The sequence below is a fragment of the Aedes albopictus genome, chromosome 3 (genome assembly GCF_035046485.1).
Source record: "Aedes albopictus strain Foshan chromosome 3, AalbF5, whole genome shotgun sequence".
Lineage (NCBI taxonomy): Eukaryota > Metazoa > Arthropoda > Insecta > Diptera > Culicidae > Aedes > Aedes albopictus.
In genome coordinates, this window is record NC_085138.1 from 72226002 (window position 1) to 72298090 (window position 72089).

Here is a 72089-nt window from a genome sequence, read left to right on the forward strand (position 1 = left end):
GTTCAGAAGAAATATGTTCAACGAAACTGCATGAATAACATACAATAAAACTTCAAGTTTAAAAAACCAATATAAGGGGTTTTACTGAAGAGCGTAAAATGTTTCATAAAATTGCAATTAAAATATTCAAAGATTGTCTTGGTGATCGCGACGTTTACGCAGAAAAATATTTAACGTAGCATTTAACGCCGTTGAGTGAATTCCTTTTGAATTTTATTGATGATTGTTGCTTTGAACTGTAGCGATGTGCGTGTAGAAAAGAAACGCGTAGATGTCGACGAATTTGTGTCACTATATATTGAAACTTCGATAGGAATTCGTGAAAAGATTGCTTCCAAGGCCAGTTTAAGAAAATCAATGGTTTGTAGTTATTTTTACATGTTTTTCACAGTTGTTTTTGTCTTTCTTTTATTTTGAAGGTTAAAAGAGTTAGTTGTATCTAAGGGCCCATATAGCCGAGGCGGTAAACGCACGGGTATTCAGCATGACCATGCTGAGGGTGACGGGTTCGATTCCCGGTCGGTCCAGGATCTTTTCGTAAAGGAAATTTCCTTGATTTCCTTGGGCATAGAGTATCTTCGTGCCTGCCACACGATATACACATGCAAAATGGTCATTGGCAGAGGAAGCTCTCAGTTAAAAACTGTGGAAGTGCTCATTGAACACTAAGCTGAGAAGCAGGCTTTGTCCCAGTGAGGACGTTACGCCAAGAAGAGAAGAGGAGAGGAGTTGTATCTGGTGAAGCAACATGTGGTTAGTGTCTAAGAAAATAAAGGCTTATTCATACTTAGTTATCACTCCTTTCGTCTCCAGATTACTGTTTTTAACTGGAGCACCCACCTTCTTGTGTTTTTCTGTCAAAAAATAAAATAATATTTAAAAATAATAATATTTTTTTTTTTTTGAAGCTGTGGCCATTACATTATCAGACACAACCCACCACCCCCCCCCCCACCCCTTATAACCATCTGACTTGGTGAAAGTCTCTTACAAGAATGAAAATTACACTAAATTGTTAAGTTATTAGTATTCTGAAGTCAATTTGAACTATGTTAAGATAAAATTTAAACTTCAAACAATATCACTTCCTCCACAACCATGCGGCTCCATTGTGACCTGACAGAAAAAAAAAAATTCGCAAAAATGCGCAAACAGTGACCTATATAGCCAAAAACTAGACAAAATTGCACGTCAGATCCGGGATACGACGTCGTTTTCTGATGTTTCCTAAACAAGTACTGGATCTCTTTAATACGAAGTTATTCTCCAAAATTTCATAAAAATATTGACTTTGCATATTGTAAAAACATAATAATTGTTGTGATTAAATTCCAAACAATTCCTGAAATGTAATGGTTATTCATATCCAAAAACACAAAAAATATTGTCACATTATTCAAGTCTTCCTAACTTTTAAAACGAACTCATAAAGGAAGCTCCTAAAATAAAGACAATATATACTAATATTGTAGCACATAAAACTTCAACTTTGAAAAAATCTACAAGACTCAATTTTCGACCAAATGACTTGAAAATTTGGGGTTTTCTTAATTGAAGTATCTATAATGGAAGAAAAATATTAGAAAAATAAAATATTGAAGTCGATTTTTGAGGTTTTGTCCGGCTTCCGGCCACTGTGCAGGGGAGAAAGAAAAAAGCCAGGCGCAAAATAGACGCATTTAGTTACTGTTCGTTCACGCGTGGGAAAAGCTTTTTTCCAGCCGAACCGAACAACGCAACAGGGCTCCATCGCCGCGCCGCTCCGATGAAGTTGGAAAGGAATCGAAGTGATTGAAACTCCGTTTAGCAGTGGTGGCAATACAATCGAAGGCGAACGATTTCACAGTGGGGGTGGACGCAGAACGGTGACGAACGGAACGGAAGTCGACCGGGACAAAGAGAGGGACAAAATCATGCTAATGGGGTCCCAAATTTGTTTTTCATCATTTCGTCTTCATCGCGCGTAGTCGGTTTCGTTATTCAGTTGCGAATGGGGAAAACGAACGGTTTCACTTTCCTTGCCACAGGGAGCTTTCGAACGAATTGCTTCGACGAATCGGAGAAAACTCATTTTTTATATCAGGGAAGTTGAAAGTGGTATTTTTGAATGTTAATTTGATGAATGATCTCGAAACTCAAGGCTTCCGGGAAACTGGCTTTTATTGAACTCAATGAGCAATGAGGCTAAGTAGGGAACCGGAACCCATTCTAAGCGAAGTGCTCCAATTTTTGTTATTCGATATAACAATTATCTTTTATTTTATATTTTTGTATTTTTTGTAAGGAGTGAGCAAGCATGATAACAAAAATAACGGGAACAGTATGTGCTTAAATCGCCTGTATTTGGAATAGGATAAACATAGGGACTGAAAAAGTGTGCCCACTGCTTTTACTCTATTGACATACAAAAACCAAATTTTGTTAGAAGGTTGGAGGGTTAAGTTACTTATACCAATCCAAGCTCAGTTCGACGAATGGAGGTGATATTTATATGTATAAATGTGCGTGTGTAACATGAAACCTAACATCGGTATCAGTAAGTAGGTCGGCTCCAGGGGCACGTTCTCCTCCAATTGGGAAATTTGTGCCACCTAACGTCGGACATAGTTCGCTGGACAGCGAATCTGGTCCTCTATCTAGCGCACTATGCCAAAAATTCCGATTTTAAGCTGCACGAACAATATGAATGTTGGTAAAGGTCTCACACTTTGAAGACACTTCCCATTGGCCGATTTAAACGATTTTATCACGAATCAAATCAGAATTTTACCCAATTTTTTGCTGTAGAAAATGGTTCAGATCGAACCTGCCGGTCCAGAGTTATGGCCCTTTGAGTGATCCTGACAAGCATTTCTTAAGAAAATCCTTTAAAGACTCCTGCAGAAATTATCCTGGTGTTTTGTGGGCTTTGTGACCGTGCGGCTAGGGGCGTCAGTCCTCTAGGCGTTTCATAAGCCTCGGAGTGTGGGTTCGATCCCCATTCCAATCGGAGAAAACTTTTTGTCGAACGGAAAATTATCCACTGGGCCAGTGGGTGTTATGCGTGTTGTCCATCGTCTTATGTAAGTGCTTGTTCAGTCTGTACAGCCTTGGGTCGAAGTCGGTGTAGTGTCTTAAAAAAAAGAAAATCTTCCAAAATTTCATTCAAAAATTCTTTCAGGATTCTTTCGGAAATTTCTCCAGAGTTTCCTCCAGCAATTTCCTTATGTATTCTTTCACGGATTCTTTCAAAAGCTTAATTTTAATGGATTTCATCGGAATTTTTCTTCAGAGATTGCTTTAGAAATTTTTACTTTTTTTATTTTGAGAAATTAAACCTGAAAATTTCCTATAAATACTTCAGATTTTTTTTAGGCATTGCTTTTGGTAATGCTTCAGAGATTGCTTCTGTTTTTTTTTTCGGTAGTTAGCCTGAAAATATACCAAATATAACACCAGGGATTTCTTCGGACATATCGACAACATTTCCGAAAGAACTCTTTCACGGATTTTTTTTAAGAAATCTCCTCTGGATGCTTTTGTATGATTTCTTCAGGAATCCATTCAGAAATTTCAAAAAGAAAATCTTGCCTGGTTTGTTTAAGAAATTAATTACTACATGAGTTTATCAACAAGTTCTTCCAAAGAATCCTACAGAAAATCTTCCAAAAGTTTCTCTAGATAGTTGCTTGGAAATATATTTCAAAAATCCTTGCTTTCAGGGTTTTTTTTTAAGAAAATCTCTCCAGACTCCTTCGGAAATGTACACTAGGGTTTTTCAAAAAATCCTCACTAAATCTCTCACGTAATGCAAACATCTCTTGCTATCATTTAGACATTTTGTTCAAGAAAATTGTTTCAAGGAATTGCTTAAGAAATTGTAATATTATTTTTTAGAAAATCATGCATGGCTTTCTCCAGAAATGCTTCCATGGGATTCTTTTGGGAAATTTGGCAAAGGAATTTCTCCAAATATTTGTTCAAAAATTTCTCCAGAGATTCCTGAAGAAAATCTTACGGTTGTTTTTAGAAAATCTTCCAAAACGTCATTCATTGCTCCAAGTATTTCTCCAGGAATTAAAAAAAACCGAAAAAAGCGCTTTATGATTTACATGCATTTTCTTAAGAAATATTGCAAGATCTTCTTCCAGGGAAACCTCTAGGAAGTCCACAAAAGACTCTTCCAGAAATGTCAAAAAAATCCAACAATATATCCATGAATTTCTTAAGAAACTTCTTCAAAAATTCCTTCAGGATTCCTTTTTATATTGTTTTAGACATTCTCCCAGAGAGTCTTTTGGGTTTTTTTTAGGAATTGGTCTAAAGTCTAAAGGTTCTTCTGGAAACTTCTCCGAGTATTCCATTAGAGAATCTTCCATGGATTTCTTAAACATTTCCTATTATCACAACCTACACAGGTTTAATGAAGAGATGGCGGAAATCGAATCATTCGCTAAATAAGATACAATCTCGTCATCCGTGCGAGTGTCGCATCATGTTCACAAAAAGAGATTGCGGTGCTGAGAAAACTTGCAGATGTAAACAAAAACGTTTATCATTCTAGCGCATTAAATTCGCAAAGTTCGTCTAATCAGCCTTTGCCAATCAAGTGTTTTGGATGTGATTCAGCATATTCAAGCGGCAAATGCTTCCAAAATAGTTACAAACGAGTTTAAACACCGGGTGTCAAAAATATATACTGAAAAGGGTCCAAAATATATTGGGGTGTCCAAAACAGTGAAAACTGATGCTTCAAAAATCAGTTATTTTTATAAAATTTTCAGCCAGAAATGACCTTGTGGGTATTTTTAACGGACAGTGGAGGATTTGACGAACATACTAACATCATCATCATGTGTAAATATCTTCTGTATCTGTTTGATTCAGAATTGAATTCAAACTATTGATTTTTTTTCCAGAGATTCTTTCAAAAGTTTCTCTAAGGATTTCTCCAGAAATTTCCCTAGAGAATTTTTTAAAATCTTCCATGAGTTGTTTCAGAAGTTGCTAACGGAATGTTTTCAGCAATGCCACCAAGAATTAACCTTGGAATTTCTTCATAAATATCTTCAGAATTTGCTCTATAGATCCCACCAGAAGTTTTTGAAAATATTCCTGGATCTCATTTACAGATTTCCACGGTTCCTCCAGAGATTCATTAAGGATTTTCTCATATAATCCTTTTTTCAAATGCTATAAGGAATCTTTCAGAAATTATTACAAAGACTCCCCCAAAAATCTTCATCTATAGAAAGTTACTAGAATTAATTTCAGAAGCACTTCTGAAATCCCTCTAAAGATTTTTCTCGAAATTTCTCCTGGTATTCCTCTAAAACCAGTGGTGCGAAGTGTCAGTATCAACCGACATTTAAAGCTGAAATTGAGAATGGTAACCACTCATTTTTCCATTTACTATCGGAATATCAATTGAATAGCCTCTGATCATTCAATTGACATCAGCTCCAGCCTCAGTCAAGGCACATAACATTCAATTGAGCCCCAGCTAGGAAGCATAAATGTGTGGTGTTGTAGGTTCAAAGCTTTTACCATCGTTGATGACGTCAAACCCGACATCAACCTATCATTCACCTATTTTTATTTTGGCCACCAAACCCAACTTAGACCCAACAGTTGATCAATGTTGGTCCAACAGTGGCCCAACATTCGATAAAAATTGACCCGACTTTGACCCGACATTCGACATTTTTTCAGTCTGGCGGAATTTTGCGGGGTTTTTCGTGTTTCGAGTTAAGCTACTCATTCGAGTGACAATTTATTCAATTGACAAGGATTCGCTTCTCATTTGATAGGTGCTCTGATTGAATGAAATTGTTTTGAACATAACTAGAAGGAAAGATGACTGAACAGATTGGTTGGTTAGTGTTCAAATGAATGAATTGAATTTTTGCAACACTGTCTAAAACATTCCATGGACTTCATTAGAAATGACCCCATAGATTCTGAAATTTCTCCGGGGATTCTCTTGGAAAATCTTCCAAGGATTCCGTCAAATACCTCTAGGGAAGTCCAAAATTAAGAATTACGGAATAAATTTTCCAACGCTTCATTTACAGCTTTTTTCTGAAATTCTTTTAGTAAATTTCCAAGGATTTCACCATGAAATGCTCTAGTTATTGCTTCAGAAATTTCTCTTAGAAAACCTCCCACGAACTCCTTCCAAAATTGCCGCCAGGAATTCGGTTATAAAACATATCGGAGCTTATTTTAGAAAAAAAAATAAACCTAGGCATATCTTGAGAAAAAAAATCCGTAGGATTTTTTTTTCTTTTTTTTCCATGATTGCTCATAAAAGAGATTTTTTTCAGTTATTCCTCCAATGATTTTCCCCCTAATTCGCTTGGCTGTTTTTCAATAACTCTTCAGTATTCTGCCGTGATTCTGCAAAGTGACGTAAACGCCATTCAAAATTTCAATATTTTTTGGTATATTATATATAATATCTGGTGTTAAAATAACACTGTGGTATTCCTGCTGTATTAGAATGCAAGATCAAGTCGTAATCTATCATCTAAGGAAAGAAACTTAGAGGATGAACAAGAGTTTTATGCATAATAACCAAAAAAATGGGCCAAAACTATCAATGTCGCTTACGTCACTTTGCAGAATTACGGTAGTATTGACGAATTCCTTCTGGAATTGTTCCGGCGGTTGCATATGAAATTTCATTGTAAATTCTTGAAGAAATATATCCAAGAATGTATTCAGGGATTACTCAAGATATTCTTGCACGATTTATTTCAGTGACTCAACCAGAATTTCATCCGGAATTCCTCCAGCAACACATTTTGCAGCGGGAATTCATTATGACATTTTTCTATGTATTTTCTCAGAAATTCTTCCAAGATTGTTAGGTATTTATTTAGAAATTCCTCCTATTCTGTGTGAAATTTGTCCACAAACATTCCTAGATTTTTTTTCTGAAAAATCCATTGGAAATCACCTATATGCATTATCTCAAACGACCTTCCAAAACTTCCTTCGTTAAGGAGTTCGTTTTAGGAATTGCTGCAGGGCTTTTTTTTTTTTTTGGAAATCCGATGTTTTGTCAGAAAATCTTCCTGTGATTTCTTCAAATATTTCTTCAGGGACTCTTTGAAAAAAAAAATGTGATATCAACTCGGGATTTTTTTGCAGAGATTCTAATGGAAGAGGTTCTTACGGGATCGTGCACACATTTTTCGAGGGATTGTATCAGGAAATGTCCAACTTTGAATTCGACTAATAATTTCTTCAAAAATATATTCAGATTTGTCTCCAGATTACTTGATACACTTCTCCAAGGATTACCAAAAAAATCTCCACAGGTTTTTCGATATGTTTTTCATTGACCCTAGCTGAAATTGATCCTAGGATTCATTTAAAAAATCTTTCGCGAGTTTCTGAAAAAAATCTCCCAGAGAATTTCGGCAAGAGGCGGAGGGGCGCCCAGTGTATGAAGTGTCGGTAATGGGGGGTTTAATACCCACACAAGACAATTTATGGAAGCCTTGCTGAAGAAATTCCAAAGAAAATATACTGGAGGAAATTATGATACAATTCGTGGAGGAATTCTTTCAGAAATGCTTCGAGTAATACACGAAAGAATACATGCGCGATGTTCTATAGCAATCCTCGAAGGCATTTCCTCAAAAACCTCAGGAAGGCATTTCTTAAGAAACTCATGAGCTAGATTCAAGATAAATCTTTCAAGAAATCGTGGAGAAAACTCTCAAGAAGAACATGAGAAAGAATACATTTTAAAGAGTTCTCGAAAAACTCTTAAGAAAATTTCTAGTTGAGCTGATATAAAATACTTCTTGGAATTCTTGCGATCGGAAGGCCGGTTCCAAAGGCATGTTATCCTCCAGGAACCGACCTTCTAATCACTAGAAGGCCGGTTCCTGGATGATAACACTAGCACACATCAACCCACCAAACAGCATGAACACAGATTCCAACGCGCAGGCAGCCAATGTCCCAACAGCAACTTCCACCCATAATAAACCACCAAGCATCGACCCAAATAGCAATAACGACAGATCCTTAATAAGGCCCCGCACTGAATCGGGATTCACCGACGCGACGGAGTCTAACAGCCATGATAACGCACAAACCACAAATAATAGCCAAACGTCCAAGATCTAAACGTTCATTCCATACGTTCCCAGACTGACCGACAACATCATTGAAGTGCTCAGATCACAGCTTCCAAACGTCCTGTTCACCAGCAAGCAACTACGATGGTAGTTAGTGATTATTGGTGAAACGTTTTCTGGCCCATCCAGAATTCAGAAGGGGGCCAAAATAGGAAGGATACGGTAGGCAGAGCTTGTTGCAGGAATGCCGAACAAAGCCCTTCAATGTTGGTGTTCGCTACTAACCCAGTTGGCACAGGAAGGCGTGGAGCGCAAGCAGCTCGATGGTGGCAACCACAAACCGAATATTAAGGCGTACTACATATTGTTGATTATTTGTAATCCTAATTGTGATATTGAGCCTCATTGGACCCACCCAGATTTTTCGGAAGCCTTTCATGCGATTGAGCTGAGTTTTTGTATATTTTCGGGGCGTAAAGTAAGCAGTTTTTTTATAAGAAATCAACTGAATTGATTCAAAGACCATATAGGAATTAAGGAGGTGTACGAAAGTGAGCGACACCATGTATAATGAGTTCCAAACTATAATATATAAACCCATAAAGACTTACTTACTTCTGCCAACTTCGGAATCCATAAAACGTTCTCAAACTTGAAAAATCGAACACCATTCCGAACCAATGAGCCACTCACTCGTACGTGTAGTCAAAAATTGATTCTCCCAACCCATCCATCGTGATGAGCCGGTTACAAAATCCTCTCCCCAGAATCGGGCCAGCTCTTCTTTTTTCAAGCATCAATCAAGCTCAATCCTGACCTACCCAACGCTATCGATGCCGCTCCACAACCATATGCCACAAACACACACACACACACACATGTATTCTTTTTTTGCCCATCTTCGAACCGGAAATGCTCATTACTTTCGGGCCTGTAAGTCCATGTCTTCGAAACTGTTTCGATCCATCCATCCATCCTTGAATCAGAACCCCACCCACCCCATCCACACATTTCGCAAGCTCTCACATCCCGAACGAAAGCAGAATCCCGGGCAGATAGACATCAGGCACACAATACGTAATCAATTGTGCGAAACTAGGAAGTACGGCCGGCGACTGAAAAATACCCCTACCCGGGTGGTGGTGGTGGTGCTGGTCCGGACGCGCGACGTCGTCGTGGTCGAAGAATGGAACTAGGAAAGCTTGATTGATTCCAATCCCTTCGTCACAAGCAATCAATCTGATTCCGTTCGTATTTCGGTCCCCGGTTTTGTTGCTTGCTCCGCAGCCGGGGCTGCTGGTGGATAAGAAGGTGGGCGGTGGTAGAGATGAGACTCGGAAGCTGATGCTCTCTGTATAGACTGACTACCTTTTTATCCGGCTGAGACTAGCACACGAGACACCACACCGTCGTAGAGGATACAACGTGGGCAATCGATTTGAGTGGAGGGACGTACATACGTATGTTTTGTAAAGAAGTGCTCACATATACTACAGTGCTACGGCTGAAATGTGAGTTGAAAACAGTACAAGAATTGAAAACAGCATATGGAGCTGAATGAATTTAAAGAGATACTTTCATAAAAAAAAAATCTTATTTTTATTTATTTTTCACACAACAATCCAATTCGGGTGACACAAAATCAACAATAGTACGCCCCAGTACTCGCAATCTGCAGCTCCTCATCCTCGGTCACGCTAATACTCGCCAGATTACTCACTACCTTCACACCTTCTTGTGCCAACGGGTTCGGTAGCGAAAACCAACTTTGCAGGGTTGTTGGAAGGCATTCTCGCAACACGCCCAACCCACCACCGTATCTTACCAATTTCGGCCACCTTCTGGATGCTAGATTCGCCATCCTGCTTCATCCTTCTCCGCCACTCACCGTTCTCCTGCACACCGCCGAAGATTGTCCTTAGCACGAGTCGCTCGAAAACTTCGAGTGCTTGTAGGTCCTCCTCGAGCATGGTCCATGTCTCGTGACCGTAGAGGATCACCGGTCTTATTAGCGTTTTGTATATTGTACATTTAGTGCGCGAATGAACCCGGGTAGAGGAAAAGAGCTCAATAATAGCATATATTGATATTGAGATCAAAATGTGATATTGGTTTGATTGATATAAGAAATAAAAGATCTGAAAATAATATCTTAAGGCTCAAATGAGAATCTCCAGCACTTTTCTCCAAAAAGCACTTTTCTCCAGAATGACGAAAGAGTGAACAAAACCAGCGTGTCCGATTGTCATAATCGACTAAATAAACAATCGGACATTCTTATTTTCCTCGATTTGTGGATCATTTTGAGAAAAAGTGCTTTTTTAGTTTTGTAACATTTACCATTCTCAATTGAGCCTTAAATTTACTCCTGGAACATCATCATCAGATCAGAATTAGAACTTGTAAGATCTAACCAATAGCAGCAAGCTATTCATTTGATCTTGAAATATCAAATTTTGATATTGTTCAGATTTTTCAGGAACATTTTTCAGATATATTTTCAGATCTTTTATCTCTTATATCAATCAAACCAATATCACGTTTTGATCGTCAGTATTTCACCTCTACCCGGGAATCTTTATAGATCGCAGCTTCTTCTGGAGCGCGTTCGAATTTCACGACGCACAGTTGTTGTCAGTCGTCAGTATAGATCCGAGGTAGACGAATTCCTCCACCACCTCGAAAGTATCCCCGTCTATCGTAACATTACTACCCAGACGGATCCAGTCGTGTTTGGTTCCGCCTACCAGCATGTACTTTGTTTTTGATGCATTTACCACCAGTCCGACCTTTGCTGCTTCGCGTTTCAGGCGAGTGTACAGTTCTGCCACCGTTCCAAATGTTCTAGCGATAATGTCCATGTCGTCCGCAAAGCACACAAATTGACCGGATTTTGTGAAAATCGTTCCCCGGCTATTGAGCCCGGCTCGTCGCATCACACCTTCCAGCGCGATGTTGGAGAGTAGGCATGAAAGTCCGTCACCTTGTCTCAGTCCCCGGCGAGATTCGAATGAACTGGATAGTTCACTCGAAACCCTTACGCAGTTTTGCACACCGTCCATCGTTGCTTTAATCAGTCTAGTCAGCTTCCCAGGAAAGCCGTTTTCGTCCATGATTCTCTATAGCTCTACGCGGTCGATACTGTCGTATGCCGCTTTGAAGTCGATGAACAGGTGATGCGTTGGGACCTGGTATTCACGGCATTTCTGGAGGATTTGCCGTACGGTAAAGATCTGGTCCGTTGTCGACCGGCCGTCGATGAAGCCGGCTTGATAACTTCCCACGAACTCATTTGTTTTAGGTGACAGACGACGGAAGATGATCTGGGATAGCATTTTATAGGCAGCATTCAAAATAGTGATCGCCCTGAAGTTCTCACATTCCAAATGGTCGCCTTTCTTGTGAATGGGGTAGATTACTCCTTCCTTCCACTCTTCCGGTAGCTGTTCGGTTTCCCAGATCCTGACTATCAGCCGGTGCAGACAGGTGGCCAACATTTAACTTTTCTGGGCCCCTCTTGATGAGTTCAGCTGTGATACCATCCTTACCAGCTGCTTTGTTGGTTTTGAGCTGGTGAATGGCATCCTTAACTTCCCTCAGCGTGGGAGTTGGCTCATTGGCATTGTCGGTCCCTCCCATGCCTACATCCTTCACGCCATAGTGCTGCTTCCACCTTACGATCACCTCAGGTCCCTCCGTCGAGAGGCTCTCGTCCTTATCCCTGCATATTTAGAACTGCATATTAGAACTTTCGTGTTTCATGGAAACGGCACACTAGTTTTATTTACTTGCACTCCACTTTTTCCAGGCTGTGCTTTTCCCCCGGAATATTTGTGCCGTTCCACGTTCTGCCGAGTTCCTTGCTGCAGTATTTCCGCCCGTGCTGCGTTCTTCTCATCAAAAATGGACCTGCACTCCTCCTCGAATCATTCGTTTTGCCGACTCCTTTCCACGTACCCGATGGTGCTCTCGACTGCGTCGTTGATGGCTGCTTTTCTGTTCTTCAGCACATCGAGCTCACCCTCGTTTGGCAACTCCGCCTCAAGATTCTGCGCGTATGCTAAGGCGACATCCGGTTGCTTCAGTCGCTCAAGGTTGTACGGTGGCGGTCGCTGGTACCGTACATTAATCATGACGAAAAGTGGTCGGAGTCGATATTAGCGCCCCAATAGGTCCTAACATCGATAATAGACATGGGTAACTCACTCGCGAGTCGACTCAAAGAACCAATTCGCGAAACCAAGTGAGTGAATCACGATTCTTTTCAAAAGAGTAACGATTCGCTGAAGTTTATTACGAGTACAACAAGTGCCGAAAATAGTTGCATTAACTGCGTACTTAAGTGATGTTTAGACACAGGACATTGTAATCTTTGCCAATCGATCATTTTTCATTCGTATATTGTATGTTCGGCTCGCGCTAGTGATTCGACTCTTTAGTGGAAAGAACGAAAATCTGTGTATCCTGTATTTATTGCGTCGACGGCTGAATCAACGTCCAAACCTTGCGAGCTAGAAAACTGAACATATAAAAAAGGAGTCGGCCAGCATCGAAAAATAACATTTTTATTCAAGTTACGGAAAAGAGTTACTGAATCGGTCAAAAGAGTCGACTCTTTTTTGAGAATGAATCGGTAACGATTCACTCTCAAAATTGAATCACTTTCCCATCTCTAATCGATAATGTCGGAGAAGTGCCGTCAGAACGTGGTCGATTTGCGCTTCCGTCTGCTGTGGCTATCTCCAGGTGTAACTATAAGGGAAATCATTGAGTCGTAGGCCGTTTTCGTTCGTCAGTTGGTGGATGCTGAACTATTCCATCGTCAGGCTGAACTCCTGGCCTTCCTAAGCGATTAGGTCTTCTATGATGATCTTGACGTCGTGGCTTAGGCAGTGGTCGTACTCGCGTTCGAGCTGCGCGTAGAATGCGTCTTTGTTATCATTAGCGCATCCGGAGTGAGGGCTGTGCACGTTTATTATGCTGAAGTTGAAGAATCGGCCCTTGATCCTGCACATTCTTTTTTTTTTTTTTATCTGTATTAACGAGATTTTTAACCCTAGGCTAGCTCATCTCGGGACCCACGCTTTACTTCCCTTCCGAAGGAAGAACCCACATTTTGTGAGTATGTCGGGAGTGGGATTCGATCCCAGGTCCTCGGCGTGATAGTCAAGTGTTCTAACCATCTCACCAGGTCCGCTCCACATTCTTTTGTCGATCGGCCACCAATCGATCACGCGCCTCTGCATATCGCTCATCACTGTAAAAGCTATATTGTTTGGGATTTATTTAGACCAGGCCTGCCCAACCTTTTTCGGCCGCGGGCCAGTGGTGAAACTGCATACCAGTCGACGGGCCAGAAATAAAAATCGTTTAAAATTACTTTTTTTTTATTTTTTTCTGAGCATGGCTAGATACTAGAAAAGATTTTTTTTGCAGTTTAATGTTTCTAATGAAATTTGAAAGGTTTTTTGATTTCTTGCAGAATATTGGAGCTTGACAAAGTATTTAGGAAGTTTCAATAACATGTTTTAATGTAGTACCAGACAGAGCTATTGAATGGCACAAAAGAATCTCTGAAAGCTTCAAAAATTGTGATTAAATTTTTCATGTTTTTCCTAACTTAAGTTCATGACGTAATCTTTCTATTTTGTTTTACAATCTTATCAAGCGAATTTTCACATAACACATTATTTTATTGTTAAGAATCTTTTACTTCAATGAATTAACTACATCGGCTGTTTTCCTACTCTCCGCATCGACCAATGTGGCGCTAGCTTCTATGCGTGAAAAATCGCTAAAAGAAAATAGCAAAAATATTGTATGGCGAATAGCATCTGAAGGCAAATTTATCGAAGTGGGATACATTATTCGAAAAAATATTTGGTAGTGGTTGTGCACAATGATGACTACTATTAAACCAACCAAATATTTTTTCCAGTAAAAGCTTTCTATTTAAAGTAATACAAGTTTAGATGCTTTTCACCATACAAAATAAAATGGATTTACTCCTGCTGATCAACTGTGGGTGTGCGCCAAGCGGGTAGTCCATTCTGTAGGACACTCAAACCAAATGCTTGCATATTTTTAAATCTTTTAAAAATTTTACAAAATATAGTCTATAGTCATTTTATTTTTTAAAATTATTAAAATACATTTCCATTAAAAAAGGAAAATATTCAGAATAATAATATCTCGGGCTTAATTCTATCATTTTTGTCCAATCGTGCCGCGGGCCGCACAAAATGTCCTCGCGGGCCGGATTCGGCCCGCGGGCCGTACGTTGGGCAGCACTGATTTAGACATTTCTTCAGGAATTCTTCCAACCATTTTTTTGATGATGATGACCCTTCAGAAATTCTACAAAATTTTATCTGAAATTCTTGCAGGGATACTGCAAAATCTATTGTTTGGAATTTTCCAAGAAAGATTTTTTCAATGAACATCTGTAGAGGGTTCCTCAGTTCTTCCAGGGTTTCTTTCAAAGATTTCTTAACTAAACTCAAAGATTTTTCAAATGCAGGATTTACTGCACCGAGAACAACCGAGACAATTTCCTTGTGATGATAATTCCCGAGGTGACGATGGCGAACCTACACGTGATGAACAGTCCCGAGAGTAGTCCAATCAGCCAGATGAAGCGGGTGCTCGTGAAGATGGAGATTAAAGAGGCCACACGTCTACTCCTCTTCGTAGCCGTATTAACAAACGCAATTACCGCAAAACTTTGCTGGAAAAGCAAACTAAGGACCTCGGAAGAATGAAGGCGTATGTTTCGGATTGTGCTCGATATGCACGAAAGTCATTTACAATTCACCAACAACGTTTTGCGTTAGAAGAAAAACGTTTGCATTGTATCAGGAAAAAATTCGATTTGCACAACAAGTCCGTCTGGAGGAGCTTAAACAACGCGGGCAACATCTACAGCTGAAACAGAAAGTCTAGGAACTGAAAAAGCAAAAGCTGGATTTCCAGATGGGACGGACTGCTAGTGAAACAGCCGAGGATGCTGACCACGAGGAAGAGATACAAACAAGAAGATGACGAATGGGACGAATAATTTTCGGAGTCGCTCTGGACAGAGACTCGCAAGGTTCGACCGTTGAATATTGAACCACCTACATTTCAGGTTGATAGAACTTCCGTTGCACAAGAGTGAAAAAAAAAACGTAATTTTGAAGTTTTTACTAACGTCCTTGTTTTGAAGATCTTTTTTTGTCATTTGGGAAGATCAATTCGAAACAGGTTCTGAAGTCTTGGGTTGTCTACAAAATATTATTCATGATTTCTTCTCTGATTCTAACTGCATTTTCATGATTTTCGCCAATGCCTTGGAACTCCACATCTTCTTCGTCAGACAGGTCCATGACAGGTTTGATGCGTAGATATTGGAGAGCAATGCAGACATTGATTATCTGTGTAACTTGTGCTGGCTTGTAGTATAGTTGTCGTTCTTTCAACAAGCATTGGAATGTGTTTTTAGCGACTCCAATCGATCTTTCCACAGTAATTCTTGTTTTCGAATGCATGCCGTTGAACCTAGTTTCTCTTTCAGTGATATTTCCCCCCGTGCGAAAAGAGGTAATCAGAAAAGGAGTCAAGGAATAACCAGCATCTCCTGAAACAAAAAAGATACAATGGAAAGGATCATCTTAGAAATTAAACAAAAACTATAGATGCAATAGTCATTCATTGGCAGACACGTTGGCAGAGGAAGCCCTCATGATAGCTGAAGTTCATAACTGTGGTAGTGCTCATAGAACACTGAGCTGAGAAGCAGGCTTTTTCCCATTGGGACGTTATGCCAATAAGAAAGGAAGAATGCCTAGTATAATACACTCTTGACGAGTCTAAAACCGCATAGCAGTCCCATATTAGCAGGGTGTCCTATTCATATGGGACAGTTATTCGATTACAGCATAACAGTGCCCAGTAACCAGGAGTTCCGTTCCCCGTTCTCGTAGTTCTGTTGAAGCAACTGATTCAGGAAGCTTCCGTTCCACACAAAAGAATCATGCGAGGAGCCCGGGTGATTAGCATCCAAATATCTAATCATCAAGTTGTGGTCACAAACCTGGAATAGTTGCAGCTGCGTAAGTAAAATGATTGTATAGTTTTAAGGATTTTTTCAACCTACCAACATAACGTTGAGACTGTGACAACCTTTGCGATTGAAAAATAAGTGCTTATCATGAGGTGGAGTTATGATGCTTATGTGTGTTCCATTTCCATCTATGCAGCCAATGACACCAGGATATCCCGTTTTTTCGTAGAAACCTAGTTTTATTTCGTGTTTTTCGTGCTCTTTGGTTGGAAAACGGATAACGAAAGGGCACACATGTCTCTCAATTATGTCCAAAACCAGCTGCAATACTTTTGACATTGTTGGTTGCGCCAATCCAATATATCGGTCATTTCCAACACCTTTTTGGTATTTGCCTTGGGTAAAAACCCTTAGAGAAGCCGCCAGCATGATCATCGAAGCAACTGCCGTAGACTGATGGGAAGGTACTAGGTTTTCGTCAATGATGTCCAGTAGATATATGAAAATGTCCTTTGACACTCGGAAGGATTTGATGAACCTGAAACTATTTCGATTTACGACACGGACCAGCCACTAATCAAAGCATTTGTATGGACTAATGACCACGCGGGGGGGGGGGGGGGGGGGTTTGAAAAGTCCCAAAAAAATGACCACGTGGTTTATGGACAGCCCCTTACTTATGATTTTTTGGTTTGATCCAGCGGATTGGAATAATCTATTATCTTCCGATGCGGCAGAGGCAAGATTTGCGTATTCCTCTATTCATCTTTGCTGTCGGTGTCGAACCACAATTCAACGCTCATCGTAAAACAAAACGGATCACAAGCAAAACGCATTTATTTATGTAAATTAACGTATACAAATCAGGAACAACTACCTATGCCAATGCAAATCCTGTGCAAATCAAGGTGAAAAAATCAGAGCCGATTACAGACGCCGCCTATAATTCACTATAAACAATGCTATTATGAATGTCACCTCACTGTCATATTCACTCCACGGAGCTCATTTCAATCACTTCACTGTACGTGATACCGGTAATTGGTTAGGATAGGTAAAGTGATAAATGCGTGAAGTGGAAGTAAGCGCGACTGTGGCACTCGCAATAAGGGCCTTAGTATTTTTCGTGTGGTACATATTGTAAATTTTACTTATTTTCCTCCATATGGGTAAAAATGTTAAACCGGTATATCTTTATCGTCGTAAGAAATTATTTCATTTTATAATGTTGCATCAAGTATCAATATATTGTTGATAAACGTTCAATATTTCATTCGATTCGGTTTACTGGTTTCGGAGATATGAGAGCTCAATAATTGGTTGTCTAGAAATTAGTGTTTTACGACAACGCTTCTAGCTTCGCGAAAGATTAACCAGTCGCGCCCAAATTTGTACCGATGATGCACATATAAGTAATAGATTGACGAACAGTCAAAATTTGAGAAATTTGGATGCACTCTTTGAAAAGTTACAGCATGTTGAACTTTTTTGCGAGAGAAAAAAAAATTGCCTATCCCTAGGCCTATCCCAAATCCCCGAAGGAATTTTTCAAGGAATTTCTTGATAAATTACCGGAGCAACCCAAGGAAGAAATATTTTCAAAAGAATCTTTCGTTGGTTTTCGACGAAATTTTTGGAGAATTTTCAGAAATCTCCATGGTATAAATTTTGTAGAAATCCCACCAAATCTTAAGACATCTTTGAAGTTATTTTCAAGGAATTTCTAAACAAATCCAAGCTGGAATTTCTGAATGAATTTCTAAAAAAATCTAAAGGAATTTTTGAAGAAATCTTAAAGAATCCATGTTTAAATACTTTTAGAGGAATCTCTAGAGGAATATCTGAAGAAAATCCAAGGAAATTTTTCAATGAATCCCTGGAGGAATTTCTGATGAATTTTCTGGAGAAATGCCTGAAGAAACTTTTTTAGTTTCAGGTTAGAAACCTGAGAAATAGTATAGTAAATATTCTTGAAGGATTTTCTGAAAGTATTCCTGGAGCAATCTTCGGAGCTATGCCTAGACAATGTTTTGAAACAATGGAATAATTTCTGATCTCTCGATTTCTGAAGGAATCCGTGTGTCATATGCTGAAGGAAATCACGTACTGATTTCTGTAAGAATCAATGAAGAACTTTCTGAGGGAACTCATAGAAGCTTTTCTAGAGTAATTTTTGGAGCATTTTATGGAGGATTCCGATATTATGGAAACCGATTACACTCCCGTGCAAAAGTTTGGGGTCACCCCCTCAAAAACATGGAAATGTTTTTCGGTCATATCTCAGTCATCTTTCATTTAATCCACTCGTTCTTAGACTCTTTCGAAAGATAAAGAGTTAAATTTGATTCGTAGGTACTTTTTACAAATTTCATATGAAATTTTTGATATCAAAAGTTTACCTAAACTTACATGTTTTTTCCTAAATCTGTACGAAATATTGTTTTCCGTGTAGTTCAAAATTGGGTCGACCAAATTTCAAAATTAAAGTTGCATTAGAACCCTATTTCTATCCTCTTTGAGAGCCATTCATTAGATTTTAGCGAAAAAATTCATAACAAAATTTAAATGATCGAGTTAGGTTTACAAGTCACCGTGCAAAAGTTTGGGGTCACCTTCCAAATGAAGTCTGAGTCGGATTTTTATTCAAATCGTCATTGTTTATGGTGCAACTCCAATTCCTTCTTTGATATTTGAATGGCAAGACACGAAAATGGTTATGAAATGTTCATAAACTAAGTTCTAGACTAATTTAAGGTAGAAACGATATATAAAATCCATACTAAATCAGCTAAATTCATTATATATAGTGCGAAAGAGGATAGAAGTGAGATAAAAATGACTAATTCGTGAACTCTACCCTATATAACAGTAAGTGTAAAAATCACAAATATACCATTCTCCCAAAATCCATAACAACGAATGACATTTCTCGGAATGTACTATTACATTTGAGATTTTGGGTTTTGGTGCAAAGCAAAGGGATAATTTTTTGATATGGCATATTTATTAAAATAAAATATGTAACATTGCTGAAACTTATGGATTTTAGGGTAATGGTATGGTTGTGGTTATAACACTTACAGTTATATAGTTCACGAATTAGTCATTTTTATCTCACTTCCATCCTCTTTCGCACTTTATATACCGAACTTAGCTGGTTTAGTATGCATTTTATATACCGTTTTCTACCTTAAATTAGTCTAGAGCTTAGTTTATGAACATTTCATAACCATTTTTGTGTCTTGCCATTCAAATATCAAAGAAGGAATTGGAGTTGCACCAAAAACAATGACGATTTGAATAAAAATCCGACTCAGACTTCATTTGAAAGGTGACCCCAAACTTTTGCACGGTGACTTGTAAACCTAACTCGATCATTTAAATTATGTTATGATTTTTTTCGCTAAAATCTAATGAATGGCTCTCAAAGAGGATAGAAATAGGGTTCTAATGCAACTTTAATTTTGAAATTTGGTCGACCCAATTTTGAACTACACGGAAAACAATATTTCGTACAGATTTAGGAAAAACATGTAAGTTTAGGTAAACTTTTGATACCAAAAATTTCATATGAAATTTGTGAAAAGTACCTACGAATCAAATCTAACTCTTTATCTTTCGAAGGAGTCTAAGAACGAGTGGATTAAATGAAAGATGACTGAGATATGACCGAAAAACATTTCCATGTTTTCGAGAGGGTGACCCCAAACTTTTGCACGGGAGTGTATCTGTATTAGACCGGCCCAAATACAAAAATGTCGAAAAATTCCACGGGGCACCCTCTAGAATCGTGCCTTTGGATAAGAAGAACAATCTGTGAAAGATTCAGCTCAATCGGTTGAAAACTGAGCTGGCGCAAATGAGTTGAAGGTTTGTATGGGATGTTCAGTCCAATTATATGGGAAATTGGATGACCTCCAGTCTCTCATACAGCACGCCGGTTTGGCGAGTTCGATTTAGCTCAGAATTGAAAGAATGGTAGTTAATACCCTAATGAACAACTTTGTAGAAGACCATATCATGATAAAACTTAGTTTAGTTGCGATTTTACCCAACGAAACCAGGATAAGGACATCTTCCCCCGTTTACTCTCGGTTGTTATATGCAGCACGTGTTGGTCGGCCGTAGCTTGCGCGCTACATCATAGGCAGCTATGTAATTCTACATTGTCTCGATACTCACCCACACGCGTGAGTAATGAAAATGAAGGACAACATAGCCGCCTATGATGTAGTGAGCAAGTTTCGAACGGCAAACACGTGCTGCATGTTAACAACCGAGAGTAAACGGGGGAAGATGTCCTAATCCTGGTTTCGTTGGCTAAAACCGCAACTAAACTAAGTTTTATCATGATATGGTCTTCTACAAAGTTGTTCATTAGGATATTAACTACCATTCTTTCAATTCTGAGCTAAATCGAACTCGCCAAACCGGCGTGCTGTATGAGAGACTGGAGGTCATCCAATTTCCCATATAATTGGACTGAACATCCCATACAAACCTTCAACTCATTTGCGCCAGCTCAGTTTTCAACCGATTGAGCTGAATCTTTCATAGATTGTTCTTCTCATCCAAAGGCACGATTCTAGAGGGTGCCCCGTGAATTTTGAAAACTTTTTTTTCGCTCCATACAAATGTGGGCCGGTCTAATCTGTATATCTCAGAGATTATCGTAGAATAGAATATTTGTTAGTAGGGTAGGGTACATTGACGACCTAGGAGTCACCTATGGTTGATGTTCAGGATTTGATTTGATAAGGAGCCTATCAATACTGTCTTTCTCGCATCACTTGTCCACGCGAGACTTGTCATGAAAACTCATGCCATGGGTCGTCAACTCATTAGGGAGCAGATTTCTGAAGCTCATACGTAGAAGCTATCGTCAAACGTAGTGCGCTAGATAGCGGATCTAGGCCTCTTTCCACCGCACTATGCCCTTTCGATTTTCGAGTGTCGAAAATTCCTATACTCAACCCATATAGGAGCGATGCACTAACAGCAAGAGCCTCAACACAATACCCGATACAACATCCGAAAATTAGATTTGCGAAAGCATCTTTTTCAATGGTTACTAAATCATCAAAAAAGAAAATTCCACCCACGCAATCGCTACTTCCAACCTGAACCCGTGATATGATTTGCAAAAGACGAAGACGATGACGATACCCAAGTTCTGCGAAACGACTCAATTGTTACAGGTCAAAGCGGTTTTCCTAGAAGATAGCGAACGGTGTTGATGGTGTGTCCCGTCCCGCAAGGATAGCGGTAGAGCTGGTGTCATATTTACGGCATTGTTCTATGAATATGAAAATACACACCGAAAACAGACTGCTGGCTGGCTGGAGCTGTTTCGGACGGTTGAAAAATGAGTTGAGCGGATAAAAGTTTTTCTCGACGACGACGGTGCGTCTCCCCTGTCCGCTGCGCCGCCGTCCGTCCGTCGTGCGGTGAACACATGTCCCATCCGTCGGATTACAGCTAATGCCGTGCTTAACATACAGCGCTGGCAGTTTCAATCTCCACCAGCCCACCCTGGTCCCAGTCCACGCGGCAGGATCGTGTTTTTCTACTTTCCGTTATTTACCTTATTTGCCGCAACCACCAGCTCCTCCTCACGCGGTGTTAAGGTAGAGGTGGAAAAAGTTCTCATTTTTCCAAGAGGATAACATCCCAACTCAAACATCGTCATAATCCTTGCCGGGAGCCATTCCGATGATGGTGGGTGGGCTGGGAGAGGCGAAGACGGAAGCAGAAGGGTCCCAACAGACCGCATAAAACTTTTCGGTCAGTCTCTTCGTCGGAAAGACGGGTTTACCCTTGCCTCGAAAAATAACAACTCGGTTGCAACACAGGAGGTCAGACACAATGCAATGGGTAAGCAGAAAACATTGAAAAAAGAATATAAAAGACAGAGGACTGAACATAGAATATTAAGAAAACGGTCGACAATTGAAGACTTATGCAAATTCGAGATAAATAGTACAGGATTTTGTCCAAATTTTTCGACTTCCAAACCCACAGTACATCGCTGTTATGACCATTTCTCCACGAGCGCACAACTGAGACTTCTGAGAGGAAATCTCATCTGGACAGGTTGTGGCGGAAATGGATTAAGCTCTCTAGATCATAATGTCACTGCGAGTCGGTTGTTGTTGGTGTGTCGCCCGGAGGCCGATTCACACCGCGTTGTTTCCACCGCATCGTCATCTACAACCGAGTGTCACCGGCAAACGAGAACGAGAACGACAAATGCAAGAAGTTAGACTGCGCTGGCCGGCCAGGTTGCGGATGGTTGATTTAAGATTGTCAGAGATTTTGCGGTTCTCCCATGGGATTGTGACCGCCCCTCCTCGTGAGGCTGACTCTAGCTGGCTGGCTGGCTGGCAATGACTAGCTGGTTCAGCAACAAAAAGCGACTGGATGGGGAAATGATGGAGGACAGGTGGTGGCATTAGAGCAGTGATTCAACAAGCTGAGAAATGAACTCGGCAAACAGACACGCGCTCGGCAGGTGTGATTTGTGGAAATCTCCTTGGAGACGTTTGCGGTCTGAGAGATAGGCAGTGGAAGAGAATTATTCAAGGATAACTTTTATTCTTCTTCGGAAATAACATGATGAGAGATTTACTTTCCGTACGGGTTTTCTTTGGAAAGTATCTGTGTCATTTCTTTCCGGTAAAATGAAGAACATTTCGCATAATTTATTTATTAACTTCTATGCTACACGCATAGAACATATACATCTATTGGACGCGTTTCCTTTGCTTTATTGGCCAATGAGAAGGCACTCAGACATTTTTGTTGGTTTTCAAAGTGAAGAAATGGATTTCGAAGATATGGATTTTTTGGACGATTTTCGGTATAGCCATTGGTCTAGACTAGCATTGGGCAAATCTGGCTGAGACATCGATTTTTGTGAATCGATTTGAATCGGATCAGAAGAATCGATTCACCGATTTAATCGAATGCTTTGAATCGATTTTTTTAACATTGATTCGATATTATAAAATATTACAAAACTATAAAATGATTCATTTGCTGCTTTTTCATGGTTCAAGTTCATGGTATACTTTGCCAATCTGATTCGAAAATGAAAATAACGTTGAGACAGCATTCTGAAAAAAAATAATGTTTTTGAATCGAATGAAAAATCCGGAGATCCAGAGATTCCCTAGAACTCTGATGAGTATTCCCATATAGTACTGGGATAAATTCCCGCAGACTGCTGATAGGAATTCCTCCAAAATCTTTGAACAGACTCCTTAAGAATTCAGAAAGAAGTTCCTCTTGAATGATGAGATAAATTTCTTCATAATGCTGAAAATACACCAGAATCCTGAGAATTAGCTATGAATTATATTAGGGATTTTCCTAGAATCCTGAGAGAGATTACTCCATATCTATGAGACGGATTATCTCAGAGTCCCGAGAGGTACTCTCCCAGAATCCTGTGATAGATTGTCTCAGAATTTTAAGAGAAGCTTTCTAGAATCCTAAGATGAATTCTTCCAGAATCCTGAGAAGAATACCAAGAGTAGTTTTTCCACATTCCTAAGATAAATTGTGAGAGATTCTCACAAAAACAAAAAAAAATCGGAATCCTAAGATGAATTCCCCAAGAAACTCAAAAGAAACGGCCCTGAATCCTGAAAAGGGTAGCTTAAAACCCTAAGAAGGATTACTCCAGAATTCTGGAAAAGTTCCTTCAAAATAATGGGCAGGATTGCCAAAGAAATCTGAGATATACTCTCCCAGAATTCTGGGAGGTAGGACCCCAGAATCTTGAGAAGAATTCCTCCTGAATTTTATTAAGTATTCTCCCAGAATTCTCAAAACATGCTGGGTGGAATTCATTAGAATGCTGAGAATAATTCTGCCAGAATTCCAAAAGGTATTGCTCAGAGTTCTACGAGTGGTTGCCCAGAATCTTGAGAGGGTTCATAAGAGGGGTAATTCCAGATTCTCGAGAGAAATATATCTAGATCCTGAGAGCATTTTTCCGAAAATCTAATAAGGATTCTCCGTTGAAGGGATTACGAAAACTTCTAGAATGGACTTCCCTAGCATCCTGAGAAGGAATCTCTGGAATTCTGAGAGGTATTCTCACATAAAACAGAAAATTACCGCAGATTCCTAGACAAGAATCCCCCTAGAATATTTGAAAGGACTCCCCTAAACTTCCGAAAGGGATTGTCCCAGAACTCTGAGAGTGATTTCTCTAAAATTCTTTAAACTATCACACCAGAATCTCGAAAGAATTTTCCCATAAACTTGCCAGGGACTTTCCCTGATTACTAAGAGGATTCTCCCAGAATGGTGAGAAGGATTTCTTCTGATCCCTAAGAGGAATCACAAAATCTATGCAAGGGATTCTCCAAAATCCAAATTTCTCTAGAGAATTCTGCCCAGAATCTCGTGAGAGATTCTTCAATAATCAATAATTCTGAAAGGAAGGTCCGTAGAATCTTGAAAAATATAGCCCCAGAATCCCAAGGATTTCTCCAGAATCATGATACAAGGTCCTCAGAAACTTGAGAGAAATTCCCCCAGAATACTGACGGGGATTACCCCAGAAAGCCGAATTTTCAGAGAATCTGGGGAAGAGTACCTTCAGAATACTTAGTGATATTCCTCCAGAATATTAAAAGGATCTTACGCAGAATCCTGAGACGGATTCTAGTGATCCTGTGTGGGATTCCTCCAGAATCCTAAGAAATATTCCCCCACAATTCTGAGAGGAATTTCGCCACCATTCTGAGAATGCTGAGTAAGATTCTCCAAGAAGTCTGAGAGGAGTTTCTGAAAATGCTGAGAAAGATTTCCTCAGAATTTTGAATGGGATCCTAAGTGAGGGTCTTTCAGAATGCTTAGAGGAATCAGCCCAGATGATCCAGAAATTTCCTAGAATCTTGGAAGGGATTTTACCCTTGGTAGGGATCCCTGGTAGGGAATACCCCAAAATCCTGAAATGAATTCCCTTAGAGTCCAGAGATTCCCTAGAATTCTGATAGGTATTACGATATTATACTATTGAGAAAAAATCCTCCAGAAATTTTAAAGAGGCTCTTCCACAATTCTGAGGATGCCTCTAAAATTCTGTGATAGATTCCTCCGAAATGCTGAAAATTATCACATCACCATCCTGAGAGACCTTATCCCTAAAAAGAGAGAAAAACTCTTCCAATAGGAATTCTCCCTGAACTCTATTAAGGATTTCCCTAGAATATTGGGAGAGATTATTCCAATTTTCTGACATGGATTCTCTCAGAATCTTTATAGGAATTCCTCCAGAATCCTGAGCGATTTCCTCAGATTCCCGAGATGGATTCTCCCAGAATCCTGTGATAGATTTCCTCAGCATCCTGAGAGAAGTGTTTCCTTGCGATTCTCCCAGAATGCTTTGACATATATCCCCAGAACTCCCTATCGGATTCTTTCATAATTCTGAAAGGGATTCTCCTAGAATCCTGAGAGACTAGCAAAATTCAAAGACATCCCATTAGCATCCTCAGAGATTGCCCCATAACCCTGAGTAGTTTCCTAAGAGGGGATCTTCCACATTATTAAGAAACATTCATCTAGAATCCTAATTGGGATTCTGAACAAAAAAAAAATATTCGGAATCATACTGAAAAAAAATCTGGATAATACCTTTGGTACTGTCTGTGACAACTCGTTCCACATCTTTTTGGATATCATCGACAATTCTTTAAAACAATCCTTTGAGAATTCCCCGGGAAATGCAAACGGAAATTTCATTGGCAATTCCTCAAACGCTTTCGTGATATCCTTAATAATTTAAAAACAATCGTTTGGTAAAACCATTTCTTCTTCTTCTTTTTTATGGTTCTACGTCCCCACAGGGACCTGGCCTGCCTCGCTTCAACCTAGTGTTCTCTGAGCACTTCCACAGTTATAAATTGAAGGGCTTTCTCTGTCTGCCATTGCATGAATTTGTATATTGTGAGCCAAGTACAATGATACACTATGCCCAGGGAGTCGAGAAAATTTTCCCGACCGGAACCGGAATTGATCCCGCCGTCTCTGGATTGGCGATCCATAGCCTTAACCACTACCCGAGCAGGAATGAATAACTGACACATAACTGCAGCATACCAAAGTCAAGTATCATACCAAAATAAGGTATTGGTCGGTTACCCAGGTATTGAAAATAACTTATTTTGGTATTTTGTAGGTATTGATGAAATAACTCAACAAGTTATTGGTTTGATATTGAGGACTGCTTGAGGTATTATTCAATTATGGAAAAATCGCTATTTGTATAGAAAAATCGCCGATTATTATTCAGGTATTGCAATACCTGATGTCATTATTCACTAGTTATGCACAAAATACACCCCAGTTATTATTTGAGGTATTTTACCTCTTATGCAGGGCTAAGTAATAACTCATTCAGATTGTAGGTATTGGGTTTTCCTTACCTGAGTTTGTTATTCTTCAGATATTTTCTCCTGCTCGGGTAGGGTAACTGGAGGTAAAACCATTTGGAATATCTTTGAAAATTTCTATCAATAATGGAATAGTTTCGATAACTAGTTCGTCAGCTCTCTTTAAAATATCTTCTCAAATTCATTGGGATTTAACTCTTTAAAAATTCTTTCGGGAATTCATTTGAAAAGCAAATTTCTTCGACAGTACGTTTTGGAATATATTTGGATTTTTGTTTGTTTTGGAAGTTTCCTTAACAACGTCTTTGGATTTTTTTCCACCAATATCTTAGGCAGCTTTTAGGGCAATGAATTCGTGACTTGCTTCGCTAATTTATTCAACATTTAATTGGGTTTTTGTTTTTGAAATTTATTCAGATTTTGTCGTCAATTTCTTTAGCACTCTTTCTTGAATTTCTCAAGAAATTACATTGATAACTTCTTTGGATATTCCTTCGCCGTTTTTTAGATTTTTCTAGCGGCAAGTGTGCTGGCGAACTCTTTGGTAGCACTACTGATACTTGCTCGGCAAGTTTTATAGGATATTTGGATATTTGTAACAACTTCTCTTCATTTTTTCGGTTATTTTCTTTGGGAATTTTTTCTATAATTCACGTTTCGGTAGGTTGTTCGATTTTTTAATGTTCTTGTAAATTGTCTCTAAAATTAATAGCGCATTTTTGAGCATTCTTTCGTTAGTTTAGTCAATTTAAATAAGTTCAGCAATCTTTTGAAAATTGCTGCTGTTGTTATTCTTCGAGTATAGTCGAAAAAACTTCAAATAAATCTTCGATATCCAGAGGAATTGTTGAAATAACTTTCAAACGGAATTGCCAAAACAATTAAAGAAAGAAATGCTGAAAAAAATTATAATCAAATTTCAAAAAGAATTATCAAAACCATTCCCAAAGGTATTTTCCAAATCAGTTCTTAATGATTTTCTAAGGTAGTTTGCAAATGTAGAAGTTTACGAAGACTTTTCTGCGTACTTACCAAATACATTTTGTGGAGGAGTTTCCGCAGTTAATTTTAAGGAATTTTCGAAAGAATTCCTGAATGGTTTTCCATGGAACATTGCTTGAAAAGCTTCGAAAATAATCGGCATCAAGAACTGCCAAATAAATTATAAGAATTGCCTATGGAACATCGTAAGTAATTTCTAAACCAGTAACCAACGAATAGAGTTGCCGGAGATGTTTCTACAATGTTTGAAAATAGATTTTACAAAAAAATAAAAGTAAAACAAAAATAAAAATAAAAATATACCTGCTCAAAGCATTTTGCAAAGACAGACAAAAATGCTGTGTTCTGCTGTGGTTAGTATAGTTGTCCCATATTAATAGAGATTTCTATTCCTATAGAACATGGAGGGCTGCAAAACGGTGAGCCAAAAAGGAGAGCGTCCAACATAGCTTTGGTTCTCACAAGTTCCTACCTCATGCTTCCACCGGTCAAGCGACCCGAGCAGAAGGGCATAACAACAGCATAAGAAACTGTGTTATTTTGGCAAAATAACTGAATAATAAAATCGATTATTTTTAAGTTATTACCATAACATATTGTGTTATGAACTTGTCTGTCATAAGCGGCCAAATATCAAATTCCATAACAAAAAAATGTTCATGGAAAACCATTTCAATAACTTGTTTTGTTAGAGTCAATAACAACTTAATAACAGTGAATGCGGAAAATATTTCGATAACAAATTTTGATATTAATATGTTATTGATAATAATCGGAGAGCAGAATTTACTATGACATCAAACTCGTTACTAAATAAGTTATTTAACTAATTATATAAAATTATTCGCTTTGTCTCACAAAAATAACATGAGGTTCATCACTCTGACTTGAGAAATCATTTCAAATGATCAAAAAATACAGTATTCAGCTTTTAATTCATTCTAAGAGCTTTGAAGTCGCAAGATAATCGAACTTTCGGAGCACGGTTTTGAAATCTGCACGTGTACTTGAAAAAGTTTGATCGTCGATAGTAATTTGTGATTTTTGTTTTTTTTTCAGCATAGAAACCGATTTTTTTAGAATGCTCAACAGTTCTGCAGAAAATTTTTGGGATATTGGAAAGATTGTTTTAATTCCTCCGATTTTTCCCTGGATTCAAAAATTATGTCGAATACTCCTTTTAGATTCTACAAGGATTCCTCCAAAAAAATTGCTATAATTTCTTCTGAACTTCCTCCGATGATTCCTACAGGACTTTCACCAGAAATTTTTGCAATATTTTTTTTCTAAAACTCTAAAATTCTTCCAGAAATTTGTCGACAGTTTTAGTCATAAGCTTTTCCATAAATGACTCCAAAAATCTCCTAGAAATTTCGCCGAGCTCCAGAATCCTGCATAGAATCCTATGAAGGGTTTCTCCAGAATTTCCTGTGATCATTAGTTCATCTTAAGATCTCACTGAAAATTTCTTTGAGGATTTCACCAGAAGATTTTCTGAAGGATTCTCCAGAATTTTTTCAAAAGATTTTGCCAAGAATTCTAATAATTGCTCAGAAGAATTACATTCGACATTTCTGAGAAAATTGTGCCAGTAGTTCTCTTGAAGACTTCTCCAGGGATTTATCGAAAGGTTCCTCCAGAACTTCCAAGTGCTTATCCGAAAATTATTTAAGGAATTCTTAAAAGGAGTCGTTTAGAAATTTGCTTCTTAAATGAACACAAAAATGGAACAACACAAAGGGACAGGTCATAATTGTCGAATTGTTGCTGTGATGTCAAAACTTGTTACTGTTGTGCTATTGCTGATAAGTTGATCAATAGTACAACAATAACTAAACATGTACTTCAACAAAACATGTTATTTAAATGTAATTTAGTTAATGTATATCAAAAGCTTGATTATAACAAAATGAGATTGTCCAACAAAATTTGTTATGGAAAAGCTATGCCTTAATAACACAGCGCAACATTTTTTTGTCTCAAGAGCAAACTTATGTGTCACTGACAGATTTTGGGCCGCTGAATCCGAATCCGGGCTCAGATTTGCTCTAACACGTCACAATTTTGAGCTATACCTCAATTTATAGGGCAAAATATGCGATTTTGGGCTTTTTTGACTGCAAACCATTAAGCAAGGAAATATTTTTTTAAGCAATCAAAAGGTTAATTGGTCAATTAACATCTAAATTAACGACTCATGCAAAATATTTCGTTTTACCTAATCAGATTTGATAGATTTAAGCATTTTATGTTAGTATAAAAACTTGCATGCAACTTTTGGAGGATGACTTGTATGGGAAATATCGTACCTAACATAAATCGCTTAAACCTATCAAATTCGATGTGGTAAAACGAAATATTTTGCATGAGTCGTTAATTCAGATGTTAATTGACCAATTAACCTTTTGATTGCTTAAAAAAATATTTCATTGCTTAATGGCTTGCAGTCAAAACAGCCCAAAATCGCATATTTTGCCCTATAAATTGAGGTATAGCTCAAAATTGTGACGTGTTAGAGCAAATCTGAGCCCGGATTCGGATTCAGCGGCCCAAAATCCTTCGGAGACACATAAGTTTGCTCTTGAGACAGACAAAAAGGTAATTTTTGTTACGCTGTGTAATTTAATAATAACAAAACAAGATATAAAAACAGGTTATGTGATTTCGTAGTTATAAACTTGCTATTCTCCTCTGCTCGGGGATGACAAAGACAGCTAGCTAAGAGTTGTGTGCTTAGCTGCTAGTGCAGCCTGAGCTCTGTTGTCCTTCTGACTTCAGCTAGATTGAGGAGGTACGACCCGAGAATCTGTTCACCAAGGAGGTGAGGCTCAAACAGCGTCTGTCTGGCATCCAGCGGCTGATTATGAAATGCTCCTCCACCGGAAGCTATACCTAAGGAGGCAGCACAACCACGGTGGATTGGGGACCTTAGGCCAACAACCTCTCTCTCTCTCTCTCTCTCTCTCTCTTCTTGGCGTAACGTCCTCTCTGGGACAAAGCCTGCTTCTCAGCTTAGTGTTCTATGAGCACTTCCACAGTTATTAACTGAGAGCTTCCTCTGCCAATGACCATTTTGCATGCGTATATCGTGTGGCAGGCACGAAGATACTCTATGCCCAAGGAAGTCAAGGAAATTTGCTTTACGAAAAGATCCTGGACCGACCGGGAATCGAACCCGTCACCCTCAGCAAGGTCATGCTGAATACCCGTGCGTTTACCGCCTCGGCTATATGGGCCCTTTTAGGCCAACAACCTAATGTTTCCGAAACCCAAACACCGTTACAGAAACCGAAAATGAAAGATTACAAACTGATTCAACGGCAACGACTTTTAGCGCGAAACAACGAGCAAGAATTGGTACTTGGAATGGTTTACCAGCCAATAAGGCATGCCGTATGAAGCTTGAGATCCTAGGACTGAGCGAAGCCCGTTGGCCGAACTTTAGAAAACACAGATTGGCGTCGGGTCAAATGCTGCTATAATCTGGCCTACGAGGTGGTTTCCTGCTCAGCGCTCACCTATTGATGACAGGATAATTGTAGCCAGATTCAGAACACGGGTTCGAAACCTTGCCATGATCCAATGTTACGCGTCAACCGATGCTGCCGAATGGCATGACAAAGAGAACTTTTACAGTCAACTGAATGCTGTCGTGGACAAGATTCCGAAAGGTGATATCAAGATCCTCATGGGCGACTTCAACGTGAAGGTTGGTTCTGACAGCTTGGACTATGAGCACGCAATTGGACGCCATGGTCTCGGAGAAATGAGCGAAAACTGAGAGCTATTTGCAGAGTTTTGTGGCAACAATGACACGGTGATTGGGGGATCGCTCTTTCTTCATCGACCAGTGCACAAAATGATATGGGTTTTCCGTGATGGCGTCTCGGAAATTCAAATCGACCACATCTGCATTAGCCGAAAATGGAGACGGAGCTTTCTTGATGTGTGGAACAAACGTAGCGCCGACATTGCGTTCGACCATCATCTCCTAATCGGCGAGATCCGACTGCGCATTGCTAGGATCCATCGACAGGAGAGGAAAATCAGACGCCAACCGGAAGACGCTGCGGTGAAAGGTCTTTTGTAGAGGAGCTAGAGAACCGTGCTGCGAATAACCCAGAGAACCCACCCGGAAAAGCAGTGGATTACTGATGCTACCTGGAGGAAGATAAAGGAGCGAAGGAACGCCAAAGCCGCGATACAGCGAGCGAAAACACGAGGAGCAGAAGCCGTAGTCCGTCAGGGCTATTCGGCTCTCCAGAAGGAAGTGAAACACTCATGTAGACGGGACAAAGAGCGTAGGCGGACTTCCCAGCCGACGAAGGCGAGAAAACCGCAAACACCGGCGACATCCATCTCCTCTACGATTTTTCACGTCGCCTTAGTGGAACTAAGATGAATGCTACGATGCCCGTGAAAGACACGTCTGGACAGTTACTGGCCGACCCGGCTGCCCAGTTGAAACGCTGGCTCGAGCACTTTGGAAACCTTTTTCAGGTGTCAGTCACGCCATCAACACCTCAGTATGATCAAGGATTCGACGCATTACCCGCGTCAACACCGAAGCTTCAGCAGTGCAGGAGAGAAAAACAGCCATCCGTAACATGAAATCGAACAGAGTCCCAGGGGTCGATCGCATATCAGCTGAGATGCTCAAAGCTGACCCCGTAGTATCCGCACAACTACTGCATCAATTATTCTGCAACATATGAAAACCGCGACATTTCCGGCCGACTGGATGCAAGGCGTCTTAGTATAGGTACCCAAAAAGGGCTACCTGACTGTATGCGATAATTGGCGGGGCATCATGTTACTGTGTATCGTTCTCAAAGTCCTCTGCAAAGTGATCCTTAACCGGATACAGGAGAAGATCGACGCAGCTCTCCGACGGCAGCAAGCAGGATTCTGTGCCGGACGATCCTGTGTGGACCACATTGTTACGCTCCGTATCATTGTGGAACAAATCAATGAATTCCAAGAGTCTCTCTACCTAATGTTCGTTGATTACGAAAAAGCTTTCGGCCGTCTCAATCACGGAAACATGGGGGAAGCCCTCAGGTGCAAGGGTCTCCCTGAGAAAATCATCGACCTTATTGAAGCACAGTACAGGGCATTTTCGTGCAGAGTACTGCACAACGGTGTTTTGTCCGATCCCATCCGGGTCGTTGCTGGAGTGAGGCAAGGATGTATACTATCACCGCTGATTCCAGGATTCTTTTTGAATTTTCTTCACGGATTTCTGAAGGACTCCTTCAGCGATTCTTTCCGGGATCACTGCATGAACTCCTTCAAGGGATGCTTTTGGGCTTCCTTAAGAATTATTTCAGGGGTTCTTCTCGTGATTCCTTCCCAGAATTATTCCAAGAATTCCTCCAATTTTACTAAGGCTCTATTTGAGATTCCTTCCGGGGGTTTCTAAGGAATTCCTTCCAGGATTCTTTGAGAGATTTTTTCCTGATACTGGATTACTCCAAGTAAGGGAAGGAGAGGGTGTACATATTGGATAGTTTTTCTTATTTTGAAGTAGCTATCATCTTCACTAGTTTACAGAACTTGAAACCTATATTAGCAGTTAAGACGTCAAGTGGCATATTTTACCACTGATTCGATTCGCGATATGAAATTCCATACATATGTTCTTATGATTATTAATAATCTTCATATTTTCTTATCTTTCCAGGTAAACTTGCAGATGAATGGTGGTAAATGATAAAACCGAAAATTAGAGGTTAGTTTGTATATGTAAAATGATTTCCTTACATCTTGCATGGCCCGTTTTGGTAAGCCAAGTCACATTGAAATGATGACCTGTTTGAATGGTGGAAGCAACACTTCAACGAACACCATATTGGTGCAGGGAACAGAGTACCAAGACAATTGAAAAAAAAAAAATACAACTTCAGCACTGCGAATAGTGGCAACCAACCAACTACTTCGCTGAGTGAAGTTATGGGTACACTAATACCCCTTTTTATGCATGTTATTTTTATGCACTTTTAATTTATGCACCGTTTTATGGAAAGCTACTCAGAACCAATATTGTGCATAAGAATATTTAATAATGACGGCAACTATTGAAACGGCGGCGAAAGGGTGTTTACAAAGGAGAGCAAAGGAAGGTTACAGGTTCATTTATGGGTGTTTCCGAAGGTCTCATGTGCGTTACATGGGGTCCAAGTGGGTCTTGCGGGGGTTTCGGAGTCATTTCAGGAAGTCTCAGAGCATTTTTGGCTGGTTTCAGAGGCGGATATGGAAGTGGTTTTAGGGGTTTTGGTTTAGAAGGATTTTTTGAGGCATTTCAGGATGTTTCAGTCCATTTTCGGCGTGATTCAGAGGCGTTACGGAAGCGTTATGGGGGAGTTCTCAGGGGTTTCGAAGCCTCTCAGGTGCGTTACATGGAGTCCCCGGGGGGTTTAAGGGGGATTTTGGAGCCACCCTTTTCTATTTTACCCTTTTCCAGCGTCTCATCACCAGTTCTGGAACACAACCGGTTCTCCTAAATATGGTCTGTGAGTATTTGCTGGCTAACCGTTTATCATGTTACTGAATAAGTCATTTATATGTCGCATGCATTGGTTCTTTTTTACATTTCACCATTTCTGGTGGGACACCTGAAATCGGTTCCGTAACATATGGCATGCGTCTTTTTTCTTGCAACTGTTCATCATGTTACCTAAAAATCCGAGATTTAAGGTATTGCGTGCATGGGTTTGGTTTCACTTCCGGCCCAGAACCGGTTGTAGAACACTACCGGAAGTCTCTTAAATAATCTGAGCCTATTTGCTTGCTAACATTTATTAGGTTATCAAAACAGCCGCGCTTTGATGTTTCGCAAACATCAATCCGGAACTAGTTTCGGCACTACTGACAGTCCCTAAAGTGGTATTAGCCTACTTCCTTGATAACTGGTCATGAAGTTGTCGGAAAAACCGTGACTTGATGTACCGCGGCCGCGTAAATGAAAACCGCGTGAAAAAAAGACCTGACTGTACACTTAGTGTACGAGAAAGGCGAAAAAGGAAAAGAGGTGCTCTAGAGCTCTAGATTAGAGGTAGCTAAAATAGAAATGGACTGATTCAGGTCTAATGATTAGCACATGAAACATATTATGGAAAGTGTCATTAAATTAATTAATCATCAATTTCACCCTACTAAAACGCATATTCGATATTCTTTCGCCGTTCACCCACTAGAATCTAACGAATTCTTGAGTGGTCGTTGATCGAGTTTCACAAAGTTTACCATTGTATTTAGTAGTAGGTACCAATGGCAAAATTCAATTAGCGTAAGCAGTGTTGCGAATACTCACTTGCGAAAAGTTATACTCACTTGCTTCTATCTCAGTCCAGAAGCATGCTATCAAAAAATGATGTTTGAAGGGATTTTAGATTGTAGTTTAATCTAAAAGTTTGCCGAATAAAGTAAAGGTCGCAGACGCATACCAAAATCGTGAGGGAGCTGTGAGCACAACGTGAGCATAAATTACACGAATTTTACTCACCTCGTACTCACAGCTCACTCACAACTTTGGTATGCGTCTGCGACCTTTACTTCATTCAGCAAACTTTTAAATTGAACTATAATCTAAAAGCCCTTCAAACATCATTTTTTGATAGCATACTTCTGGACTGAGATAGAAGCAAGTGAGTATCATTCTTGCAAGTGAGTATTCGCAACACTGAGCGTAAGCGTTCCTCGGTAATCCACGTGAAATCAATCCCGAGTGTAAACGAGCCACCCTTAAACGACTGGACTTCATTGAAGCCACAAACCCCCTCGATTCATCAGAATAGGGGTTATGATGGGTCGACCTCAATTCTTCGTGGAGGTGGTGGGGATAGTCGCTGGGCGATGGACCACGCGCGCGGTGTTTCAACAAACAGGAAACAATATCTAACACCCATTGCAGCCCGTTGCATAGATGTTTTTGTTCAAACTGTTCGTGGTTGGTTGTTTTTCTGAAACACGTTACATTGAAAGTGAAACCCACAGTGTGCGGCACAAAAACCACGGCTATTGTTGGCAAGTGAAGCCTGATTGGTTTGCTTTTTCAACGAAAATATTTAACAGATGCTTTGTTAAAATAGGTCGCTCCCTCTGGCCCTTGTACCGAAAATTGCGGAATAGAACAACACCTTTTTATTTCATGTTTTACGCTATGATGTAGCGAAAAAAAAGATATACTATGGCGAAACAGACATACTTGGTGACATATTTCAGTTAGAAAAAAAAATGCAAGATATTTCATTGGTAATGTACCAGACTCCACTTTCGCTCCCGATTTTTTTGTCGCTATTGGCTTTTGACGACATCGACGATGAAACTCCACGTTAGAAATAAAATTGTAAGGCCACCATGCACGAATTATATACCGCAAACATCTATTGATGAAGACCTGCAGTCGTTGAGTGTTCTCCACTGATACACACCAGGATTCACTGGCATACAGCAGCACAGATTTCACGTTTCAGATTTCGTGATAAATTCCATAAACATTTATATTACTCTTTTTTTCAGACATTTCTCATTGAATATCTCTAAACAAAACTTCAAGAGCCGGATAATTCCCGCGGAATCCAATATGTTGTATAAATGCCATGAATTTCCATCCCCATGCTTCAATTATTGCGCCACAGCTTTTCCTCGAACGGCATCCACCCGTTCATTGTTGGCATGACTATTTCGCTTTCCGCGTAGAATTCTAATTCCATTCAGGACTCGAAAATACCCTCGAAACTTCGCCATCGCATCGCAACCGTCCACCCTGAACTGGGCGGCACTCGGGAACGAACCTCCACTCTAGTTTTTGTTTCCCAGTCCATGGCTGGGAAAAGTTGCAGAGCGACGAACTGACGGCGAAACCATAGCTTAAAACCCAATTGTGGTGGATTGCAATCGATATTCAATTTCGTGAGAGCCAGTCGTGGGGGTCTGTCTCACCTAAAACTGCACCAACCAACCAACCACTCGTCGTCGTCGTTGTCGTGTCGCCGTCGCCGTCGGCTGTGGCGGATAACTGGAACTGATGGCAACGGACTATACCAGGATAGAAGAGGTGGTGTGGCTTTCAAACACTAGCACCGGGGCGGCGCGCTGTTTCACCAACGTTCGATACCGGTTGGCGAAACAGGCTCTCATAGGAAATTGAAATTTCCAGTAAAGAGATTAATCTAATTTCGTTTTGGTCCACGATGGCCACGGTATCATGGACGCTGTCGCGTCCTCGGCGCTATGGTAAGGCAGCTGATTTGATGGGATGCATGCGGGTTTGAGTGGTTTCGTGAAACTGCATGGATTATCTCGTTGCATGTTATGAAATTTCGGGCGTTACTTGTCAGAAAATATTCCATTAGACTCGTAATATCATATATCGGATTTACTTTTTTGACATATTTGATACGTTTCTACAATAAGCATGTAAAATTTAAAACTAGTTTGTCCTACATTTTCATGAACTTTCTATGCATTGGGTTCTAAAACTATTCTACTGGGGAGGTTGAATCATTTCTTTATCTTTATTGGTATCTCAATAGATTTTTACATTCATCAACTTAAACTAGGTGTTCTGTGTATTATTACACACTACTATCCTAATTTGGTAACATTTGAAGCCGGATTTTTTCCAAGCGTTCTTTTGGAGTTATTTCTACGTTTTTCTGTAGTGTATTGAATAAGTATAAAAACGGTAGAATATGATGCGGAATATTTTTTCCTGGACATCCTAGGTCATCCAAACTGTTCTTGAGTTTAGATCCTTAAGTCTATGGCTGTAACGGTAACTGATTTCATTATACAAAGCTGCGATTTGTAATCTATCATATCCAGCAAGTCTTCTGAAAGGTAAATAGACAATATCTCATTAGCCGGGATATCCTATCATCCACTGTTCTTGAGTTTAAATCCATAAGTCTACGGGTGTAATGGTAACTTTTTTCTTTATGCAAATTCACGATTTGTAATCTATCATGTCCAGTAAGTCTTCTAAAATTCAATAGACAGTATCAGATCATTCGGGATATCCTAGGTCATCCAAACTGTTCTTGAGTTTAGATCCCAAAGTTAACGAGTGTAACGGTAACTTCTTCAGGTATCAGAAGGCCGGCTCCAGAGGCACGTTATCCTCCATTTGGGACATTTGTGCCATCGCCAAAATAACAGCCTATTTCATCATCTACCTGAGGGAAAAGGAAGGAATAAGGATTTGGATGGGGATAGGGACAGGTAGGGAAATAGGAAAAATACCCTGGAAGAGGGTACTAACGCACAAGCGTACCACAATGGGTTCAAACAGCGCCCTGAAAAGGGCACTGTAATAACGCATAAAGCGAAAGAGAGCCTATAGCTCTTTACCACAGCGGGTTAAGAACAACAGAATATCCTGAAGATTCAGGTTTCTGAAGTCAGTTTCACTTAATAAGTGTTTACCGAATACTCGGAAACGCAGTTGCGCGAAAACTGGACAGTTACATATCAAATGATATGAAGTTCCATAATCGGATTCACAGCTATCACAGGCAAATGAATCAGCTTGCTGAATATTCGCCATGTGATAGCTGAGTCGGCAGTGGCCAGTCAATGCTTTGACCAGCATGCTGCAATTCTGCTTAGACAGATTAGTTAGATACTTCGCCACCCGTAGAGATGGCTCAGCACTATACAATTTGGTTTGACGACATGACTCCAAACTATTCCAGTATTGTTTGTGCTGAGTGGCAGCCCAGATGTCAATCTGAAGCTTTACCCAACACTTGGATACCGGAATAGCTGGCTCAGGGCCAATGAAGTCATGTGATGCTCCAGTGCGAGCTAACTCATCAGCCAATTCATTTCCAGCGATGGAAGAATGGCCAGGTACCCATACAAGGTGAACAGCGTTTGCTGAATTCAGCTCCTCGATTTGAGTTCGACAAGCGATAACTATCTTCGACCTGGAGTTGGCCGAAGCAAGTGCTTTAATAGCAGCTTGGCTATCTGAACAGAAGTATATTACTTTGCCCATTACGTGCTGCTGAAGTGCTGATTGCACTCCACACATAAGAGCAAAGATTTCGGCCTGAAAAACGGTGCAGTGTCTACCAAGTGAATAAGACTGATACAGCCTTAGCTCACGAGAATAAACACCAGCACCTGCTCGACCTTCGAGAAGGGAGCCATCAGTGTAACATACGATGCCGTCTGAAATACTTCTTTCCAGATAACCAGATGTCCACTCTTCCCGGGAAGGGAATTTCGTGGAAAATGTCCTATATGGAAAATTACAAGCAATTGTAAGATCACTTGGAGCAAGGACAATTTTGTCCCAATTCACTAAAAGTGGAAACAACGAGGTGTGTGTTGATGTGCGGTTCACAGGAGTTTCCTCTAGTAGACCGAGTACCCGTAACCGGTAAGTGCAAGAAAGGGCTTCTTGTTTGAGATGAATGTGTAGTGGGGCAACGTCAAAGAGAACTTCGAGCGCTGCCGTAGGAGTTGAAGAGAACGCCCCAGACATCGCCATTAAGCACATCCTTTGGAGATGGCCTAATTTTGATTGGACCGTTCTCACTTCACCCTTTTGCCACCACACAAGACATCCATAAGCCAATATTGGCCGAACCACAGTTGTGAAGATCCATTTGATATACTTGGGTTTTAGACCCCAAGTTGTACCAAAAGTACGCCGGCATTGCCCAAAGGCCATACAAGCTTTCTTGATTCTGAACTCAATGTGAGGTGTCCAGGAAAGCTTGGAGTCAAGAATGACTCCAACGTACTTTACCTGTTCAGTCACATCGATTTCAGAATCAAAGAGACGCAAAGGTCGAACGCCATTACGGTTTCGCCTTTCCGTGAAAAGAACAATAGATGTTTTACTCGGATTAACCGAAAGGCCATTTTGGCGACACCAACCCTCAACTACCTGAAGGGCGTTTTGCATCAGGTCGAAAAGGGTGCTGATGCACATACCAACTAACAATGTTAGGTAGTCGTCGGCAAAACCATAAGTAGGAAAACCGCTATTATTGAGTTGCCTCAATAGCGTATCTGCTACGAGATTCCACAAAAGCGGTGATAAGACTCCCCCTTGGGGGCATCCACAAACACTCAATTTCCTAATCCCTGCTAGACGCAATGTCGAGAAGAGATATCGGTTTTTGAGCATTTGGTGAATCCAATTGGAAATCATTGGAGATATACCATGACTCCGTGCGGCTTCCAATATGGCATCGAAAGGCACGTTGTCAAAGGCACCCTCGATATCTAAGAAAACACCCAAACAAGATTGCTTTTGAGCGAATGCTTTCTCGATATCGTAAACAACCTTGTGTAAAAGAGTCACAGTGGACTTACCAGATTGGTAGGCATGTTGGTTCACATGAAGAGGCACGTTGGCCAGATGAACATCACGGATGTGATGATCCACAATGCGTTCTAAGCATTTCAGAAGAAAAGAGGTCAAACTGATAGGTCTGAAACTCTTTGCTTCTTCATACGACGCACGACCCACTTTCGGAATAAACTTTACAGTAATATCCCTCCAGGATTTGGGAATATACCCTGTAGCAAAACTGCAAACAAGTAGTTTTTTCAAAACATGTTTGAAATAATCAAATCCCTTCTGAAGCAAAATAGGATAAATCCCATCTGCCCCAGGAGATTTGAAAGGAGCAAAGCTATTAAGAGCCCACTCAATCGATTCTATAGTTACAATACTCCGAGCCGAAGCTAAAGAATCATAACTACAAGAAAAGACATCAGGATCATCCGAAGATGTAATATCTACACATCCAGGGAAGTGTGTGCTGAATAAGCATTCCAGAACTTCCTCATCAGAGGAAGTCAGATCGCCATTTGGCAAACGAAGTTCGTTCACCCGGAAATCCTTAGATTTCGCAAGGATTTTGTTTAACCGACTGACTTCACTCAAGCTGGAAACATTTGTACAAAGGTTTTTCCAGCCGGATCGTTCAGCAGACCGGAGAGCTTTCCTGTAGGCCATGCGAGCCGACCTGAAAGCCTCCGAACCAGCCGAACGTCGTCTGTTCCAACTCTTTCTACATTGTTTCCTGAGTTTCGCCAGATCAGAGTTCCACCAAGGGGTTCCTCTTGTGATCTTCACAGACCGTAGAGGGCATGCTTCTTCAAAAGCTTCCATGATGAAGGTCGTTGTAGTATCAACGGCATCATCTAAATCACTTGGAGTGTCAATGGATGGTGAATATCCATGAAATTTGGCTGCAACCAAATCAGTATAAAGATCCCAGTTTGTTGACCGAGGATTCCTGAAACGCAATGTTTGCGAAGTAACATTTAAATGTTCAAAAAAGATGTAGCGATGGTCAGATAAAGATTCTTCATCTGACACATGCCAGTTGGTCAGCTCGTGACTAATTCTGCTAGAGCAAAGCGTTATATCTAACACTTCTTCTCTAGCAGATACCATGAAGGTTGGGCGGTTGCCTATGTTAAGTAATGCAAGATCTGTACTACTTAAGTACTCCATCAAACTGGAGCCTCTCAAGTTAATGTCTGAGCTGCCCCAGATGATATGGTGAGCATTAGCATCACTGCCAACAATTAGCGGAAGGCCTTTTGAAGTGCAGTATGCGATGACTTGTTTGAAAGCATCCGTAGGGGATGGTTCATCATGCGGTAAATACACAGAACAATAGACGTATTTCCTGTTGAGGTTTCCAACAGATACATCAATTGTGATAGCACATACATCTCTGGTGGTTAGTTCAGAGATGAGTGTAGCAACTATTGCGTTGTTGACAAGCACACAGGCTCGAGGCATGACACGCGAGTTTGCCATTTCATGTTTACTGAAAGTGGCAAACACCGGGTTCACAAGGTTTCCTAGATAGAAATTTCCCTTACGAAAGTAAGGTTCTTGTACCAAGGCCACTTGGGCTGTACCATTTTGCATAAGTCTGCAAAGATTGATCGTTGCTGTTCTTTTATGCTGAAGATTGATCTGAGCTATCTTAACCGTAGCCACTACCCAAACTAGGTAAGATTAAACTCTTCACAACAACAGCACAACAAAGAACAGCAACAATAAAACCAAATCGGAATCGATTGGAAAACGCCAAAGGCGAGGATACACAGAATACACTGTGTAAATCGCATAATGCGAAACCATATAGGTGAAAATTTAAACTAATTAACAACATCTTCATAATCCCGCCCTTATTTAGCCTCAAGTGAGACTAAAGAAGGGCAGCTGATTGTCTCGGAGAAACACAAGGTCCACTGCACCATTGCTCCGGTTAGCGCAGTAAGGGCTACATACTGTGGAGGGCGCCCTGGTACTCCACAGGCTCCGTTAGCGGTTAGGTTTTTATTAGACCCCCCTAGCCATTCATTCCTAGGCACGGTAAGCATAAAGCCGCATCACACCATGAATTAGGGGTCACCTGTTGGTGGATTCTTACCACCGGAACAGGCGGTCCGTAGTGTTATTCTTAGCCAATTGAGACAATCGCTACCGACACTACACAGCTATCTAGGCTGATCGAGAAAAAGAAGTTAATATTGATGATCAACTTCATACGGACTCGAACAGCCGTAACGGTAACTTCTTACATTGAAAGCTATGATTTGTAATCTATCATGTCCAACAAGTCTTCTGAAAGTTACAGTTGTTGTTTTATCAACTAATAAGCTTCATAACAGTAAGGAGCCCATAATATTGCATTGTTTGTATGTATGTATGTTCTTGCTCACTTATAATAAGCTTAAAATAATAAGATCGGGTGCGCTGGTTTCGTTTACGAAGAGTTTTGTGCCCTCGAAATCGTGAGTTGGTTTCAAAGTCGGCCATTGTGGAGGCTTTATTGGGATTCTAACAAGTCTGTCCTTAAGGAATTCCTTTCGGAAAGTCTTTAACGTTTTTTTAGAAAGTTTTTTTTTGCAAAATCTTCTGCGGACCACTTCAATGTTTCTACGCATTTTTTTCAGAAATGCTTCCAGTGATTATTTAAGAAGATTTCTCCAGAAATGTTGCTAAAGATTTCTCTGAAAAATCTTCCACATCGGAATTTTACAATCGGTATCAAAAAATTCTATCACTATCACAAATTCTTCCAAGGATTTTTCTAGAAATTTCCCTGGAGAAGCCTTGAAAAATCCTAAAGATATTCCTCCACAAATTTGTCCGAGGAGTCCAAGGAAATTTTCTATGGATTTCTTTCAAAATAAATCCATGTATTCCTACAGAAATTCTTTCTTAAAATCTACAAGTTTAAAATCTGGTTTTAAATCTGTAAGAAAAAATCTCGTCTGGCATTTTTTTTTAGAAATTCTTTCTGGAATTCTCTACGAAATTTCTTATGCGGTTTCTTTTGACATTCCCTCGTGAAATTTTCCCTGAATTATTTTATGTTGATTTCTATAGGTTTATTATGAAACTCCATCATACATTACTTTAGAGATTCTTCAATGAATTCGTTTGAAATAATCATCGAAAATTTCTCCAAGGATTCTTTAAAAATTTTAATTAAAAATTTAAGAGAAAAATGCCGAGAACGAAAAAGTTTCTCTAAAACAAACTTTTACACTCTTTAGTGATTTTTTCCAGTGATTTCTTCAAAAAAATTTCCATGTATTTTTTTAGAAATTCGTACAGGTATTTCTTGAGAAAACTGGGCTCATTACCATATGAATGTGTTTAGAAACTGCTACAGGGATTAATCCAGAAAATCCTGCAGGAATTCGTCCAACATTACTTTCAGTAATTTGGGCAATAATTCCTTCAGAGATTGCAGCAGAAGTTTATACAGAGATTCCTTCAAGATTTCACCAAAAAATTATCTAACGTTTCCACATAAGTTTTTTCCTAGGAATTTCCACGGAAATTCTTTTAAAAATATCTCAAGTTTTTTTTCTAGGCATCTTTGTAGATGCTTATCTATGCGCGTCTCTAGATATTAAGGATTTTTAAGAAAATCGTCCACAGATTTATTCAACAATACTTTCAGAAAATCCTCTAAGATTTTTTTTTTTTCAAAAGCCTTTCAGGAGCTTTCCTACAAATATCTTAATATATTTTTCTAGGAATTCCACAAATAGTTTCCCGAGTGCGTTCCCCAGGAGCAGTTTCTCAAAAGTTTTTCCATGGAGTTTCCAGAAATTCTTCTAAAGTATTCTCTTTAAATCCGACATTGCTTTAAAATAATGCCCAAGGTTTCTCAAAGAATATTTTGAGAAGTTCATTCAGTTATTTCTGGAGAAATTCCTATAAGATTTTTTAAGCTGCTCTTGCGGTTCCATCAGTCATATTTGCTGGGATGTCTTAAGATATTCCTCCTGAATTTTTTGAGATATTCATGCAGGGGGTTTTTGAAGATCCTCCAAAAAAGGCCAAGCATTTGCTGAAAAGTCCTTTAAGGAATCTTTGAAAGCATTTCTAATTGATTATGTTTGGCTACGCAGTCATTTATTGAACAAACGACGTTCTTTATTTGCCCGACGTTTCGACACGGGGATTGTGTCTTCTTCAGGGGGTAAATATTTGTGTCGTTATTTGTCCTATGTTTAGTCGAACTATAACTGTCGGGTTTAGCGAATTTTGGTACATGACTTTGAAATTTCTAATTTTTTCCCGCACAACTTGTACTGCTCAATGGCGCAATCTTTCTGCGCCATTGAGCAGTACAAGTTGTGCGGGAAAAAATTAGAAATTTCAAAGTCATGTACCAAAATTCGCTAAACCCGTTCACCATACGCATCAGTTAGTCCGTGCATCAGCCAGACCGGAGCAAGCAGAATTGAAGCAAATTGAATCATCTCCAAGCCACACCACCAGCCAGCAGCGAGCGCATTATCGCAGGTAGTTCAGCATGTGTGTTTCTACCTACAGTGCCCGATCGATCGACGATCGCCGCAGCTCGCTCGGCGCAGAAGCAAATTGGAAAACAGTTGTTTTCGGGCGGGAGTATGTTTGATCTCGCACTGTCGCCGGCGTCGTCGTTGGCTGCTTCTAGCATGCAGAGCGTGTCCAGAAGCAGCCCATTGAACAGACACCGCATTGACTCCGCAGCAGCCTGATCGTGCGTCGGGCTCCCTATACGCAGCAGAGCAGCGCACGGCTGCTATTCATCTATTCACTTTATTTGATTTGTATATTGTCCGTACTATCGCTGTCGCCTATATAAGCGACAGCGTGTTCTATGTAACTTTGGTTGTAAGCAAAGTATCACCACAGAGCAGGAGCACTGCCTCTCTGTGGTGCGCAATAAATCTGGAGTAATCAAGAAGAGTAGTTCGTTCTTCGTCTTGTCCCCGGGGGAAAGAAGACACAACGTAGGGGCCTAGTCAACCACTGGACGAAACAGTGCTCTTGAAAATTCTAGGGGTGGCTTCGTTATATATTCACCTTAAAAACGTTTGAGTTAAAACACAAATATAGTGATGAGTTTATACCTAAGAAACAGAAGTAGCTGAACAACAGTTTCTTAATCTAAAGTTTGCTTAAGAGTGGCTTGTTCAACTCTTATACAGCAATCATTTTAGCTGGGTATTTCTAATAAAACACCAAATTAGCGAAAACTTCTACATGGCTTAAAAATTCAAGATGGGAACTATAGTTTAATTCCCTCATTCAGTAGGTAGGCTCCAGAGGCACGTTCTCCTTCATTTGGTAAATTTGTGCCAAAATTCTCTCAATTTTTTTGCCGTTCGGGACATAACCACTGCGACCAATATTTGATCTATTGTGGTAAACCCCGTGTCCTTTGTGTAGTGCATGTCGTATTACTTTAATTTAATCGTAAAGAAGAATTCTGCTTGATAGGTTCTGCTTTTAACACGCTCCTTTTTCAGTCAAAATCGGATCCCTTAACGAAAACGTAAAAAAATGATACCGATATTGACCATGCATCGGAACCCTAGCATTTTCTGTTTCAAACCAGTGAACACCGAATAAAATATTAGGAATACTAAGCCATTTTTCCTTGTTTCAAGATCTATCTCGGCCACACCTAAAACCGAGACCTATCACTTTTACCAACGTATGAAATGTAATGAGGACCGAAAATTCTTGAAAAAATTTATGAGATAGATAATGGAGTAATATATGCAAGAATCGTTGAGAGAGTCTTTGAAAAAAAAATGATATCTAAAAGCATCCCTAAAGGAAGGTCTGAACAAATACAAAGCAATGCCTGGGGGAATATCAGAAGGAACTATTTAATAAACAGCTGGAGGAACTTCCAGAAAAAAACTCCTGAGAATTGCCAATAGGAATTTTCAAATAAATGTTCGAGAAAACCCCTGAATTAATGAAGTTATACCTGAAGCACCCTATGGAGAAACTCTTGTAATAATTTCTGAAAAAAAAACTTAATATCGAAAGTCTTAGAAAGATTTTTGAAAATATCTTAAGGACAAGGTACCGTAAACCGGGGTCAAATTGATCTTCGGGTCGAAATTGATCACACGTTTTTCGGTTAGGTTTAGCATATTTTAAATAATTTCTTTTCAACTACCGTGCAGTTGGGAACCGATACTAAACGATATTTGCTTGGAAACTATTTGATGTATGTTTTATCTAACGGAAAATCGTCTGATCAATTTCGACCCAGAGATCAATTTGACCCCGGTTTACGGTATTTGGAGTACATAGCTCAAATTCTCTAGAGCACCGTTTTTTTAAACTGTTGAACGGATAAGGCTAAAAATGTATCACGCTGATTGCTCAGTGGCTGTCAACAGCATGATACATTTTCATCAAAATCCGATCAACGGTTCTAAAGAACGGTGCTCTAGAAAATTTGGGCTATGTACTCCAAATACCTTGTCCTTAAAAACTTTGTGAAAAAAAATGCTTCTGGAATTGCATCTTTTAAAGAAATGTTTAGAGGAATTTCTAAAATAAAATCCCAGGATAAATTCTAAATTTCTAAAGAGATTCCAATGAAAAACTCATAAAAAATCTGATAGTATTTCTGGAAGAGAAGTCGTCTAGAAATGTTTGAAGAAATAGGGGAACTTACGTATTTTCGGCAGTTTTGTTCTCTTCGTCATGGGGGGTTTTTTGAAACCTGTTGTTCTCAAAGTTGGCCTTAAATCCTTCCCAACCAAGATGAGTTATGTGCCCAAATTTTGGGGCAATTTCGCCAACAAAAAACCCCCTTGACGAAGAGAACAAACCTGCCGATAATACCCTTTGTCACCCTACATAAATAAATTCAAGCATGAACTTATTAAGCTATCCTTGAAGGATTTTTATATAGTATACCTTAAAGAATTGTAGGTGGAATTTTGTAAAAAAAAATCTGCGTAAACCCGTGGGCCAGTTTCAAGATGAGTCGTTTGATAAATTTCTTGAGAAACTTCTGAAGAAGTGCCAGGGAAAATATTTAAAAATTTCCGAAAAACAAAAAATACTTGGACAAAAATGCAACTTGAAGGGATACTAAGAAGAATCTTACACCACTATAGATCAACTTAATGGTCGCAGTGGTGCTATGTTCCCAACACGGAAAAAAGAAGAACCTTTAACGAAATTCGTGTAAAAATCATTCAAAGAATCCCACGAGAATCTTCTTTCTGTAAATATTCCAGACAATTTTTGACAAATACTCGCCACAGGTTTTTATGTGGTGCCCCGGAGGTAATCCTATGGAACTTTCTAGATATTTTAAGATAAATTCTTACAACTAATAAAGTAATAACTAATAAAACAAATAATGTTATTTCTTTAGGGCGTACCAGTATAGCAGGCGCTGATATTTGAAAATCTTGAGTAACCTGCTCTGGTTTTACCATGACAGCACTGCTACTTCGTCATATGCGTTAATTCTCGTCATATCAGATGAAAATAGCCGATAATTTGAGATAATCCTAGCAGCCGCTAGTGGATTTTGTCTTCACTCCGTCAGATTCACTTGTTGAACCAACCTTCAATTCACACTCCACAAAAGCTCTGCGGCACTATAAAGTTAGTTTCTCTGCTACAGAATACAGTAAAAACTGTTCAAATAATCAAATAAATTACTTTTTTCCCATCGGTGAAATGTAAACAACTAGTTGTCTTCGTCTATAGAGGATGCAAACAAATGTGTGCGTGGATTTTTTGCATACGAAACACCGAAAAAGATTTCTTCGTTGCACTGTGATGTCGTATTATGGCATGATGGGCAAAAATATGATTTGGTATTTTAAAGCTACATCCATCTCAACCTAAAATTTTCTGCTCAATCGTACTTTGAACTCATGATTTGGTTTGGATTGCGAAGAGTTTGACAGACTTCCCGAATAAACACGTTTGGTCATATCACATGTTTCCCCATCCTATGTATCGTGTTATCACTAATTGAGTTCAGGTCGTTCCCGAAATAAACGTGTACTAGACGGAAACAGAATATGAAGGACAATTTTTCAATTTTATTAATTTAAGGTTATTATAGTTCTTGCACAATATTTTTTCTATGATATGGAAGATAATTTATAGATAAGTAATTGTCACAAAAATGGACATGAGTTATTAGGCGAGGTGCATAAATAAACTCGGTCATTATTGATCATTGCTCTGTTGGATGGGAATTAGATAAAAAGATTAAAAAATTTATTGATCTCATCGAAAAAAAATCTTTATGAAACATGAAGCAACAAAATGTTGTCTGGTGGAGAGGACTCCAAGTAATATGTGCCCATTTTGTTGTATTCCATAGTAATCAAACCGAACAGTAACCTTCTTATCAACTACACCCGCAGAATTCTATATTATATTCTTCAAAATCCATTTTGACAGCCTCTCAACTCAATATGTCATGGACCGTCTTCGCCGGCATCGCCTCTGGCACCGAACAATGCCGGATATGGGAAACACTCTGTTGGCTGTCATCATTTTCCCACGTAACATTGTAGCCACGACGGCCGCGCCATCAACATTATCATCGTCGTCGTCGATGGTGTTCGTCCAGGCTCGTCGTAGCACTACCTAAAGAAGAGCATCTGCTGCCGAAAAATCTAAAAAATATTCTTGCCTCAAAAGAGCTGTGTGAGTGTATTCCGCCAGCCATCGACATTGATTGATGCCTCCTCGATGTTGAGCCTTCAAGGCGTAGGATGAGGCGCGGTTGCTATATGGGGGCGTTGGAGCTAGAAGCGAAGTCCGGGGAATTCAAGGTAGTATGGCCATTATATTCATACTGATATTACCCCTAAAATTATTACGATTATGAATCACACATGTAAATTTCTGAGGAAAAAATGTCACTAATTCCTCTGACAGAGACATGTGACACTCTCCCATCATGAAACAAATTTACAAGTTTATGTTCTTGTATTACATTCCAACTGGGGCAAAACCTGCTCTTCAGCCTAACTTCTTTTAACATTTACACAGTTATTAACCCTCTAATTCCCAATCCCGCCTTTAGACGGGGTATAGTTTGATCATTTTTGTAATTTTTGTTTCGTGGAAAATCAAAATTATTATATTTTTGGCTGATATTTAGGACTGTTTTGTATATCTCAAAATGTTTTGTGGTGTATTATAAAACGTATTTACATTTTTTGCAAATCATTGAAAAAATGATGTTTTAGTCACCTTTTAGAAGTCATTGTTTATTTTGTATTGAATCGCTACAATTAACATATTTTAAAATTTTCCCAAATCATTCTATCCTTGTTTAATAGTTTAAGGGAATCGAATACACTCTAAAATTATTTTCCTTAAAATAAAACGGAAAATGAAATTCTCTGTGAAAAAAATTTAAAATAATAATATTTCAACAATAATCATAAAATCTCAAAATGTTTTCATCTCAAAAAATCCGTTCCCCAAATTGGCTTCCAGGTAAAATATAAAAGTGTGGGGATGTTCAAAAATAAAAATTAGAAAAATCAAAAACTGAAATTCACTAAATCGAGAATTAAAAAGAATCATCTTCCAAAACATGTTTAAATCGATTTTAGATGACGAAAAATGATACTTAGATCAAAATCAAAAATTTGGGTATTAGAGGGTTAACTGAGAGCTCCCTTTGCAAATGGCATTTAAGAAATAGGAGACCAACTGTCAATCGATCCTGTCACTCTTAGCATGGTCTTGCTGAACACCTGCGTGTGTATCGTTTTGGCAATACGGGCCCTAAAAGCCCCAAAAATAAAAGCAAAGCGGTCTGCAATGATCTACCTTTATGAAGGATGCTCATCATGCACCGTAATCCCCTTGTGAACGCTAGTGAAAGAAATAGCAAAGATTTTCTTTCCAACTTGACATCTTTCCGCACATGATGCAGTAAAGGTGGGTGTCAGCACTCTCATTCATGACATTATTGATTGCATATCAAAACCACGCAGTGGTACACTAAATATTACCTTCGGGCTATCGGTCACAGTGACACTGTCGAAGAGGTCGTTATGGAAGGTGAAATTTGATCGGTACATCATGTCAAAGTTCACCCTCTACCCCAAGGACGATGACGTTGGTTGGCGTTATTACGGCATTGGAAACCTCTACATTGTCCTGTCGCCTTGTCGGTTTCTACTAGCTGCACACAAATTACTCCCATTATGCACTTCGTAGAACTTCGTTCTGCCTCTGCTCTTGGAACGTCCCATTTGGGTTGCTTTTTAATATGCCGACATTCCCTTTGGTTCAATTAAGTATATTGTCCCATGGTAGGTACTCGAAGCCGGTACCGAATTCTCGTTACAGGTGCGCCGTTTCTTCTGGTCTCACTGCATACGGCCCCAGAAAACGAATAAACCTGTCGTCATCTGCAAATATTCCGGCTCATGGTATTCGGGCGGCAGCGACGACGGCATGGTTATCGCCTTCCTGTGGTTTTCCACCACACACACCAGGTAGGCGGTAGCAGCATGCCTGGAACGCAGAAGGACCTAAACCGCAATTTTTAATGAGATCTCTGCAGTAGCAGCAGCATGACCGGTGAATATCGCTTTTCTGTCCTCTGGGTGGTCGGTGCTGGAGTGTCTTGCGTCGGTGTGTTTTTCTTGGGAAATGAATTTTGCTGTGGAATTTCCTGGCTAACTTAAGAGGGCTGAAAAAAGCAGTGGTGTGCTTAGAGGAAACGGCAAATAGGGACACGTGATGGTGCAGAGTGTTAATATATCAATTGAATTCAATCGATAATCTGCCTAATTTACTGAAATAGCTGGTTAGCTACATTACGCTCCATTGAATCTACGCCGGATGAAGCACTTTCCTCCCCGCAAGGAGCTGAGTCAGATAAAATGTTACTTCTCCATGGGTCCTCTCTCTCTCTTCTTGGCGGAACGTCCTCATTGGGACAAAGCCTGCTGCTTCTCAGCTTAGTGTTTTATGAGCACTTCCACAGTTATTAACTGAGAGCTTCCTCTGCCAATAACCATTTTGCATGCGTATATCGTGTGGCAGGCACGAAGATACTCTATGCCGAAGGAAGTCATGTCATTTACGAAAAGATCCTGGACCGACCGGGAATCGTACACGTCACCCTCAGCATGGTCATGCTGAATACCCGTGCGTTTACCGCCTCGGCTATATGGGCCCTAGTCCTAGCCCCATGGGTCCTGTCAACCTCTATTCGTAAAACGGCTTCCCCATTCCACGGCCCAGGCATTGAAGTGTTACCACCGGCCTTCGCTCTGTCAGCACGGTAGTCATACTGCCTATCATTTGCGTAAACTGTACGATTGATCATCGCAAAGGCGAATAAACAGCTACAAAAGAGATCCCGTTGACCTTGGCGACCACGAAGCCCACAAATGATGCAGATACTTATTCATGGACTGAACAATTCCTCGTTGCCCACATCGCTGTCATTTTGAATTCATCAGACGTACTCGGTATGAATACGCGAAGAGCGTAATCCATAACGCGTTCCCACTCAGCGACAGCTTGACACAGCAGTTGCACAGCAGTTCAGGCTTAGCTGCTTTACCTTCACAGTGACATGTCAACTAAGACTTATTTGAGGGCCGGACATCTTGGACTTTCCTTCGAGAGCATCCTGTTCATGGATTTCCCAGAACAAATCAAGCACATCACCTACCAGGTTTATGAGCTTTAGAGTGAGAGCCCTCACCAATGAACTCTTTCGTCACACATTTATAAGTGGTGCCATTGCAAGATTTATTGCGTTTGAGCTCGAGGATCAATTCGTCTGTACACGTACGTCAAATACATTGGCTCCAAGATCCACGGGCTTAGTATCGCTCCTCATCGTCTTTAACTCCGCTGAGTACATACACAGATAAAAATAATGATATTTACACGTCATGTAAACTTAATTTTGGTAATGTAAACTTAGTGTTATGATGGTTTACATGATATATCATGTAAATTTACGTTATATGTCTTGTAAAATCTCAGAGTCATGCTGAATTACATGACATATAATGGAAGTTTACATGATATTTCATGAATTTTACATGATATGTCATGTAAAGTTCTGCGATAACCCACGCTCCAATTATGTGCATCATATGTCATAGAATTTTACACTCTTTTTTCGATCTGTGTAGGCTAGTCCGAGTTGAGGGCGTCCCACGTGCTTGGCACTTGCCCTCCTACCTTTCCTTGTCTTTGTGTCCCTAACACTAGCCCTATCCCACTGTTCCTCTTTCTGCTTAGTCTTTTTCTTCTTCCGACAGTTCACTAGAATACCCTAACCTGTAGTGGCTGAGGACCTACATATGGTCGCAACCGTCAGCCTCCCTCATTCCGTTTCACAGCTTTCCAGGATACCTGGCCAGGGTTCGACTTACTGGAATTGCTGCCCTTTATTTTGTACTTGAAGAATTTGCACCCGAATCTCATTTCTGAATTGGGTTGCTACCCAAGCAGAAGGGAATAACAACAGCATAAGGAGCTGTGTTATTTGGGCAAAATAACTGAATAATAAAATCGATTATTTTCAAGTTATTACCATAACATATTGTGTTATAAACTTGTCTGTCATAAGCGGCAAAATAACAAATTCCATAACAAAGAAATGTTCCTGGAAAACCATTTCAATAACTTGTTTTGTTGGTTTCAATAACAACTTGATAACAGTGAATTCGGAAAATATTTCCATAACCAATTTTGATATTAATATGTTATTGATAGTAATCGGAGAGCAGAATTTGCTATGATATCAAACTCGTTACTAAATAAGTTATAATACCCAGGCCGATGCAAATATTATTCTTTTATGTCCGAGACCTCTCATCAGGTACGAGGGGGGGGGACAAAAATAAATAAGGAACAAACAAACAAACAACTATTAAAAATTTAAAAAAATTAAACACTATCGAAATAGTTATTTATGTAACGAGTTGCGAAAAATGTTTTTTTTTCAGCACGAGTCGTACATTTATCCAATGAGGCTTGCTGACTCTGACGTAAGAAATATTTTCAAATTATCGAAGAATACTATATTCAGCTTTTAATTCATTCTAAGAGATTTGAAGTCGCAAGAAAATCGAACTTTAGTAATATCTATATTATCAAATACGACGAGCTTCGATTTCCACATGTAATTCATAAACTGTTCTACTTTAATTGTTTTCGGAGCAAGGTTTTGAAATCAACACATGAAATTGAAAAAGTTTGATCGTCGATAGCAATTTGTGACTTTTGTTTTGCTTTTTTTAGCGTAGAAACTGAAGAATTTTTAGAATGCTCAACAGTTTTGCAGAAATTTTTTGGGATATTGGAAATATTGTACAGATTATTATTCCTTTCCTGGAAATTTTGTTTTAATTCCTCCGATTTTCCCTGAATTCTAGAATTATGTCGAATATTCCTCCTGGATTCTACAAGCACTCCGCCAAAAATTTTGCTATTATTTCTCCTGAACTTCCTCTGATGATTCCTACAGGACTTTCGCTAGAAATATTTGCATTTTTTTTTCTAAAATTCCTCTATTTATTTCTCTAAGGATTCCGTCAAAAACTTCTTTTGCGTTTGTCAAGTGACTTTGTCATAAAATTCTTCCAGAAATTCGTCGACAGATTTGATCATAAACTTTTCCATAAATTACTTCAAAAGTATTCCAGTAATTTCTCCGAGAGTTCTTCGACGAAATCTTTCATGGCTTTTCAAAGACTCCTCTAGAAATTCCTGCAGAATCCTGCATAGAATCCCTTCAAGGATTTCTTCAGAATTTCCTATGATCATTAGCCCTGAAGTTCATCTTAAAATTTCTCTGAAAATTTCTTTGAGGATTTCATCAGGAGTTTTTCCGAATGTTTGGAAAAAGGAGTTTTTCCGAATTGTTATGGAAAAGCTATGCCTTGATAATTTAACAATAACAAAACAAGTTATAAATACAGGTTATGTGATTTCGTAGTTATTAACTTGGTATTCTCCTCTGCTCGGGGAATGAATGCTGCTAGAATCAGTCCAAAAATTCGCCCAAGTATCCATTAAGAATGCGTTTCTGTCCATTTCTTTAGAAATTTCTCCAGGGACTCCTCCAGAGAATCTTGAAGAAATACCACCAGTAATTTTTCATAGGTCTTCTTCAGGATTTTTTCAAGCAAAAGATTTATCGTGCAGTTTTCGACGAGGAGTTTCTTCAGAAAATCCTCCTGGGATTCTTTCAGGGTTTCTTTAGGAAATTCCTTCACAAATTACTTAATGTATTTCTTTAAATGTTTTTGAAAGAATTTTTCCAGGAATTCTTTTGAAAATTGTTCAATAAATACTTCAGTAGATTCTTTCAGAAATTCTTTTTGGGTTTTCATATACAAATTCAGACATTTTTTCAGTAGGTCTTTCAGAAATAATTGTTTTTATTCTTTCAGAGGTTTCCTTTAGGTATTACTCCATAGGGGCTGTCCATAAACCGCTTTGTCATTTTTTGGGAGATTCCCAAATCGCCCCCCTCTGTTCTTTCGTTCATACAAAACAATTTAAATTGAAATGGACCGTGGTCTTTGCCCGAAACCACCCCCTCCTACATGACCACGTGATTTATGGTTGGCCCCATATAATCAGGGATTCCTTTAGGCATTTATTTATAAACGCCTTTAGAAAGTTCGTAAAAGATTCTTCTGGAACTTTCACCAGTGGTTTCTCCGAAAGTTCCTCAGGTATCCCTTCAAGGATTGCTTAGGATTAATCAAGACCTTTCTTTAGGGTTTGTTTCAGATAATTTTCCGCTGATGCTTCAGGAACTTCTTCAAAGTTTCTCTCAGTGATTTCTTCAAAAAAAAAACTCTATTCTTTATCGTTTTTAAAGAAATTCTTCCATAAATGCCTGCAATGGGTTCGCCACTTCTCCCAAGCATTCTTTAAAACTTTCTTTCATAAATTTCATTTCATACTGGTGGTTTCCTAAAAAATCATTCGGGATGTTTATTTATTTCTGTATGCTTTTCCCCAGAAATTGTAAAAGATACTCTATGAAGTATTTAAGAGATGTCTTCAGTTTCTGGGTTTCCTCAAAAAATAATTGAGGAATTTCTTCACGAACTTCATCAGTACCTTGCCTGCAATTTCAGAATTACCTACAGAATTCTATTAAAGATTTCTCCATGAATCTCACAAGAAATTTCTGACGCATGTTTTCCCTAGGAACTGTTTTTTTTTAGAATTAAGGAAATGTATTAAATGAGATTTTCACATATTCTCCCAAGGCATACATCCAGGAATTCTACCAGAGTTAACTTCAAAAATTGCTTCAGATTTTTTTTCTCAGATTAAGTTGAGGAATATCTTCTAGGAATCTTCAAAGGTATCATTGGTATCAAAGGTATTCTGATCAGAAGCTTTTTATGGGATTACTTCAGACAATTCTCCAGGGATATCTACAGTTATTCATTCAGAGATTCCTTTAAATTTTCATGCAATTTGTGATAGAGCTTCTGAAAAAAAAAATAATCCTAGGAAATATCTGAAATAATTCCACCGGGAATCTCTGATGGAACCCAAGGATATATTTCTGACGAAACCGCAGAAGCAATTCTCAACGATTCTTTGTAAGATTTTCTGCATGATTCTTTGTATGAATGTCTCATGCAATTTTTGCCAGTAGCATTGAAATATTTTTATGATTTTTAATCTTTCGGGACGCGCGCCATTAAGCAGCTGAAACTGCACCGCGCTCGCGCAGTATACGACGAGCGAGAATTTTTGGTAGTGTTGTACTTTTTACAACGGCGCGCGTCCTGAAGGGTTAAAGAAAATTTTAGATGCGTTTTTGAAATACATCATTAAAAAACTTTTGAAAAACATCCCTTGTTGAAATTTTTAAAGAACTTTATCAACATCTGAAGAAGTCTCCAGAGATATTTTTGAATGAAACCCTGAAGGAATTTAAGAAAAAAACCGAGTAGGAATTTCTGAAAGATTACCTGAAGAAATTTCTAAAAATAAAATAGTGGAATCTTTGTAGAATCTCTGGAAGTTCTTTTGCATGAATATCTACAGGAACGTGTGCAGATAATCCAAGAAAATTCTTGAATGGATGCCAGAGAGAATATTTAAAGAATTTCTTGGATAAACAGCTGAAAACACTCCTCGGTAAACTTTTTGTAGAGACGTTAGGAAACCAAATTTTGGAATTGTTAGAAAAAAAAACTGGAGAAAATTTTGAAGGATTTTTTGAAACTATTCCAGGAGAAAGCTGTGAACGAATTTACAATGAAATAGATAAGCTTCTCCAAATTTTCCCAGAAAAAAATCTTGAAATATTAATGAAGAAATTCCTGTAGTTTATGCCTCGAAGAATGTTTGGAGAAATTCCAAAAATTATCCTCAGAGAAATTCCGTATAAATTTCTAACAAAATAGATTGAGCAATATCTGAAGGAAAAGCTATATCAGCTCCTGCAGATAACTCTGAAAAAAAAAATTATGACCGAATCACTGAAAGTAATTATTGAAGAATCTCTGCAGAGATTTCTGTTGGATTTCTTGAAGAATTCTTCAAATAAATCTAAAGAAATTTTTTTTAAGAAATTTTAAAAATTTGAAGTCTTTGGGTATATTTTAGAAGAAGTTCCTGAATAATTTTCAGAGAATCCGAGCAGGAATTTCTGCAAAAATCCCTGGAGTAATTTTGTAGCCGCTGCTGGGCGATCCAGCATAAATTGCGTGGCTTAAGCGCCACTCCACAAGGGAGACCACGCGCCCGATATTATATTGCCCGGATGAGACCCCCTAAGGGCGAGTCCATTTGAAAATTCCTGAAAGGATTTACGGATCGATCCAGCTGGCTACGCACTAAAACGTCCAAACGGGAATACCCTATTATCGCAACATAACTACACAGTCACGACGACACTCAGAGAACGGTGAGAGACCACCCGTACCCTCAAGATCTCACTAGTGAGAAGTTCTCATCATCGGCAGACTCTCTCCGTTCATCACTAGATTGATCACTGACCTGGAAGATACTCAACAACCCAATCAAACTCACTGACGTGGAGGACGGGACAACGAAACTACTAACATGCTGTGTGATGATAAACGCAATTAAATTATCAAATGGCTAGGAAGGGAACTCTGAACTCTACATTTATTTGGACTTATACTGAAACGATTATTATTGACTTATCATTCTAACGACATATAATTAACATTTATTGGGTACAGTAGGGTACAACATTCAAATTTGGGGTTTCATTGTGCGTGTTCGTTCCTTTCTACTACTACTTCCTAGCGTGTGTGCGATATCTAACTCCTCCCTGTATCTAACTATCTTTGCTCAGTGCTCTCTGTATTCTTCAACGTGACGTCATTTTCATAGGCAGGACAGCTGTGTAATGGGCTCCGCTCCTATTCCCCGAAACTGATTGGCGGTGGTGAACGATGGCGTTTCACGCACGCATTTCTCACGGAGCCAAGACGTTGATCCGCAGAAGTCGTTCAACTGGTCCGACTCTTCAAAAGCGGGTTTGTTGGCTTTGCAGCTACCTTTCGGTCTTCAGTCTAAGACTGGCAAAAAAAATCCTCCGCGGCGCCCTCAACGGACGCCGCACTCCGTTCAAAAAAGAAAAGGTTTTGACTCACCGAGATGTCGTTGGCTTACTGAACAGCAGTCGATGACCTGCTGCTAGGGTCGATGATCCCACTGGCTTGGCTGATCAATCGGTGGCAATCACAGAGCTGAGGTACGCAATGGCGGTTGCTCCTACCAATGCGATGGCGGTTTTGGCGGATGATGCGGCTGTGCTGGACAATGGACGAACCAGCATGTGGAATTCTTCCACTCGAAGGTCCCCGGGCCTCCCGGACAGATATGGAGACGGATCCGTCCGCTTCCGGCGGTTCGGCGATTGCCGGGAATTCTTCGTCCGTTCGGGAGCAGAAGTCGTCGCGTTTGGGTGCGAGAAACTGTGGGATTGAAACAAAAGCCAACCTTCGTTTAGAGCTTCTTAAGGTTCTACTAATCGCACACAACTCCCTACGCACACTTTGGCCTAAATTGGCTCACGAAACACTAGCTTACAAACGCGGGGACTTCTAAGTCAAGAGACGATCACGGACGAAATGATCGAGTCTTTCAAGCCTCAGATAAGGGGAAGTGTATCTCGGACGCACCCGGAAGTACGTCATTTCCCGAAACCCTTCGTGTAGTTTCGTGACTACACAGCTACGTTGGATAACTTGAACGATAGCCGTGCTGCCTTCTCTTTCCCACCTTATCATGAAAACAAATGGCCTCGACCCAAGGAAGCGTTTGCACCTCATTAAGTGCTCGTTTGCCTACTCTAAGGGACTATATACATTTCAAATTCATTAATGGGGATTGCGTATTCTTACAATCTATTTCAATTCCATTGTTAACTAACTATATTTACAAATTTTATTTACAAAACTCCTGACTGCTACAATTTCTGCAGATTTTTTTTTGTAGAATCCTAGCGGAAGCTCAGGAAGCACTCTTGCATTAATCTCTGACGAAGTATCTAAAGGAACTCCTGGAAGCTCTTGGGGGATTTCCAGGTTGAAATTCTGAATAATTTGTTGGATAAAACGCCTGAAAAACTCTTCGGTAAACTCTGTGAATTTTTTAGATAAAAAATTAACGAATTAGAAAAAGAAACTGGAGAAATACTTTAATAAAATGTTTGGTGGATTTTCTAAAAGTATTCCTTGAGCAATCTGTGGACGTATTTGTGAAGAAATAATAGAGAAGCTTCTGTAAAAATTTGCAGCAAAAATCTCATGGAGATATTTATAAAAAAACCTGGTGAATTTCCTAGGAAAAATTGATGAATAAATTTTCAAAGGAATCCGTGAAATGGAGATGAACCAGCCTCGGGCTCAAAATCTCCATAATAAAGCTAATAATAATAATAATAATATTAATCCGTGAAGGAATTCCTAAGCCTTTATCAGAGGAAATTCTGGAAGGAATTCCCGAAGAAATTTCAGAAGGGATCTGAGCCGGAACTTCTGAAAAAAATCCTTCAAGGAATTTCTGAAAAAATGTTTTTGTGGCATCCCATTGGAAGCTCAGAAAGTATCTCCTGCATGAATATCCAGAGAAAGATGTAAAGAAAACCCAAGGAAATTATTGAAGAAATCCCAAGGAGATTTTTATGAAGAACTTTCTGAATAAATAGCAGGAAACAGTCCTCAGTGTGGCATTATGTATTGAAAAAAAAAAAATATTAGGGAACTTTCTGGAAATTTTCTGGAAAATTACTTCAATAAAATGTTTGGAGTATTTTCTGGAACTATTCCCAGAGAAACATGTGGATGTATTTCTGAAGAAATAATGGATAAGCTTCTGTAAAAATCCTTAGAATAAAAAACTATTGAAACATTTCTAAAGAAAATCCTGTAGTATTTCCTAGGAAAAATTCATTAATAAATTCCTTTAAGAATCCGTGGAGAAACACTTAAAGTTATCCTCGGAGGAAATACCAGATACATTCCTTGAAATATATAGTGCAATATATGGAGGAAACCCTAAAGGAAATGCTGTATAACTACTGTGGGTTCTCTGAAAGAATTCATGCGAATTACTGAAAGTAGTTGCATGGAAAGATTTATGGAGGAAATTTAAAAAAATCTGAGAAATCTCCAAAATTATGAGATATTTTTGAAGGAATCTATATACAGATTTCTGATGGAATCTTTCAAAGATTTCCTGAAATATCCACTGAAAGAATATATAGATAGATTGTTTCAAGGAATCTTTGTAGAAATTTCCGATGAATTTTCCAAACGAATCTCTAGAAGAATTTCTAAAGTAATCCCCGAACCCGACAGAGTTTCAAAAGAAACCAATGAGAAATGTACCTTATTCCTTGGAGAAATTTCCGAAAAAATTCTTGAGAATATATATGGAAAAAAAATCTTCAAGCATCCCTGGAAAGGTTTCTGAAGAAACCACTACTGGAAGGGTTTTAGAATAAAAAAACCTTCGTAGATTTTTCAGACCGAACAGCAAAAGTATCTGAAAGAATATGGAGACATTTTGCGAGGATTCCGTGAAAGATTTCCTAAAGAATCCTTGAACAAATTTATAGAGAAATACCACAGAGATTATTTGAAGGCATCTAAAGGAAAATATCTCAAAACTCCAAGGAAAAATTGATGGAGGAAACTTTGAAAATTTTCAGAAGGAGTGTGAACTGCAGAATTTCCGTTCAAATCGCTGAAAGGACTTTTGAAGGAATCCATGGAAAATTTCCTAAAAGCAGTCTGGTAAAATGTTTTCCAATAAAAAAAATCTGGGGAGGACCTTCTGAATTACTGGAGAATTTCTTAAAGGAATCCATAGTGCAATTGCGAAAAGAATGCAAAGAAGATTTTCTAAAGGAGTTCTCAAATATTTTTAATGAGTAATTAAAAAAAATAACTGCGTTCCAGTTAGTCTAGTAAGTCCCGCCAATCCGGAGACGGCGGGTTCGATTCCCGTTCCAGTCGGAAAACTTTTCTCGACTACCTGGGTTTAGTGTATCATTGTACGTGCCACACAATATACAAATTCATGCAATGACAGGCAAATGAAGCCCTTCAATTAATAACTGTATAAGTGCTCAAAGAACACTAAGTTGAAGAAAGGCAGGCCAAGTCCCAGTGAGGACATAGATCCACAAAGAAGAAGAAGAAAAAAAAATAAGGAAAAGAAATAGACGAAGAAGAAGAAGAAGAAAAAGAAGAAGAAGAAAAAGAAGAGTTGCAATAGAAATCTCCGAACCGAAAACTTTCCTAGCAGAATTTCTTAAAAATCTAAATGATTTTCTTGAGGATTTTTTCGAAAAAAATCCTAGAGGATTTTTGTCAAAATTCACGAAGGAGTTCAAAATAAATCCTTTGATAAATTTGTGGAAGAATCTCTCAAGGATTTCTGAACAAACTCATGGAGGAATTTCTGAAGCAATGCATGCAAGATTTTCATAAATAATCTACCTACAAAAAACTTAACTCCTAATTCCAAAAGAAAATTTCCGAATATATCTTGGGAAAATGACCCTTTGTTTTGTTTCCTTGTGGAATATGATCATAAAGAGTCAAGCAAAATGTCTCCTACGTGAATATCATAAAACGGTTCGGGCCAAGTATCTATCCCATCATCTCTGGCATTTCGGTAGATTCAAGTGTCCCGTAAGCACGGATCCCCAGGTACGCTCATGGCACGTAATGAAAATTCCCGTTCTGTTACCGTTAAATATTAGAACCAATGAACGGAATACGGGGGCTGCTGCTCCTCCATTCATGGTAAATTACTTTCCCACTAATGACTACCTCTGCGTCACCCACCATCACTCCCCTTCCACAACCACCCGATATAGCAATGAACCACAACCGACGACGACAACGACGCCGACGGCAACGACGACCATCAACGGACGTACGGCAATAAGTGAAAGCAAAAGCCTTGTCCTGTCGTCAAACGATCCATTTTCCACCGTCACACAAACCCACGCCCCGCCGCCCCGGGAAGGCTTTTCTTCGCCACCACGACCGCCGGCCCAAGAATGGATCCCACGCCACACTAACCGGAGAGCGACCAAAAAGGGAAACGCCAGGACTCCATGAACCTCTTTCACCTGGGCTGGGCTGAGCTGAGCTGTGTGTGTGTATGACAGTTTGTATATTGTCTATGCGCATAATTACTATGGTCGAAGAGGTTTTACGGAAAACAAATAAGATTCAAATTTAATTATTTCGAATTAGCATATAATCTCATTGCCGCAATAATGCCGAAGCAGATTAGAATGGCCACAGAGCTGGCTGCCTCCTTCGGCCTGGTGCGATACGATGGTTGTGTTGGTGGGTTTTAGGCAAGGTAGACGCAGACCTCCGACAACTAGGACGACGACGACGACGACGACGACTATGCTTTCGCCAGGTTCGCCACAAGCTCTCCGGCCATTATTGTTGAGGTGGGTTTGGAGCTTAAGGAATGTTACAATGCAATGATGGTAACCGGGAGAGTCGGTTGCTGGTTGTTCCGTTGTTGTTGGTAAACGGAAGCCACCGTAGTGCTCAGATGCTCAAGCATGTAAGGATACTTTGTCCGAACGAACCGATCTTTGAATTTATTGCCCTTGTTTCTATTGCGTTCCGGCCGACACAGGCATGTAAACTTATGTGTGGGAACAAAAGACTGCCTGGTCGGTCAACAACAGCCTAGGTGGTCTGCCTTCTGCTGATGGGGAAAACTAATCTTCAGGTCGTGTATGATGGGAGAGCTCGGAATGTTTATCCAATTGAGGTAGAGTAGCGGAAACGGGCAAGTCAGGTTCAACTGCGTGGATGATTGCTTCGTTTGCATTTGTCTCGAGTGTTGTGTGCTATTATGCCAAGTTAAGAGGGGAAGAGTTTATGTTATTAATTTAATATGTACAAGCTTATGCTTACGTAGGAAGTATAATGAGGCAAGTCAGTTTATCAACTTATTTGAACAGAGCCTTATGTGGGTGGAAGGTGCAAACCTATTTGTTCCGAGCATTCCGGATTATTTAGAAATACGGAGCAACAGCACAGCACTGCAATCCTTTGCTTTAGGTGGCAGTAACTTAGAAACACCTTGCTGATCAGTTGGAATAACCTCCCGATTTGATATCATTTATACAGATCAATTAAAATTTGATGATGTTGAAGATGAGACAAACCACTATGATTAGCTGTATGTGAAATGTAGCTTGTAATAGTACCCTGAGGAAGGACCAAACCAAGGTCCGAAACGTTCCTCCTAAAATCAGTTTCAACCGAAAAAGCCAATAATAGAGAATCCATTTTTTTAGACAATAAATCCAAAGAAACGAATGAGTGTAATCAGTTTCGTACCTTTAAATTTCGCCCTATGTTGCGTTTACGCGTATTTCGGCTACCACTTGTAATCTTCCTCAGTGTCACCAGACTATCCACTGGACACTGAGGAAGATTACAAGTGGTAGTCGAAAAATGCGTATCTGTCAAAGGATAAGCAACATAGGACGGAATTAAAAGGTACGAAACTGATTACACTCATTCGAAGAGGGTATTCTGCTTAGAGGGTTCGAAAAGTCGGTACAATATCAAAGAAACGAGTTTGAGAATGCTTCAGGAGGTGTCAGAGGGCTTTAAGGAGACTTCATTGGTTCTCGAGTGAACTTCACGGGGGTTTCAGTAGAGTTTTAAGACGTATCGATACGTTTTAAAGCGTTTCAAGGCATTTGAGACGTGTTTAAGGAGAGTTCGGGGATTCTCATGCTAGTTTCACAGAGGTTTCATGGGGTTGTAAGAGGTGCTCCGAAGCGTTTCAAGGCGTTCCAATATATTTCAGGGCATTTCAGGAGGATTCAGGATTTAAATGAATTTTAGGGGGCTTCAGAGACGCTCAGGTAAATTTCTCTGGGGTTCCATGGAAGTTTTATAAGATTTTTCAAAGCGTTTCGAGGCGTTTCAAAGCGTTTTAAGGCTTTTCGGGGTGCTTTAGAAGGTTTCATAGGGGCTTTAGGGAGCTGCAGAGGCGTTTCGTAGCATTTTAAGTCGTTTCAATGCATTTCAGGAGGTTCCATGGGGGTTTTAGAGGGCTTCAGAGGCTTTCAGGTGAATTTTACGGTTTCATGGAGGTTGAGGAGGTGTTGTGAATTGTTCAGTCACTTTACTTTTCCACATTACATACTTTAAATTACTTTAGTAAGCGTACATCACATCAGGCTGTGTGAGTATGAACCTTAGTCATAAAGCTCGTAACTAAATACGTTAGTAGATCCGATGACCTTCACTCAAGGATGTTCTTGGAGATCCTCAAACAGACAATAAACACACCACTTGACAGCACATAGTTGCATGAGGCTGTGTAAATATAAATCTCATACAGATCCAATGATCTATACCCCAGGGAGTCATCCCTAACGGGTGTACCGGGAAGGTAAGGAGGAGAGAGAATGAGTTTTTAGTGGGTCGATCCCCACATCACCCGAGGAACCACCTCTTGGGTATCTGTTGCAGATTTTCTCATTCTATAAAAAAAAAATACCCCAGGGAGTTCTTGAATACCCATATACAAGCATAAAACCCACCATTTTATAGAACATAGATGCCTGAGGCTGTAAGAGTATGAACATTGTTCATATTGCTCTTAGATACACCTAATAGCTCTCATAGATTCGATGCCTTTAGTCAAAGAAGTTCTTGGAGACGCTAAAAGAGACATTGAACTCACCACTGGATAGACCATAGTTATCTGAGGCTATGTGAGTAAAGCCAGTAGTACACAGGGTCAAATATTTGACAAGGAAAGAACTCAAGAAACAACATCAGTTTGACACTAATGAAAATTCGATCGAGTCAAACAAGATGTTTGAGCATTGGTTTCTTTTTGGACAAATATTTGACCCTGTGTACTAGCAGCTTAAGAATCTTAGTCTGCTCTTAGCTCTTAGAGACTATAAATTACGTTGGTAGATGTAATGACCTATACTTAAGGCAGTTCTTGGAGTTTCTCAAACAGATAATGAACTCTCCACTTGACAGCACATACCTAGTTAGGCAAGCAAAAATTTCATTAATTATTCTTCAATAGACCACTGATCACGCTTGTGTATCAGATGGCCTAAACTCCAGGGAGTTCTCGCATACTTCTATACAATCATAGAGCCCATCTCTTGATAGAAGAACGTAGATGCCTGAGGCTGTAAGAGTACTTACCTTATCGACCAGGCTAAGGCCGGGGTGGCCTCTGCTGTACATAGTAGCCGCCTCCATTCCACTCGGTCCATGGCTGTTTGTCTCTAGTTCCGCACTCTGCGTAGGGTCCGCAGATCGTCCTCCACTTGGTCGACCCACCTAGCTCGCTGCGCTCCACGTCTTCTTGTACCGGTCGGATGACTCTCGAGAACCATTTTAGTCGGGTTGCTATCCGACATCCTGATGACGTGACCCGCCCACCGTAGCCTCCCGATTTTCGCGGTATGGACGATGGTTGGTTCTCCCAGCAGCTGATGCAGCTCGTGGTTCATTCGCCTTCTCCAAGTCCCGTCTTTCATCTGCACTCCGCCGTAGATGGTACGCAACACCTTCCGTTCGAAAACTCCAAGGACGCGTTGGTCCTCTGCACGTAGGGTCCATGTTTCGTGCCCATAGAGGACGACCGGTCTAATCAGCGTTTTGTAGATGGTTAACTTTGTGATACGGCGAACTTTATTCGATCGTAGAGTTCTGCGGAGTCCAAAGTAAGAACGATTTCCTGCCACAATGCGCCTCTGAATTTCTCTGCTGGTGTCGTTGTCGGTGGTCACCAGTAAGCCAAAGTACACGAATTCTTCAACCGCCTCGATTTCATCACCGTCAATATGAATTCAGGGGGGGGCGGGCGCGTTGATTCCTCCCTGGAGCAATTTGCCATCATGTACTTTGTCTTCGACACATTAATGACTAATCCGATTCGCCTGGCTTCACTCTTTAGTCAGATGTACGTTTCCGCCATCGTCTCAAATTTACGAGCAATAATATCAATATCATCGGCGAAACCAAGCAGCTGAACGGACTTCGTGAAAATCGTCCCACTCGTGTTTATCCCCGCTCTCCTTATTACACCCTCTAAAGCAATGTTGAACAGCAAGCACGAAAGACCCTCACCTTGCCGTAACCCTCTGCGAGATTCGAAGGGACTCGAGAGTGTCCCTGATACTCGAACTACGCACATCACTCGATCCATCGTCGCCTTGATCAATCGTATCAGTTTATTCGGGAATCCGTACTCGTGCATAATCTGCCATAGCTGTTCTCGATCGATTGTATCATACGCCGATTTGAAATCGATGAACAAGATATGTGTGGGCACGTTGTATTCGCGGCATTTCTGCAACACCTGGCGGATGGCGAACATCTGGTCCGTTGTAGCGCGTTCACTCATAAATCCAGCCTGATATTGCCCCACGAACTCTCTTACAATCGGTGATAGACGGCGGCATAAAATTTGAGAGAGAATCTTGTAGGCAGCGCTCAGTAGTGTGATCGCGCGGTAGTTCTCGCAATCCAACTGTCGCCATTTTTGTAGATGGGACACACGATACCTTCCATCCATTTCTCCGGTAATACTTCCTCCTCCCAAATCTTGGTAATGACCCAGTGTAGTGCTCTCACCAGTGCTTCTCCACCGTATTTTAGAAGCTCGCTTGGTAGTTGATCTGCTCCAGCGGCTTTGTTGTGAGGCTGTAAGAGTAAGAACCTCATTAATAATGATCTTAGTTACAACTAGTAGCTCTCATAGATTCGATGACCCTTCCTCAACGAAATTCTTGGAGATCCTAAACACTTGACAGACCATAGTTACTTGCGACTGTGTAAGTTTGAACTTTTTTTATGGTTCAACCACTTAACCTAATTCTTCATTACACCAACAAAGCTTAAAATGTTTGACACTTCTCAGATCATTTTGACAGACCATACACATGCACGGAAAAGACGGATCATGATTCTACTTCATCGTCCTTTTCATGCGCATGTTACATCTGTCAAAATGACCTGAAAATTGTTAATCATTTTGAGGTTAGGTTCGTTGGTGTAATAAAGAATTCACAGCACTTTTGTCCACTAGGGCACTGCGTGAACGATTCTAATTGGCAGCTGAATTTTCACTTTGTACAGCGCCTAAATGAATTCTATTATATTTCTACTATATCGAACTGGTTTCCATTGCGGTGCTGACACTTTTCTACCCTGTCCATGGTGGAATGATGAGCATGAAGATGTTGATGTGTGGCTCTTGTTCCTTTTCCAGTTCGATTGGGGGTCCATTATCAGTTGTCATTCGCCGATGTGCAAGTATCCGGATCCGTTCAAGCATAGGCTCAGAAGAGGGTCTGGTGTCAACCGCTCTCGGGGGAAGAGCAACTAACGAAAAATTGCAAGTTCCGGGGCTGGGATCGAACCCATGACTTTCCACTTTTGAAGTGAACGTGTGACCACTACGCCACGGAAAGTTTGCACTTTAGCTATGAAGCCAGGTAGATACCCATAAAAGGAGAACAACATTTACAGAATTCAGCTCCTCGATCTGAGTTCGACAAGCAATAACTAACTTCGACCTAGAGTCGGCGGAAGCAAATGCTTCAATAGGAGCCTGACAATCTGAACAGAAGTATATTACTTTGCCCATTACGTGCTGCTGAAGTGATGATTGCAAAAAAAAACAGCAAAAGTTCCTTTTATGAATTCAGCTAAAGTTCTTGTAAAGAATCCTCCGATAATTGTTTCAGAATGTACATATTCCTTTTCATGATCTTCTTAAGAATTTTCTCCAAGATTACCTCTAGGGACACCGCCAGAAATTCTTTAAGTTGCTCTTTCAGGATTTATCAATTTTCTTCCGAAATGTTTATCGAAAGAAGATTTTCGCGAGATTTATTTGAAAGGATAACAGCAACAATTCATCCGATGATTTCTGACCATGATTTCTTTGAAAACATCTCCATACATCATACATCATACACAGATTCTTTGTGGAATTTCTCTCAGAATTTTGCAAAGGTCTTCTTTAGAAAATTCTCAAAAAAAAAAAATTGCCCACGAGTTTTCAAAAAAGTCCTTCAAAAATATCGTCTGCGGTCCTTTAGGTCTCAAGTTTTGTTCAGGTACTACTCCATATTTCCAGGAAATCTCTGAGGCATTTATTTAGATATTCCTCTAAAACACTCTCAATAGATTCTTCTTGATGTTTCACTAGATATTTTTTTTCTGAAGTTCTCACAGGAATTGTTCATTATTTATTCGGTCAGTTCCTCACGGATGCTTTCAAAAAAAAACCTGAATTTCTGCAGAAATTACTCCAGAATCACTTCCTTGTCATTTTTTAAAGAATTTTTCAAAAAATTCTATGAATACCTGAAGAGGATTCTCTAGTTCATCCGGTTCAAACATTCTTAAATATTTTTTTTTATTAAATTAATTACTGGTTCTCTAAAGAATTCCTCCACATTTTTTTTGTTCCTTCAAAAAATTCTCAAGATAGTAGTTTTGGGATTGTTGTATTTTGATCCCTTCAGAATTTGTATACACAAATCTTCTATTAATTCCTCCAGAGATATATTTAGTAGTTCTTCCAAGAACCTCCAGAAATTCCACCAGAAATAGTTCAAATAATGTTTCCATGTTATTTTCCTACTTCGCTGTTGGGACAATTAAGTCACTGCGCCCAATTAACTGAACTTTTGTGTTTCCATGTTGAAGCTTGCATAATTCTAGAAATTTCTCATGTTTTTTTTTTTCTAGGAAATAAGGAAGTATCTTAGGGGTTTCCTTAAGGTATTCACAAAAGCAAATATCCAGGAACTGCTTCACAGATAACTACAGAGTTTGCTTCCCTCCATAAAATGTTTAAAAAATTCTTCTGAGAATCTTTAAAGAGTACTAGCTAAAGTTAATTTTCTGGGGTACCAGCTGACAATGCTCCAGAAATTTCTTGAGAGATATCTTTAGGGATTCTTTCAAGTGTGCTTCCAGTTTTTTGTGTAATTTCTAGAAAAACTTCTACAAAAAATCCCGTTTGGAATACCTGTTACCATTTCTGCTGGAATCTCTTAAGCAGAGATGCCAGATTATTTTATCAAAAATCTGTATCAATACAGATTTTTCTGTATTGCCGTATTTGAGAGTATTTCAGACATCGAGAGTCTTAGATTTCAATAGAAATTAACAAAAATGTACTACTTTTTGACGGTTTTTATTTATTTTTTTCTTAAACTTGTGTGAAAATGTTCAAATTATCCTACACTTTTTGAAGTTTATGCAGCAATTTATAAAGTTTACATTAAAGTTTATTGAAAATAACTTCAAATTTTATGCTTTCTGGAGAAATCTGTATCACATTTTAGAAATCTGTATTTCTCTGTACTCTGTATCTTGTCTGTATAGAAGGTCAAAAATCTGTTTAATACAGAAAAATCTGTATGTCTGGCAGCTCTTCTCTTAAAGGATCCCAGCAGATGTTTTTGACAGAACAATTTGTAATAAAAGATCATTGTAGGAATTCCTACAGGAATCCCTGGAGAAATTTCTCTAGGAACTCCTTGTGGAATCCTTGACAGAATTTCGGGTAAAATCTCTGTAGTATTTTAAAGACATTTTCAGAGGAATTTCTGGACAATTGCATGGCAGAACGTTTGAAGAAATTCCTTGTAGAAACTACTGAAGAATCTCTCAATTCTGAGAATGTTTTCGGAGATATTTTTCAGGAAGCCCTGAAGAAAATTCAGGATAAATCTCCAGCAGAATCCCTGAAGAAATCTCAAGCACTGTTGAGAGAATCTCTAAAAGAATGTACGGAGAAAGGGCAATTCTTGTGGGTAGTATTGCTGGAAAAATATCTGGAAAAAGTTCTCAGGACCTTCGATGGAATTTCTGGGAACCCCCTGAACTTCGTAAAAGTTATGTTGATGATTATTCAGAGAAATCCTTTGGAAAAAATCTTCGAGGATCTTCTGAAAATATTCCTGGAGCAATCTGTCGACGTTATTTTGAAAGAGCTCCGTTTTGAATACCTGAAGAATTTCCTAGATAAGCTTCTGTGAAAATCTCTAGAAGTTGAGATAGGGGAACTTAAATATTTTCGGCCGTATTGTTTTATTCGTCATGTGGGGTTTTTCGGAACCTATTGAACTCAAAACTGGCCTTAAATCTTTCCTAAACAAGCTGAAATATACTACCAAGTTTCAGGAAATTTGGCCGATAAAAACCCCTTCATTACGAAGAGAACAAACCTGCCGATAATACCCTTGGTCACCCTATATATCCCCGTGAACGCTGAAGATATTTCCAAAGGAATTTCTGTTAAAACTTCAAGGAACTATGCCTCAATAGGTTACTTAAAAAAATCATCGTGAAATTCTCAGAATAATGCTTAGAGGAAACGCCGTAGAGATTTCTGGTAAGGAATATCTGGAGGAATCCTGAAGGAATTTCTGTAAGAATTCCTCTCAGAATAACTGAATACTGACTGAGTGGAATTTTTATCTAAATGGATTCATTACCTGAATGGATTTGAAGGTTGCAAAGAAGTTTGAGAAGGGCGAGTGGCCTGGAGATTTGAAGGGCATGCTGGGGTTTCAATGGCCTTTCAAGGGAGTTTCAGAAGGGGGGTCAAAGGCGTTGCATGGGGGCTTCAGTTGTCTTTTCGGGGGGTTTCCAAGGGTCTCAGTTGCGTTACATGGGGTCTAATGGGGTTTAGAGAGATTTCGAAGGCATTTCAGAAAGCTTCATATGATTTTTGGCGGGTTTCAAAGAAGTTACGCAAGCATAAACCCGCATAATGAACAGACGGTACGTAGTGCTATGCTATTCTCAGTCAATTGAACCAACCGCTACCGACACTACACAGCTAACAAAGCATATCGGAAATATAAGTTAATTTTGATGACCAATTTCATACGGGCCCGAATAGCCGCATAAATTGTCTAATTACAGCAGCATCTGCCACGGAAAAAGTTGCAAACTATGTAGTTCAAAAATTCCATTTAGTCATAGGAACTATTCAATCTCCACAATAAGCTCTGAAGATTCAAAATAATCTTATTTTGGTCCCTAGATGTGTGCCGAGTTTGTTGTCACTTGTGATCCATGTCAAAATGGATATCCTAGTAATGCATCACACACCAAACATTAAAATGTATATTTGCAAAACTGTCTGATCACATCAGAACAGAACTCTACAGTTGAATGGCATTTCCGAAACAACCATTTCAAACACAGTTCCCAAAAGTAGCAAAAGCCCAATTTGAGCTGTTTAATTACGGAAAAGCAACATTTCAGCCATCTGCCAGGGAAAAAGTTCCAAACAGTCGAGTTCGAAAACTCCATTCAGTCGTCCCCAGAAATTCAATAACACGTATGTGTCAGCTCCCTGTGCCGTCCGGATTCCTGGGACATACCTATGAAAGCCACAGCAAGCACACCACACAATCCCGTTCAAAAGTCATAGCCAACAAACAACAGTTTGCCATTGAGTGTTGTTCTTTCGCAACGGAAAACCCGGATCCCCCCGAAATAGGTCAATTCGAATTTAATTAACTCCCACGACAGCTCACCTCCTCGCACACGACGACTATCATTCCCGTTTCCAATCACCACCGACGACGACGACGACGACGACCGGTTCCGTCCTCAGTCCTCACCCACCAGGCACCGCGCAGCTTTGATTGGCCATCTCTCGTCGTTTGAATGTGTGCTCACTGTTCAGTGCTCAACAATCGGGCGGTGTTGGGCGTTGTTATTGCTGCTGGATACCGCAGCCAGTGCTGTGGAGAGGTCTGCTTGTTCTTGTCATTTCGGGCTGCCAACTCAATCGACGTCATAATTTTTCATTCAATCGTTTCGAGAATGGAACCAAACGGGGAACGGACCCAAATGGATAATCGGCCGGGGTGCCTCTTGGGTGTGCACACAAGCACACAGGACATCAGTTGGGGAATAAACAAAAAGAGCTACTCATTTGAATGCTTTTGAACCAGCAATTCTCAAATTATTGCGTCACAATTTTGTCTCTGTTTGATTTTATATTGTTGAGGAGGATAAACTTTAATAGCTTTTGTTTTTTCGCTGTCCAAGAAATTTATGTAGCCTTTTATGCTCACCTCACCTTATCTTACCGATCACACTAAGACCTGAGTGACCTCTGCTGTACGTATGAATTGTCTGCATTTGACTCGGTGCATGGCAGTGCGTCTCCAGTCATGCACTCTGTGAAGGGTCCGCAGACCACCCTCCACTTGATCATCGGTCCATCTCACTCGTTATACACCACGTCTTCTTGTACCGGTTGGATTGATAATGTTATTTTTGCAACTCGGCACTATACTACTAACATACATACATACATTTATTTGTTCAACATTATTAAGACAAGACATTATCAACAATAGTACGCCACAATACTCGGTTTGTGGCTACCGCTCTCCATTCTCGGTCGCGCTCAATGCTCGCCAGGTCACGCTCCACCTGGTCCGCCCGTCGAGCTCTCTGCGCTCCACGCCTTCTTGTGCCAACTGGATCAGTTGCAAACACCAGCTTTGCAGGGTTGTTGTCCAGCATTCTTGCAACATGCCCTGCCTACCGTATCCTTCCGGCTTTGGCCACCTTCTGGATGCTGGGTTCGCCGTAAATTGCAGCGAGCTCGTGGTTCATCCTTCTCCGCCACACACCGTTCTCCTGCACACCGCCGAAGATCGTTCTTAGCACGCGTCG

General features: G+C 39.8%; 1 protein-coding gene across 1 annotated transcript; it reads right to left on the minus strand.

Annotated features, from left to right (window-relative positions):
- Nucleotides 1-15337: 15337 nt before the first annotated feature.
- On the minus strand, nucleotides 15338-58016 carry LOC115260521 (putative nuclease HARBI1). Its single transcript, XM_062842675.1, has 6 exons — nucleotides 58002-58016; nucleotides 57596-57794; nucleotides 57471-57540; nucleotides 16210-16654; nucleotides 16002-16146; nucleotides 15338-15690 (listed from the first exon to the last, which is right to left on the minus strand). Exons 1-6 carry the CDS (start codon nucleotides 58014-58016, stop codon nucleotides 15338-15340), a joined length of 1227 nt encoding a protein of 408 aa, XP_062698659.1.
- Between the last annotated feature and the right edge of the window lie 14073 nt (nucleotides 58017-72089).

Excerpts from the sequence above, each read along its gene's own strand:
- LOC115260521 (XM_062842675.1), bottom strand. Across the intron at positions 57,541-57,595 it reads CCAAAACCGCCATCGCATTG|CCAAGCCAGTGGGATCATCG; the intron begins GTAGGAGCAACC and ends CCGATTGATCAG. Across the intron at positions 15,691-16,001 it reads ACGGAACTCCTGGTTACTGG|GAGATGCTGGTTATTCCTTG; the intron begins GCACTGTTATGC and ends TTTTTGTTTCAG.